This window comes from Strongylocentrotus purpuratus, unplaced genomic scaffold, assembly GCF_000002235.5.
Source record: "Strongylocentrotus purpuratus isolate Spur 01 unplaced genomic scaffold, Spur_5.0 spur5_scaffold_19, whole genome shotgun sequence".
NCBI classification, from domain to species: Eukaryota; Metazoa; Echinodermata; class Echinoidea; order Camarodonta; family Strongylocentrotidae; genus Strongylocentrotus; species Strongylocentrotus purpuratus.
The window spans coordinates 22,663,249-22,735,337 of record NW_022145604.1 but is presented as its reverse complement, the minus strand read 5'-3'; the positions used below and the strand labels follow the sequence as shown (position 1 = coordinate 22,735,337).

General features: G+C 37.4%; 4 protein-coding genes across 9 annotated transcripts; 3 read left to right on the top strand and 1 right to left on the bottom strand.

Annotated features, from left to right (window-relative positions):
- Positions 1–808: 808 nt before the first annotated feature.
- LOC105446589 lies at positions 809–4,536 on the bottom strand. The gene is made up of 5 exons (XM_030989850.1): positions 4,403–4,536; positions 3,935–4,108; positions 3,368–3,424; positions 1,526–1,714; positions 809–820 (listed from the first exon to the last, which is right to left on the bottom strand). Exons 1-5 carry the CDS (start codon positions 4,490–4,492, stop codon positions 809–811), a joined length of 522 nt encoding a protein of 173 aa, XP_030845710.1. The 5' UTR covers positions 4,493–4,536.
- Positions 4,537–14,012: 9,476 nt separating this feature from the next.
- On the top strand, positions 14,013–17,935 carry LOC105441744 (hyalin-like). The gene is made up of 5 exons (XM_030989963.1): positions 14,013–14,109; positions 14,976–15,245; positions 15,562–15,813; positions 16,608–16,904; positions 17,667–17,935. Exons 1-5 carry the CDS (start codon positions 14,016–14,018, stop codon positions 17,789–17,791), a joined length of 1,038 nt encoding a protein of 345 aa, XP_030845823.1. The 5' UTR covers positions 14,013–14,015; the 3' UTR covers positions 17,792–17,935.
- A 13,959-nt stretch (positions 17,936–31,894) lies between these two features.
- LOC115926117 (protein artichoke-like) lies at positions 31,895–35,458 on the top strand. Its single transcript, XM_030990613.1, has one exon. It carries the CDS (start codon positions 32,225–32,227, stop codon positions 35,288–35,290), a length of 3,066 nt encoding a protein of 1,021 aa, XP_030846473.1. The 5' UTR covers positions 31,895–32,224; the 3' UTR covers positions 35,291–35,458.
- A 7,146-nt stretch (positions 35,459–42,604) lies between these two features.
- On the top strand, positions 42,605–71,271 carry LOC755106 (F-box/LRR-repeat protein 4). 6 transcript variants are annotated; one of them, XR_004064975.1, is made up of 17 exons: positions 42,609–42,701; positions 47,306–47,428; positions 50,916–51,179; positions 54,864–54,951; positions 57,718–57,862; positions 58,969–59,061; positions 59,786–60,017; positions 60,982–61,122; positions 61,483–61,592; positions 63,065–63,174; positions 65,089–65,218; positions 65,805–65,897; positions 66,199–66,306; positions 67,308–67,394; positions 68,002–68,106; positions 68,877–69,220; positions 69,450–71,271. XR_004064975.1 is itself a non-coding variant. In XM_030990612.1 (17 exons), exons 3-16 carry the CDS (start codon positions 50,961–50,963, stop codon positions 69,007–69,009), a joined length of 1,794 nt encoding a protein of 597 aa, XP_030846472.1. In that variant the 5' UTR covers positions 42,609–42,701; positions 47,306–47,428; positions 50,916–50,960; the 3' UTR covers positions 69,010–69,041; positions 69,239–71,271. The 6 variants fall into 6 exon arrangements, 5 of the variants coding, with proteins under 5 accessions (XP_030846470.1, XP_030846472.1, XP_030846467.1 ...); XM_030990612.1 differs by having other exon boundaries at positions 68,877–69,041; positions 69,239–71,271; XM_030990607.1 differs by having other exon boundaries at positions 68,877–71,271.
- The last annotated feature ends 818 nt before the right edge of the window (positions 71,272–72,089 follow it).

The following is a 72,089-nucleotide window of genomic DNA, read 5'->3' as shown; positions in this document are numbered from 1 at the left end:
AAATCGTAGGAAAAGTTCATATCTTCTAAGAACTTTACATGAATCACTCTGTATGAATCTTTAGATGTGATGATAAACGTTGTTTATCAAGAAGGTATAATGTTGTCACAATCATTTTATGAAAAGGGGTAAAGAAAAATTATTCTAATTTCATGGGCAACAGTGTTATTATTATATCATATCGCGTTATAACGTCTCCATGCGCTTTGAACGGAGTTAAAGGTAAAGACCAGTATTGGAAACGCCCCAATTTCAAAAAATGAAATGGAAGCTCTTATTACCAATCATGTGGAAGAATATGTTTTGAATATTACATGACGATAAAAAAATTGACGGGAAACCGCCTACTTATTGACATATTTGGTAAATTAGTATATCTATATACTGTTGAGAGATACAAATGCATATACATATTTCTGTGTACAGTGCTTCTAACTTCATGAAGACTTGGCCAAATTTCTTGTAATTTTGATGATTCCAGAACCTTGCAGTACATCTATGCTAGATGATCAACCTTTTCTGATCGATTTCACAACGTTTCTTTCACTATGCAATTGCATGACCATAACTGGTCTTTAGCTTTAAGATAATTATAATTATCTCCGGCAACCGTAAAGCGTTCAGGTTATTCAATGTATAAATCCTACCAGGTACCCACTTTCTATACACCTGGGTCGAGTGTGGCAAATATAGATTGTGTCTTGCCAAAGGACATTCCTGCTATACGGCAGGGTTTCTTATCACGTACATTGTGGTTGGTGAGCAGTCCACAGACTTATCTACTATAAGGCAAAATACATCTTTACGTTCACATTAAATTCTAGAGAAGAAATAGAAAAAGAAATAGAAAATAGAAGAAATAGAAAAAGAAAAAGAATGCTGGGAAAAGGAAAAATAAAAATAAGAAGAAAAAATGAAGGAGATGATAATGTAGAAGAGGAAATAAAAAACGAAGACAAAGGATAGAAGAAGAAGAAAAAGAAAAAGGGAAAAGAAGAAGAAGAAGAAGAAGAAGAAGAAAAAGAATGTGGAAATAGAAGAAAAAGAAGGAAGAGATAATAATAATAATAATAATAATAGCCAAATAGTCCACTCAAAATTTTATTAATCCGAAACGGAAATTCTTTTTGCCCAATTGATCGTGAGCCCGGCAGCCACTGAGCAGCGCCAGATCGACGTTGCTCTATCCCTTATTGTTGAACGCCAAACAAGGTAGCAACAACTCCCATCTTTAAACGTCTTTTGGTATGACGCGGCCGGGGTTCGAACCCACGACCTCCCGGTTGTGAGGCGGACGCTCTACTGACTGAGCCAACACTCCGGTAAAAAAGATGAAAGAAAAAGAAGAAGAAAAAAGGAGAAAAGAAAAAGAATTAAAAGAGATATGAGAACAAGAAGAAAAACAAGAACAAGAAGAAAGGAAAAAGGAGAAAAAGAGAAAAGAGGAAAACGAAGAAGAAAGAAAAAAAAGGAAGAAGAAGAAGAAATAAAAAATGAAGAAGAAGAAAATGGAGGAAAACCCCACCTCTATGCCAAATTTCTCGCAGAGACTCTCGTTGACTACTGCGTTGATCGGCCAGATACCAAATAGAGGTCCGAGAAGGCCCTTGCAGGCGAATACAAGCGACCCCACTCCGGCAACAACCCCCTCGAAAATAGTCATGAAAGGACCAACCAGGGCCGAAAAGATGCTCCATGTCATATAAAGGTAGATCTATGATGAAAATTAGAGTGAATAATCTGGTAAAAGCAAAGAAATTACTAATACAATGGTAATCAACATATTAAAGCATACACTATTGTCAAGATGTGGTGCCATGTTGAGTCCTCGTTACGAATTATTTTATTTGCCTGTTACGTATAATTCTATTTCAATAGTCTTAAAGCAAATTGCTTACATTCCATTTTGTTAGGTAGGGCAAGCCATATTATATTCAGAAGACAAACTGAATCGGCTTCAAATCATAAACAATCGCACTGGTCTGACGTCACTACGATTCTGATCAGATCAAGCTTTTCATCCTCCAAGGAAGCATAAACTCCCTCAAATTGAGATTTTATTAATAGTATGACTATTCAGGTCCTCGATCACTAATACTTTACATGTTTGAATGTTCACATCAAATGCTATATTGAATTTTTTTCTTAAATCGGATCGTAGTCAGGTCGTATAGTGTGCGGTGTTTATGGGCTGAAAAGCTCGTTGCTATAACTAAAGTTGTATACATTTGAATACATTTTTGTAAAAGGTGCATTGCTTGCCTTTGAAACAGTTTCTATCACCATACATGTTCAGGGACCCTGTTTCATAAAACATGTTATCAATAACAAGTGACAATAACTGTTATAAGCTACTGAAATCATGACATCTGATTGGCTGAGAGCAAATTTGTCATAGAAAATTAGCATTTGTTATTGATAAAACGTTTTATGAAACAGGGCCAAGTTTATCTTTAAAGGTAAAGACCAGTATTGGAAACGCCCCAATTTCAAAAAATGAAATGGAAGCTCTTATTACCAATCATGAGAAAGAATATGTTTTGACTAATACATGATGATAATTTTTTTCCGGGAAACCGCCTACTAATTGATATATTTGGTAAATTAGTTTATCTATTGGACTGTGAGAGATAAACGCACGTGTCGCGCACTTGTGAGCAGTCTCATATACATCTTTCTGTGTACAGTGCTTGTAACTTTACGAAGGCTGGGCCAAGTTTCTTATCATTTTGATGATTCCAGAACCTTGCAGTACACACCAATACTTATATGCTAGATGATCAACCTTTTCTGATCCATTCCACAACGTTTCTTTCACAATGCAATCGCATGACCATAACTGGTCTTTAGCTTTAAAGGGAAATCCAACCTTAATAGCAAAATAGCTCTGTAAGAAAGCAGACCAATTAGAGAAGCAGCCTGGTGAAAGTTTGAGTGACATAAGACAAAAAATGAGTTATGAAAAATGTTATCACTATACCCTTGAGCATTTCGAATTGGTTGAATAAATAATGCCACTGTGACGCAGTGCCGGACTACATTCCCCATTTGTTTCAACACACAAAATGACTAAAATATCACCTTTGTTTTTCCCCGAAAGAGGGTCTTTTATTTTGAGAGGAACTATAAAAATAAGCTATTCATGATACATTTTGTGTTGTGCCCAAAGGAAGACGGCACTAAGGAGAAAAAATATGAGATTATATTGTCTTAGTTATCTCATAATTGAAACATTCATTACTTTCTCATTAAAGGTCCAATTCATTTCAATCTTCCACGATTCTGTTCTCTTGTTTTTTCTGCTTTCATGTAAATGAACTTATAACAAAGATTTTATTTTTATTTAAATTGGCTAGATGGGACTTACGATGAATGTGTGCTGCTTCTTTGCTGCGATTCCAAGGATACCAGCAGGGATATAAAACTGATGGAAGAAAACAATGAGAAGATTTAATTGAATTTTTCCCCAATTTGTTGTCCCTTCCACAGGTTTCTTTTATCACATATTGACAATATAATAAACAAAATTACTTTATAAAAAGAGAGTTACATTGAGTTTAAAATGCTTCGTCATTCAAAAAACACAATATAAATAAATTACCGGCGCACAACTATATACTACCATCCCGGCCCAAACTCCAACCAGTGAATTTCAACCATCTCGCCCCTCAACCCCCCCCCCCCCCCCTGTTGACTAATGTCTGGATACTCCACTGACCTCGTAGAACAATATTCAATGAGTTTTAACAAGTCATGTTCGTATCTTTTTTAAATATATCATGCATTATGCCAACATTATATCTAAACCTAAATGACTCAGTTTCGGCTGCTGCTTTTCACCTTAAACAATTCGTACAAACAAGTTTTTAATGCATCGAAAAACTATTATTGAACTGAACTGGATTGATTTGAATTGAGATAATGTTTTACTTACAACAATCCCTGCCCAAACTCCAACCGATGGGTAGCCTATAACATCCCAATGGTAGAATGTTACAGCGACCCCTGAAAGTATGACAGATAAGATGCCTGCTACCAGCTGGATACCACCGATGGTGAGACCAGCTCGGTAGTGGAAGTTGGGACTCCTTTTCTTTGTGAAATTTTTCTTTGTGAAGAAAGGAAGAAGTAGAAATTAAAATTGGGTTATCATTAATTTGATATCAATAATGATGATGATGAATATAAGGATGATGATAATAATAAAAATAATGATATGGTGGTTCTTTTTTAATGATGATGCTGATGAAGATGATAATAACAATGACAACAATAATGACAATAATAATGATGATAATAATAATGATGATGATGATAATAATGGTAAAAGTGCTATCAATTATATTTATTATTAAGATGATGAAGAGAGTGATAAAATTAATGATATAATACATTTTCTCACCTTAAATTTAGCCCATCTTGCCCTCCAAGCAGCATTGTTACGTCTCTGCGCCGGGGCCTGGCCGCCTCCATTTCTGCGTGGCTGTGGCATGTTTGCGTACCAGGTAGACCACTTTTTCTCTTTCTTTTAACAAGATCCGCTATAGCCGAATTGAAAAAAAATAATCATATGATTCTCAATTAGACAATCATTTGGTTTAATAGACCAGTTTGTGGTTAGAGCTCACGGTACAAATGAACCCGAGTATCCACAGATCTTTTTGACCTAAATAAATTCCACGTTCTTTATCTTTAAAAAAAGAATAATTCCAGCTAGAGTCACGTAGGTGCCCTCATGAGTATGGAAAGAACCCTCCTGCCTGAGTATATAGCATCTACCGTAATACATGAAGAAATAAAGATTTCATCATTTTCGCGAGCACTTTAGAATTTCGTACAAATTACCTGTATATTACAAATTACCCATGCGCCGACTAGAACTATAGATTAAAGAATAAATTAACATCACCCACGCACGCACGTACTCACGCCTATCCACGGATACATGTACATAATATATAGATATATTATGATAAATGTAAAGCTATAAGCTAGCTGCGGCATCAGTAGTGGGAATAAATACAATGCGAAAGGAACTGAGAAAGGACAATTAACCCAGGGCAATTACCCCCCAAGACAACAACCCCCTGTACAATCACCCTAGGAATGTTACTCCCAATAGATCAACTTCCCCAATGGCCAATTACCCCTGGAAAAATACCCCCGGAAAATTACCCCCCAATTGGAAGCCCCCCCCCCCCCCCCCCCCCACCCTCCCTTCGCTTTATGAGTACATGTCCTCTCGAAAAGAATCCTCTCGTCTGTGTATATAACATGTACCGTAATACATGAATGAACAAAGATTTCATCATTTCCGCGAGCACTTTAGAATTTTATAGAAATTACCTTCATATTTTATCTACGAAATGGCTTTAATATATAGGTAGGCTATTAATGACATGCTAATAAATCGTATAGAACTAGAATTAAGGAATACATTAAAGCCCCTCTAAAGTGTTGGGAGCCCAAAAACATTGGATGGCAAAATTGCTCTTAAATTGAACCATAATGTGAAAGAGGATGTCATTTGAGACACATATCTGCAAGGATTTTCAAAACAAATGGGTATAAAGTCGAATATTTATGATAGAATACAAACTTTAGGTTTTCTGCGTACGGCAATTATGTATTCTTTTAACAATATTTGTCTTCAAACACATTTTTTTTTCTTTTCTTTTTTTATGGGGGGGGGGACCTTAGCAAAAGTGTGTCTTGAATGACATCACATTATGGGTCAATTTAAGCGAAATTTGGCCATCAAATTATTGGTGAATATAGGGCTCCCAAAACTTTAGAGGGGCTATAAAACAGCACCCACACACGCACGCACTCGCGCCTGTCCACGCACACATATCCACACAAATTCTGCAAGTGAGCATACGTTAAAGAGAAGGTTGGGTTCCGGGAACAGGTGAAAAATAATTTGTTAGCGTTATCATTCTTACTATGCAAGTGTGGAAGAACATCAGATAAGACATGTTCCCTGAAAAGCATGGCTCTTTAAATGCCTTCATATTCTAAATATGTCATGTAACATCGTAAAAACCCGGGTAGGATTTTTACCCCATGTGTTCGTGTAGTCCCATATACATCTTTCTGTGTACAATGTTTGTAACTTTACCAAGACTTGGCCAAAATTCTTATCATTTTATGATTCTAGAACCCTGCAATACACACAAATTCGTATATGCTAGATGATCAACCTTTCTGGTTGATTCCAGACCGTTTCTTTCACAATGCAATCGCATGACCAGAACTCAACTTCATCTTTAAGTGTAACCCTAAAAAACCTCCAAGAAATATATAGCACACATACGCAAAAAACACACACGGACACACGCACATAATATATATATATGTATAATAATTGTTAAGAAATGTCCTATATGACAGCTGCGGCACCTCTCGTGGAAATAAATACAGAGCGAAAAGAAATGAGAATGGACAATTAACCCCTAGGACAATTACCCCCATTAGGACAATTATCCTCTTAGTACAATAACCCCCTAGGACAATAACCCGTTGGACAATCACCTCAGGATTATTACCCCCTTAGAACAACTTCCCCGATGGTCAATCACCCCCGAAACATTACTCCATAGGGCGATTCCCCCTAAGTTGAAGTCCCCCCTAACCCCACGCACGCACACCCACACCCACACACACACACACACACACATGCGCTTTTTTTTTAAATTCTGTTTTATTCCTCCAATAGTGTAACACAAACATACAACTGAATGAAATAAAAACGTTTTCAATATTGATTGCGTATACATAAACAAAAACATCATTAAACAACAATTCATATGCAGTATATATAACTGAGCAAAAATGGAAAGTAAACTTAAAGTACTTAAACATAAGTTATAAGTCGATTGTACATATTATTCACTTATAATTAAAAAAAAATAACAAAATAAAAACTGGAGGTTATTTTACTGGTACTCCCAGATCCCCCTCCCTCATACAAACACAAACACACACACACACATACACCACAAAACACACCACATTCATACACACAAGCATACAAAACACATCTTATCACACACCACAACAAAAGTTGCCACTCTGTGAACATTTGCACAATCTTATACTCCACACAAACACACACACACACACGCACACACGCACACGCACGCATACACACGCACACACACGCGCATACGGCCACAAACCATCCAAAAGCAAAGAATAGCCGATTTAGCGTGGCTCTCCGGTGGATTTTCCCACTCTCTGAATCGCCATAGCGACGGTGGAAACATCACTCTCATCCTATTTCTCACATAAATTGGCACTTTGGTAGTAGTACAATAAACAGAAATTCGCTAAAGATTCAAGTTTTTAAAAAATCCGAATCACCAAGAGTATCACGATTCACTTACTTATTTATACTCGTTATAAAACTGACAAACGAGAAAAAGTGAAAACAACACGGTCCGACGGTCGAATTTACTCAATAAACTGCAGTCACTATCTATCTATCTAATGGTGTATGGGCACTCTCTCTCTCTCTCTCTTTCTCTCTCTTTCTCTCTCTCTCTCTCTCTCTCTCTCTCGATTTGTTTTAATATTTGACCGGGTTGCAAAAAAGCGCTGCCGTATACTGTCGAAATTCTATGACTGTTGAAAGTTTGATGTTTCACGATGGCAGTATTGCCAAGAAGACTACACCTGCAACTGCAACTCCATCATGTGTTTCTTGAACTTACTGTTAGCATATCTGTTACTTCCTTCATTATAAAAGCAGTCATGTTCACCGAAAAAGTCAACAAGTTTTTGCTCTGTGGTGGCATCAAAGTCATACCTCTCCTTTCTTAGTTTCCCTGTTACCTCATCTTCCACGCTATCAAACTGCCGTCTTGATGGTTTTCCCTCCTCCTAGTCGTCATCTTCCACCGCCTCATCCCGGTCGCTTCCAATGTCCATCATTTCTTGATATTGTTGTTGCTGCTCTCCTCCTCTTTCTCCTTCCTCCTCATCTCTTTCCTTAAGTGTGTTTCCCTTCCCTCTCTTCCCTCTAACAGATTTCCCCTTTGGTCCCATATTTCTTCGACAGGAGATGCACCCTCGACGAACACTATGAACAGGCGCGCAGGAAGCAGTTTGGAATTGGGGGTGGGGGGGGGGGGCAAACATTCCAGGGCTCACCTTCCAGGGGCAATGGCGTAATGAGCAAAAACGTTTGGAAGACGGGGGGGCAGAAGAAAAATCTGCATCACCACCACTCTTACACGTATATTGGCGTGGGGTCCAGGGCCTGAGCCTCGGCAAGGAGTCAAGGGGCTGAGCCCCCTGAAGATCAGGGTTTTTAGGCATTACATTACTGTCAGAAAGGCACATTTAGATAAGCTTTAGATAAGCTTATTTGTGACACTGGCATGTCACTAATTGGAGGGGAGTCTAGGTGGCAGAGCCGCTGTAAGTTCTGAGGTTTTTATTAGGCATTTAATTACTTATTTTTTCTCTCTTTCTTTCTTTTTCTCTGTAACATACTTTATCAAAAAGTGAGGGGGCTCGAGCCCCCGAGCCCTGTTGTTCTGCAGGCCCTGACATAAAGACTTTAAATAAGCATATTTTTCGCCCGCCTGTAAATTTGGGAATTTCTAATTTTCCAACAAACACATAAAAAGGTATGACTTACAAAAATACTGAGAAAAAAATACCGGAAAATCATGTCATTTCAGTAACATTTGTAAATCACTGGTATCGAATAAGAAATATCACCCATCTACCTATCAGTACGCCAGCGTTCAGGGGCTCATGTCTTCTCACCCCTATAACAGAAAACACAAATGCTTTCCCATCCTCTCATAATATCTCGAAGATATGCTTGTATCGCTTTTATAAAAACATCCATTGGCAAATATAGGTGGCATGCGGAATGTTTAAGCATTTATATTCCTCTTAACTTTCCTTTTCTTTGAATTGAATTTTATATGTGATTTATTTCAGGTTTTATTATTGTTATGTTCTTTTGGGTTAAAAATACAAACCATTTTTACTCCTTTACTGCTTTTCTTTTTTGGGGGAGGGGGAGGGGGGTGGGGCTTTTTGGGGGGGGGGGCAAAAAGGCGTTTCTTGGTTGGAGCGAGTGCCCCCCCCCCCCCCCGCTTCCGTCGCCTTTGACTATGAACAGAGTGAAGATTTGAACTTCGCGCGCTAGGCTTTATAACCGCTAAAACCCAAAATTTGCATAAATTGTGTACGTACACCTTACGAGCTCCTTACGAACGCCTTACGAACGCCAGGAGTCTTTCGTACGAAGGCCATAATTATCTCCGCTCGTTGGGCGTTCTTACGAACGCCGTAAGAGCCCTCTATGAATAACTTGAGGCGTTCTTACGGTCATCGTAATAATTTGAAGCTTCTAGAATTGTCCCCCGACCCTACGAAATGTACGAAAATCTTGCGTGGTTCTAACGGTGTAATTACGGCGTTCGTATGGCCGCCTTACGAAGAGAGGGTTTCGTACGATGTTAAAAAAATCTTGGACAAGACCATCGACCAATCTGCGATCTTACGAACGGTCTACGAACGGTCTACGAACGCTGGTTTCGTACGGCCTTCTTAAGAAGATCTTACGAAATGGTTTGAAAATCGTTCGTACGGCGTTCGTAGCAGCCCGTAAGGGTATTTGTGACAGAGACTTAAAATGCTTTTGGACAAACTTGTCAGAAACGTTTTTTTTTGTATTGCATGTAAAAGCCACATGTTAAAGGATACCGAACCCCAAGTAATAACTTTACTTATTCTGAGAGATTTATTATATTATTGCCCACAAATCTACAAGATTCCCAAAGTGTATGAGAGAGGTACAAAGCAAAAATAAAGTACAGTTTCTCAGCACGACATGGGCATCGCCATTTTCTTGATAATGTGACGTACTATGCGAAGTCGTTATCAAGTAAATGTATTCAAATTTATGGTGCTTCTTTTCCAGACGTGTGTGGTTATGAAGCATTCCATTCACCTGCTATTATCCTTTGTACTATAATTGCCAGAACGCAAATTGCATAAATAAGTTAGTGCTCTTCTGGGGTGAAGGTTTCTCATAAATGAAATAGATTTGTCAACTGCTATAGTGTAGTATTTATAAATGAATTTTGTTACAATTGTGCCCCTGTTATTTATTTTTCACCTAATATAATTTATATCATCTCAGTTATTTTTTTTTTCATTGAAAAGTAATGGTTTCGTTATTGATTTAAACATTCTTTCCAACTAAAGCTTGTTGCATGATACATGTACAACTTCAACAGGTACGTCACATTTTCAAGAAAATGGCTGCGCCCATGTCATGCTAAAAGGCATCACATCATGCCAGGCACATCTTCATTTATATATCTCTTGTACATTTTCGTAAGGAATGTTGTACATCAAAGGGCAGGAATACATCTCATTTTTCAGAAAACCTACACTTATTCTTTGGGTTAAGGTTTCCTTTAAGTGTATTTTTTTTTTTGTGACGTTTTAACCTTTTGTATATTGTATCACTGTATATTGGGGGAGTTTGAAGAGTTCCAAGCTCATGCCAAACGTGGCAACACGAGGAACAAATATCAACGTCTAGACAACGGAGAATCCAGGAGGCAAAAGAGGAAACTATGAAGTCATATGACAAAATTTGTTGTTAAATTGTCCTTCAAATCTACCCCTGATCACATTTTAAAAACAACTTCCAGCATTTTCAAACTATTTCCCGCCCCCCCCCCCCCACCCAGAAGAGTATTTATCCTTTCGCTTGCATCTTTCCGTCATGAAAGAATAAGGAGCCCTACATTTATGCATTGCCCCCAACAATCTATTTTAATATGTTTAAAGCGCACTCTGTTCTATGGTGTAATTAGAATGATGGAAAACAAACAAAAATTAATCTAGGATTTTGTGAAGTTCCATTGCATACTATTCGGATTAAAATACGATAAGAAATAATGGACATTCATTGTCACACCCAACGGTTTCCCAAAAAGTTATTTGAAGAAAAACACATTGAACGCCCTGTCGTTCATTGTTGTTTCTGTTCTTTTGCTATACTTACAATGACTGACGAAAAGTCATTTTATTTTCCCTTAATGATGTTTCTAGTTGGAGTATAAAAAAAGGGACAGAAAGAAATACTGTCATTTTTGTTCATAGATGGCGTATTATAACATATTATAACACTCCATGCATCCATGTCGTTTTCCCCAGGGGCGTAACATGTAACTATATTAACGTATCGTTGGTATGGTATTGACGTTGTTATAACGACAGACTATTAGTTGTTTTAACGCACCAATCAGACGATTTCCTTGCAACTATTCCTTTAGCAGATCATCTCTATTCACCTAAGTATCAATATCATTTGCCGCCAAACACAACAAGATTTATGCACCCGCTGCAGTGATATTATTATCTATTGGTTTGGATATCATGGATGTTGAAGCTCAACAGTTCTTATAATCTTCTTAACCAATGCTTCGTTCTTTCCGGCATAGTATTCGATATGCAAAGCTAAATTGTCTCTTTAACTTTGTCCTTTACTGGATAGTACCACATCCGTTGATCACATCAAGATCGATAACTTATTACGAGGTTTTTGTTGTCTTTTCTACCAAACCGGTGAGTAATGATTGACGAAAACATTCACCCTATGAAGATGATTAACTCAATCACTATGCCTATGACTATTTGGTAAAGCTTTGATAAATGGTGCTCTCATTCTTGTTCAAACAGAAATAGGGTATTTCCTTGGACAACACGTTATCCGGGTATAAAATTGTCAAAAACTGGTTAGATTCATGATAACCCTTACGGTCGGCACTTTTTTTTTAACCTAAGATTTCAAAGATGTAAACCATTTGAATAGTTACATGTTTGCAAACACTGATTAAGTATATACATTAATGAAGTTTAACAGAAATCTGAACTTGTATGATAAAATGACGTTAATTGTTATCATCACTATCTTCCCCCTTTTAGCACAGAGTATGGAACCGAAGTATGTTTTGAAATGTTTGGACATCGTAATCTGCCTGTCCTTTGGTAAATATTGCTTTATTATGCATTAAATAGGAAATTTAGTGATTCCTCTTGAGAAAATAAAACATCCTTGCTTACAGTCATGATCACCCATTTAAATGGCGGAATGGCATCAAAATTAAATACATATAGCTTGAACTAAATTTTCCTGTGATTATTTTTATACTTTGCCTTCGGGACCCTATCATTTTCTTCAAAAGACAAAACACGTTAACCGGCTTTTAATATATTTGTTATTCTTTCTTGCTAATTTCTCCTCTCCCATCCCCCTCCCTCATTTCCTCCCCTAAATTTCTGTACCACTCCTCTTCCACTTAATTATCATGTCTAATGTCATTGTGTTACTAAAAATTGGGATGGGGCACCGTTATAAAGATCCTCTTAAAAAATATCCATTTTCCCTCCCCTTCCCTTTGCCTCAATCTTTCATTACTATCTCATATCTTCCTCCATCTTTTTATTTATCCACCTATCTCTTTAAAATGGTTCTTTAGTTGCTCTGTATTAGAAGATCAAGATAATGCCTTTTTTATTATGATAATTATGTGGTTGATTATTGAATTGAATTGAATAGAATTGTATTCACTACTTTCATAAAAACATGCAAAGTCAAATAATACAATAACATATTTCTTATAAACATAAATAAGCCCAACAAATGGAAAATAATATAAGAGCAAATTATTCTATTCTTAATAATCAGTTTCATGTCTGACCCGGAATATATATCTTCCTAAAAGATGAATCTCTCAATATAAGGTGTACAATTCGATGCTTCGTGCCACGTGGAAGCTGGTCTCGAACATCAGATCTTCGTCATGTTAGTAAATAAAATGAAATACATGTAGTAAACAAAATATCATGAGAAAAATAATTGGAAGAGAATACACGAAAGATTATGACCTAACGGAGAAATTTTACCGAATCTATACGAATTATAATTCATCGCAGGGTAATATCTAGGATAATCTTAAAGAGGGACAAGAAACCTATGCAACCATGGTAACTACTCTCCTTGTATATCTTCCCTACTGTAGCAGCCCTACTCGTGTCATCGGATGCAAGCAAGAATGAGACAAAGGCTTGTTGTACGGACAGATTCGGCCTCAATTACACCTTACCAATGTTGTTTGAGTGTCAGAAGAAAGGACATCCCAATGGCAGTATGGTACAAACCATCCCAAAGCTTATCACGAATTCATTCGAAGAAGGCCGTTGCCCCAGAAGGGAGAGTAAACTTGGTGTTCCGCCTGGACATCGAGTCTGCAGATTCCCGGGTGATTGTTTTCCTCTCTGGTTTTCTCTAAAATCCTTTGGAGAGCTTTTCTACTTTTGTTTGGATTTTTAAAGACCCTATCCGATGAAAATACAACTTGATATAAATGGAAAACTGTATTTGTAGAATATAAATATAAAGGAATAACTAGTATTTACCCTTTTATTATTGCACAAAAGCAAATTAAAACTTCATTTTCCGCGCCACTCCAAATTACGGGTCAACAGGGGTCAAACTTGCCGAAGTTACAGTGACGACATTACATGAGGACTCAACCGGTTCGCCTATAAAGTTGAGGCGATGAGCCGTGCTTAATTACTGCAAAGTCATTGTGAATATGCGCACTCCACATTAGATGATGTCATCAAGTCGGTAGCAAGTTTTTAGGTCGACAATTCCGATTTTCAAAGCTTTAGATTTTGAGTTTTCAGAGGGCTGTTACTCCTCTGACAGACACTAAAATGGCATTTAATATTAGTAATATTATTGTAATCTATGGCTCATAAGCTTTCCGTTGATATATAATTCATCCATTTCATTTTTCAGCTCGGATATGGTCTTTAAGAAAAATAATGATTGTATCTAGGAATACATTAGTAAGTTTTATAAATATTTGTTATTATTCAAGAAACCCGGAGTAATTCTAATATTAGAGATGCTGGTTTGTGTTTATTAAATTACATGTTCATTAAATATGTTTGCAGATTGCGACATGAATCCATGTGAAAACGGCTGGTGTGAGGAGACTATGACCCGATATAGATGTCACTGCCCTATCGGATTTCAAGGAAAACGATGTCATGAACGTAAGAAGAAAGGGTTACCATTAGAGACGAGTAGGTTCCTTCTCGTCATCCTTTCTTTTGGGAATCGCGCACTTTACGACAAAACTAAGTTTGGATTTTTGAACGAAATGAACTTCGGATTAGATTTGGAACTTAAAAATTATAAATAGACCGATCTTGTAATGCTAGACTCGAAACTAAGAAAATACCGACCGTTACCGGCCTTAAAGGGATTTGGTATTAACATTGTTCCGATGAGAAAAACTGGTGCTAAGGTAGTGACTTCGTCGATGCTAGATGTACAATTAAAGTTAATCTGAAGGTTGGATTTAAAACAGACCATTATTGATGATAACAATTGGGAAAAAATGATCTGATCGATTCCTTAATTCTCCCAACTTTATTATAACAATTCACTTATATATTAGGTGAATGTAAATCATCACAAACCAATGAATTGGTTCTATATATCATTGCAAACATTTAAGCGTTGACAGATTTTAAAAAACCTGTCCTATGTCTTATTTTCATGGGAAAATGGTTGAAAAAATTCAAAAATGGTTGGGAAAATTTAGTGTTAGAGGTGGCACTGGGACACCTTCAAAAAATCCATAAATATCTTTGTGGTTTCAGAATTTTTTCAGGATTCTTTTGCATTTTACAGGGTTAGTAGAAGGAATATTATAAATAACATTTCATACAAAAATTACACTTTTTTTCAACAATGTTACCGAGTCACTTTAAAGTCTCGTAACAGAACTGGCCACGGGCGGTCGTCGGTCTTAAGGGATGAGGGGGAAAGTTGAAATGTTTGAAATTTATATCAAGAATCTTTCCCCCACTTTCCTGTTTATTTCACCAATGTTATCTATCAATCTTTAAACTAGTTGACACAAATCGGCCTGCAACGACCCAGGATATTGTTGTTACCTGTGTGAAGGATATCACAGTAACAGTTGAGCTTGGTATTCCGAATAAGTCGGTAGAGTTCACCTCACCATCAGCTGTCAATACAGAAGTACCTGTCGTCCTAGTCTCTCAGAACTATAAATCGGGTGATGATTTCACAGTCGGGTCAACTCTCGTTGAGTACATCTTCGCTGATGAGAGCGGAAACCAAGCATCTCGTTGTACCTTCAACGTCAACGTCAATACTGGTATAAAGGAGAGCATGTTTTGCGTTTTTGACATTTTCACCTACTTTATTCATGATATTGTGTAAAGCAAGATACTTGGTCTTAATGAGCACGTTCTTTTAACACTTTTATTTGAAAAAGATGGAGAGGTGTTCGGGTCGAAACAAGCAAAATAACAAAGAATTTGATGATTCATCAACTCAACCGTTCGATTAGAGGTTCAAATGAAATGCTCATTCACTTTTGAGTCAGTTTGTCTGAGCCCATGATGGTTTGACTGGATAACATACCATAAGACACAACACTACATTCTTATTAATATATCTTGATATCACAGTCGATACCACCCCTCCAGAGGTACAATCCTGCCCTTTTAACCAGACATTCTCAGTTATCAAAACCACCACACCAATCGCTTGGACACCACCAACAGCCAGTGATGCGTCTGGAATTGCATTCATCGTCGCCAACTATGAACCTGGAGTTAATGTCTCCGTGAATAGCCCCATTAGCGTCATCTATACTGTGACCGACAACAGTGGCCTTGTAAACACAAACTGTTCTTTCAACATCACCCTCGTATCTGTAGGTATGTCATGTGTAATTTTTGTTTGATATTACCTCAAAGATAACTGTGCATAGCCCACAAGTCCATACTCCTTGATGCTCATAGAATTGTAGTAAAAACGTAGTTGATAATACTTTAATAGCCATCTGTCTCTGTTTCACTCAGTTCAATGATGAGTCGAGGTGACGCCTTCGTAAAAAGAATATTTTAACATGTCCGATAACAACTATTTTCGAGAAATCAACCTAAAGCGTTGTCTGGGGGTAGTTGTCCTGGGGGTAGTAGTCCTAGAGGGTGGTTGCCCTAGGTGGTAGTTGTCCTAGGGGTAGTTGTCCTAGAGGGTAGTCGACTGGGTGTGGTTATCCGGGGGTGGATGTCCAGGGGGTAATTGTCTGGATACGAATTAGAACATCTAAATGCCTTCTTACTTTCCGTCGAATGTGATTTCATATCTAAGTATAACGATTAATCTGGTAACGTTACTTCACATTTACATTTTATCGGAGCTGATATATAAATGATATGTAATTACTGTCATACCACTGCTAAGGTATCGCAAGACAAACACAAATATGGCCCCTGTAGACAGGTGGCCTTCCTAAACAGATTGTGGTGCACATTTATCTTCTTAAAGGAAAATAATTTGGGTGACCATTTAGACAAATAGTCTATACACAGAGGTGACCACAATAAAAGATAAAAGATCAGACTTTAATTGACTATTCTAAAAGACATCTCTTTCTTGAAATCAATTTCATCAAAATACCATTTGATCTCGGTTACTAAAATGCTTCCAATGTTCATTGGTTCTCCAGAGACACAATGGGAATGCACGTCCTCGAAATGCTACCACGTTAATCAAAGGTGGCCAACTAATTGGCATGACGCTCACAGCTTCTGCCTGACCCTTGGACCGATAACCACGAATGCAGGAGACAGACAACCATCCCTCCTATTTGCAGATACTGAAGAAGCGTCCCAGCTCGCCTTAATACTCGAGACAGGTGATAAATTTCTAAAGTCTGCATGGATCAACTGTAATGACATGGAAACCAATGGGATCTTCATGTGCGACGTGGATGGCAAGGGAGCTGTGCAGATTAATTTAACCGGTAAGTTTCATCTCGATAATTCAGCACAGTATTGCTAAACGTAATTACGCCTATCAAATGTATTTCCGACCTTTGAAATTGCATTGGCTGTTAATACTGTGAAACAATCAATTCATTAGCTACCTCGTAACATTTATTTGCTGATGCAACGTACACGTTGGTCTTACGATTCACACCACTGAACTTAATATATTGTTAAGTGCTATTTTTAACTTGAATTTAAACCAATTTGTTTTTATTGGAGATCAATAAATGAAACGGAGGGGTGCCTTCGTAAAGTCATGGTACTTTTGGATATTCTAAAGATCTTACACATCTGCTCTACAAACCAAAAACTATGAGCGACACCCATTCAAAGCACAACTTTGAATTGCTTTGATCCACAACTGAAAAGCACAACTCTGTTTATATTAAGTAAAGTTTACTGTCTTTACCTATGAATTAAGTGTATAACTATTTTCATAAAAAATACATAACATTGCATTGCATATCTTTTATATTAATATATATTGTTTATATTAAGTAAAGTTTACTGTCTTTACCTATGAATTAAGTGTATAACTATTTTCATAAAAAATACATAACATTGCATTGCATATCCACAATGTCGTACCTTGATCGATTGTTTCGAATAACTGCGCCTTATAAATTCATGTATACTATTACGTGTATTATCATTATTAGCGGCATTATCATCACCATCATTGTCCTGTATGTGAGTAGAACGCATAATACTATAATACATTATTTATCCTCTGTTAGATTGGGCAAAAGGTCGGCCAAGCGGCTACGGATATGAAAAGTGTGTAGCACTGACTGGAGAATACAAATGGCTTGATTTACCATGTACTCTCTATCTAAACACCATCTGTCAGATCGTCTTATAAAAGACCGTTGGTATTTTCCGGTCGCGAGGAATATTCAGGCAAATAATGCACTGATTTAACCAGCCTAGAATAACGAGTACAAGAGAAAGGCGTGTAAAGTACTGTAGATACACTGTCGCTCATTAAGGTGAAATTTTGTTTTTTAATCCCAATTTATGGAATAACTTTAAAAATAATTAAAAAAATAATAGATCTAGACAATAGCATACATTCTCAGATTTTATTGAATAATAATTTGCCAATGGGTGTTTTGCGTGACTGCTAAAGCATGTGTATGCTACTATGATTTTCAACTAGGGGACCTATGCCCTTAAGTCTTAAATGACAGTAATGAGGATTAATGTCCCACAAAAGGGCACTAATATAGCACATCGACACGGTTTTGATCCGGGGGCCTCAAAAGTTACGAGGCCATTGCTTTGTCACTGAACCATAACTGTACGCAGCGGGGGCTAGGGTAGGGGGCAGTTTCCATAAATTAAAAAAAAACAGAAAATGCAATAGATTTTCAGTAATTTATTGCATTTTACCCCGGTTCCCAACATAACAAAATCTTCTGTGTGCCCATGCCTTGAGCCATAATGCATGGCCGTTTATGTTGGGGACCGGGGTAAAATGTAATAAATTATTGAAAATTTATTGCATTTTCTGTTGTTTTTTTTAATTTATGGAAACTGCCCCCTACCCTAGCCCCCGCTGCGTACAGTCATGGTTCAGTGACAAAATAATGGCCTCGTAACTTTGAGGCCCCCGGATCAAAACCGTGTCGATGTGCTATATTAGTGCCCTTTTGTGGGGCATTAATCCTCATTACTGTCATTTATGACTTGAGGACGTAGGTCCCCTAGTTAATGAGCATAGTAGCAAACACATGCTTTAGCAGTCCCGCAAAATACACATTGGCAAATTATTATTCAATAAAATCTGAGAATGTATACTATCATCTAGATCTATTATTTTTAAATAATTTTTAAAATAATTCCATAAATTGGGGTCAAACTAAAATATTCCACCTTTATGAGCGACAGTGTACAAACATCAAATTTGTATTGAAGATTTTGTTTTATATTTATTTGTATTCCTTTTTTTTCTCTCGAATTTATCGGCATCATTATCGTTATCATTTGATCCTTGCATTTATAAGATAAAGTTGAGTTCTTGTCATGCGATTGCATTGTGAAAGAAACGGTGTGGAATCGATCAGAAAAAGTTCATGTACCATGTAAGTATTGGTGCATACTGTTAGGTTCTGGAGTGATAAAAAAAAATGATCAGAAATTTGGCCCAGTCTTGGTAAAGTAACAGGCACTGTACACAGGAAGATGTATATGGGACTACACAAACATATGGCATACAAATCGGGCCTCAGTTTTAAGCTGTTCAGAGAAAAAAAATTCTCTGATGTTCTTCCGTACTTTTATAATAACAATGATAACGCTCACCAATTATATTTCACCTTTCCCCAAAACTCAACCATATCTTTAAGCGTTTTTCAGTCTAAATTTGTATTTGAAGCTATCGTGCTTCACTCTCATTTTCAAATGATATATTAAGTTGTTCTTTGTTTCAACTCTCTAGCCGGTTAGCTAGGTGGTTGGATGTTATTTTTTTAAAGACAATATCCACCTTATGCATGTAATAAATATAACACTTTTAAATTGTCATTAATACATTCTGATATTTTTGTTTACATCATAGAAGTTACAATTTATCACTTATTCAATAGGCACTATAATTATATATAAATAAAATGATCAAAAGTAGATCAAGTTTATTATACTGTAACATAAGAATTCTGTAATGATTCATTTCTTCCCCCAAATATCATATTTTCACCATATTTATCATAATTTGAAATTCATTTCCCACAATACGGCAGCTTTTTGGTGTTAAGTTTTTGTATTTTCCTTTGTCGAATATTGAATTATGTGTACACCGTCACTCAAAAGGGAGATTTATATTTTCTTCCTGTAATCGTAAATTTTTCGTGGATTATTATCTAAAAAAACAAATCTGTAATTTAGCTCGTAATAAAGCTGTATGTGATGTATACAAGTTCAAGCTCGATTTGGTATTGCATGGAAATAGTTAGTTTTAGAGTCGTCACGTTTTATTGATTGCGAATATCGTAATTGGCATATTTCACTCCCGGTCATTTTAGATGTTATATTGACCACTTGGTCAAATGTGTATATATTTGGGTCAAACCGTATCCACCCAGGCAACCCTGCGGGCACTGTAGCACGTACCCATTTACCGTGATACACTTCATGATTACACAATAGAGTACAGAAGCGGTGACATCATAAAAATCTATTTTTAGAATTTCTCAATTTTTCCATTAGGAGCCAGAGCAAATAACACTGAGTTCCTATGGGGAATATATTTATTCAGATGGTCATATCTCAGCCAATACTTAACATATTCAATTGGTTTTCGACAATTGGACATTATTTTTGATGCTTTTTCGCAAAATGAAGAAAGACTTGAGGAATTCTAAAAATAGATTTTTGATGACGTCACACTTCACCACTCTATGGTTTAGCTGAGAAAATAACACACCCCCAACGCTGAACCGGTAGTTCTTGCCTCTCATTCTGTACCCCCGACGGTATGTTTTGGGGATCGTGCAATGAGAGGAGAGCACTGACCTCTACCGCTAGAGGTCAATGGTGGAGACACCGCGCGTTTTTACGAACCCTTTTTCGTAGAGCATAACATTCTGGCCCGCCTGCGCAAATTTTTTTTACACGCTATAATACTCGCTGGTGGAAAAGCCTAAACATATATCTAGATACTTTATAAATTTAGTCTTTGGTTATTTATGCCTCATTAATGTATTTGTAGAGGACAAAGGCAGTCATTCTAGCTTTTACTTAAATTGAAAATGCCTTTACTTTTATATGTAAATATAATTGAAGTAGTTATTAATTAAAATATTTGCACGTAACATGTTAAGAGTTCAATATTATCTTTATGATTCTCTTCTTTGTCTTATATTAAAATTATCAAATTGATATCAAAAATATTTTCATTAATTCATTAATTCAAATAACAATTTACTGGTGCAGTAACAATCGACGATGATTCAAAATGGTCTTAATGTAATGGATGACATTTAACCAATATTTTATATAAGAAAGTGTAATTTACCCTATATTTTGTATAACAAAGTGTAATCAAGGCGATCCAATATAATAGCATTTATAATGAACTCGATGAGGGTTTAATATACATTTTTAGACGCAAGGGAGTTATATTTCCCAAAGGGAGTTATATTTTCCCATGTGATCATAATTTTCATCAGCACCGCGCACTTCAGAAAAGAGTAACCCCCTCGAGTAAATAAAACTCCCGACAGCGTTTGATAGATTGTTATAGTATATCATGTAACATCTAAATTGATCCTTGTCATTTGATTGGAGGATTGTTGGTCAAATGATATTCAATATGTTGAACGAATACGTCATTGAGTGTGAACTTTTGGTTATATTCGCCGTGCATTTTTGTTCTATTCAGCGTACATTAGATGTTACATAAAAATAAATTAAATCAATAATTTTCATTCGTTCAAAAGTACGAATATTTCATTCGTTGAAAAATTAACGTTCTGTTAAACTAAAAAAAAGATGTATACAAATTCGTGACCTAATAAACACTGTAAGATTTAATTCAAGAATGAAAGTTCTCTTTTTTATCATTTTTTGCGTCATCGTATGGCAACACGTGGACTTAATATCAGCTATTTGTTTACATACATACGCACACACACATGAAATATATAATTATGTATATATGAATTGATACATTTTGTAAGATATATATACGTATATATATATATATATAAATATATATATAAAGTGTTTGTGTGTGTGCGTGCGCGCGCGTGTGTGTGTGTTTGTATATGCGCGCGTGCCTGCGTGTGTGTGCGTGTGTGTGTGTGTGTGTTTGTATATGCGTGCGTGCCTGCGTGTGTGTGTGTGTGTGTGTGTGTGAGCCTTTGAGTTTATTGTATTTTGCGGTCAGCCAGATTCTCTCAAACGTTAGGGCAATTATAATCTTAAAACAAAACTGAGAGCATTATTTTTTAATGAAAGTAAAATAATTTTAAAAAATAATAAAGAGAGAACAATTCCATATTGCACAAGACGATCTGCCAACTATACAAATACAATTACACGGTCATCTGATGATGAAAATTACCGAGGATGCATAAATAATGAGACATTTCAAAATTTAATAATATCCTAATTTCTTTGTTGTGCCATTTGAATACAAACTTTAACTGTACCTATACGCACGCAAGCTAGGTATTGTGAAACTTCTGAGAAATGTAAATTCCGACTTTTCACTCCGAGCAGAACTCAATACTTTCTTTTAAATACGATATATACATAACTTGTAACAAGTATATATATATAGAGAGAGAGAGAGAGAGAGAGAGCTACAGAGAGAGAGGGGTGAGGGGAGAGGGAGGAAAAGAGCATGGGGAGAGAAAAAACAAGTCAAAATTAATTTATCTATATACATGTATCCTCTTTGCCCTTTCACTTTTTATATAATTTCCTTCTGTTATATAATTTGTGTTATTTTTTCTACACGCCAGAATGCAAATTGCATACATGAGTTGTTGCTAGATCGGACAAACATTATCATTATGGCGTGCCCCCTAATCAATACGTTATGAATGCAATTTGCATTCCGACTATTAAAATGCAATTATTCTTAATGATTAAGTTGAGTTCTGGTGATGCGATTGCATTGTGAAAGAAACGATGTGGAATCGACCAGAAAGGGTTGATCATCTAGCATATAAGAATTTGTGTGTATTGCAAGGTTCTGGAATCATCAAAATGATATGAAATGTGGCCAAGTCTTGGTAAAGTTACAAACACTGTACACAGAAAGATGTATATGGGACTAAAGGAACATGTAGCGTAAAAATCCTTCCCTGGATTTTTACGATGTTACATGCCATATTTAGAATATGAAGGCATTTGAAGAGCCGTGCTTTTCAGGGAACATGTCTTATCTGATGTTCTTCCACACTTGCATAACAAGAATGATAACGCTCACAAATTATTTTTTACCTCTTTCCAGAGCTCAACCTTCTCTTTTACAGGATTCGATCACAGTTAAATGAAATCATTCGTAACGAACCGCTTAACAAAGACGTTTGTATTCCATTTGATTATATTAAGAAATTGCGTGTTTATTCATCTAAGTAATGTTTCAAAACCAATAAAAGAACGTATTGATTAATCTGTCATTATAACAGATATAGTTCATTCATTTGTGAAAGAATGGCAGAGAACATATCCTTATAAGCTATTTTTGTTTATAATTTATTAAATTTGTGGCTGTGCTTTTCGCATGTCAATTGTATATCACAATGACAATGCGTGTTTATTCATCTAAGTAATGTTTCAAAACCAATAAAAGAACGTATTGATTAATCTGTCATTATAACAGATATAGTTCATTCATTTGTGAAAGAATGGCAGAGAACATATCCTTATAAGCTATTTTTGTTTATAATTTATCAAATTTGTGGCTGTGCTTTTCGCATGTCAATTGTATATCACAATGACAATGCGTGTTTATTCATCTAAGTAATGTTTCAAAACCAATAAAAGAACGTATTGATTAATCTGTCATTATAACAGATATAGTTCATTCATTTGTGAAAGAATGGCAGAGAACATATCCTTATAAGCTATTTTTGTTTATAATTTATCAAATTTGTGGCTGTGCTTTTCGCATATCAATTGTATATCACAATGATTTCCATATGAATAAGTGCCAATTGGTTAATAATTTTTATTAATTCATTGACATGTTACTGTGGCATCAATACAGTCCCCTTTTCGGACTCCACCTTTGTGGCAAATTTTAAAGATCATATCACAATGGACCAGGCGCGTACGCAGGATTTTTTTCGAGGGGGGGGGGGGTTACTATTTGAAAATCACGCCGAAAATTTCACAACAACTCAGACAGCCGCTGAAAAAGCGGGGGGGGGTGGGGGGGTGGGAGGGGGGAAGAACACATTTTGTGTGTGTGTGTGTGTGTGTGTGTGTCTCAAAATTTGAAAAATTGGCCTATCGATATTTTGTTTCGTTTGGGGGGGGGGGGGGTAAGGTCAGCTTTTTGGGTCACCCATTACCACATTTTTTGGGGGGGATATTTATTTATTTATTTTTATTATAAAAAAAAACAAAGGGGAGGAGGGTTTCCTCCCAAACACACTTAAAAAAGTTAAAGGGAGGGGTTCAACCCCCCCCCCCCCCCCTGCGTACGCGCCTAAAATGGACAGAATCGGCACAGAACACGAACAAAAGCACAAGATGGATGTTGGTCAACCATTTTTGGAGGGAAAAAATGACAGGCCTAAAACTAGAACGTCAAAGTGAAAGAAAACATTATTTAATTATTATATTAGACTTGCAAGAGCAGGGTTTTTTGTTTGGTCGCCGTGTTACAAATGTAATTTATTTGAAAGCTAATTTTCTGACTGATTTACCGTGTAAACCGTGCATAAGTTATTAAGCGGAAGATATATTTAATCTATCACGAATGGACCATATCACTAATGAATAGTTGATAGGCCTTTGGTGCTCTGTTTCACCATGGCAACTCGCTACGCAAATGAAATTCGTAATAGCAAATATATTCTAAATAGGCAAGATTTTGTATCATCACCCAACATTATCTTTTACTCATTGTCAATTCTCATTGCTTGTACTCTGTATTGATTGATGCCATACCATTAGCGGTTGGCGAGGCGGGAGGCGGTGGGGGTGAAAACATTTACATTATGAAATGGCCTTCTCGATGAATATATAGTGATCATTGTGATTAATATAATGAATTCATCACCATGATAATAAATTGTGTAATTTATCTATTGTTATCATGAGTAATAGTAAATCTACTTGTTATCATTATTATTATTATAATCATCGTCAACATCATCATCATCATCTCTGTTATTTTATTATTATTTGTATAATTATCAATAATAATAGTATTATTATGATTATCATATTATTATTTTTATTTATTATTATTATTATTATCATTATTAATAGTATTGTTATTACTATCATTATTGCTTTATTCCATCCAAAAGGTTGTATTTCAAATACAAATACAAAGAGATACATACAAATTACAGAAATCTTTACACAATCAAACTGCAGAATCTGATACATAAATAATGAATAACTATTTGGCTGCTACAATCAAATTATTACACAATATCAAATAAATTGATAGAGGTTCATGAAAACAACACTGCATATAATAGTGTTTGACATAAGAAGTAGGTAAGGTAGGTATGTCCGTAACTCAAAGAGCAGTTTATAATGAAATTTATATTATAAGTACACAAAACATAGGTCATAAACATTACATAAATGTAGATTCCGAATTGGACGGTGAGATATGGTAGTGCCTAACGTCTGTTAAGAGACATAAGGGCGTTAAATCATATTCATTACATTTCCCCCAACACTTTACCAGTTCTCAGGAGACGATAAGACATAGAAATCTTAGTGCACCGGATTAATGGAAATAGGGTTCCTCAAACATAGGGAGGAAGCATTTGATTTTAATCTTTTCGTACCACAGACAAGATTAGAAACATATCAGCAACAAACCAAACGACAAACCAAACCAACAGAACAAACCAAACAACCGAACCCCACTCCTGACGACGGATAGTCAACCTTTTCGAAACATCGAGCCACTCCTACCAACCATCCTCTCCAACCGACGTTACAGATCTCCTTAGAACTACAGTGTGAGTCAAAAAAAAGTTTTCACCTAGAAAATTGCTAATTATTTTAAAAATCATGTATGAAAAGTTAATTATTATACATCTTATGAATGAGTATTTTATCCCGAATCATTTACTATCACTTTTAGTGGTATGTGTTAACGCTTGGATGAACAGCAGGTATTGTTTGTGAGAGTGCGAAAATCGACTTGCGCCAAAGTTTCTTATGTGATGTTTGAATAAAACAATTGGGATTTGGGTATAAATTCGGTCTTTGCAGGTTTAAATTACATCCCTAACAAAATTTATCATGCCGTACACATGTCAAAATCGAATATCAAATATCAACAAACAATAATTGTGTGTGTGTGTGTGTGTGTGTGTGTGGGTGCGTGTGCGCGCCTGTGTGTGTGTGTGTGTGTGTGTGTGACGTTGCAGAATATGCGATATGCCATCTCTTTTGATACATTCAATTCATTCTCTCACTTTAATCCCAACATATCACACTGTAGGCATCACTTTGGCGCAAGTCGGTTATGCATGCACTCTCGCAAACAATGCCTCCTGTTCATCCAAGCGTGACAAAAACCACACAAAATTGATACCAAATGATTTAGGATAAAACATTCTTTCATAAGATGTATAGTAATTTACTGTTCATAGATTTTTTTTTTTAAATAATTACCAATTTTCTAGGTGTAAACTTTTTTTTTGACTCACACGGTATAAGCTAAGAAAGATTACCAACAGTCTTTTTCAAGACTACACCAACAGTCCTTTTTAGGACTACACATACTCATGAAAGAAAGATTACCGAGAGTCCTTTTCAGAACTCCCCAATCCTCCACCTCTCTCACACGGTGCAACTGCAAGCCTACTTTATCTACATCATCATGCAAGCCGATACTTTTAAGCAGCATCTAAACCAAACAATAGATTAAATTAAATTGAATTAAATAGATAAGGGCCATTATTTTGTCGATTATTAGTTGGTTTGCAGTCGGTTTGGCGGCGTGACTGAAGTAAAGAAATCTTGAATCTAAGTACAATAAAATTAACGATTGCTTTGACACTAAATATACGATTGTCCGTGTTTATTTTCGTGTTTGTATTAGGATAATAGTGTTTAATTCTAAGATTAAGTTCACGTTCCAGAACAAATTATAAATAGACTTACCCCTTATTTATTGATCGACCGTGCTCTGTTACTTTCAAAAATGATATACGGCGATGCTTCGTTTGTCAAACCTCCTTAATATTTTGATAAGCTATTTTTCTCTGTTTCACTGAACATGTATAACAGGCAACAGCGAAATTGTGAGAAAAAAACACTCGGCCACAGAAAGTCACAGCGCATCGGATCATTGATCGAAAATGGTATGTATCCATGTACGGGGGAGGGGACGTCCAAATTTATTCCACAAACTTAAAACGATGGCGATGATCTGACCACACCATTTTAATTGGGTCTTGTCCGTTTCAGGAAAATTATCAAAGTGAAATTTTTGATGAGTTTTAGCTCGCAGTTCATTGAACCATAGTGTAATTTTCATAATTAGGTTCGCGCTATGGCGAATCTTTTAACTGATGAAATTAACCCGATTAGAAAAATAGACCTGGCTGAAGCATAATATTAAAAGTACTGCAATTGTTGAGGTTACATGTCATTTTCCGAATCGTCTTAATTTCGAGGGTTAGTTACTCCGAAGGTTCGTAATTTCGAAGATTCGTAATTTCGAAATTGAAATAGGGGCTCATAATTTCGAAAATGAAAAGGGGTTCATAATTGCGATGGTTCATGATTCCAAAAATAAAAAATAACCCTCTCTCGCTTTCGGGAAAAACAAAACTTCGAAATTATGGACCCCTTGGTATGGGAAAATTTGTTTTTTTATTTATTTTTTATTACCGGCTTTATTTGATTTTTTCGAAATTATGTACACACTTTCATGAAATGATTAACCCCCTTTATTAAGTGATACTTAAGTACTAAGTGTTCGGGATATTTTTAATTTACAAATAGACTGCCTTATGTTTCAACTGAATAACAACGAACTGTCCATAGCACTATCAAGTTCACGACTATAGTTCTATGGTTCCTGACTATTGTTGACTTCAAGCAGTTTAAATTGTTGATTACTATGAATAAATAACGGTATTGCCATGCCAACAATGGGAAAGCAGTTCCCAAAGCTACTTCCTATAAATACCTCGGAGTCACAGTGGCAAACAATCTGAGCTGGAACACCCATGCACAGAAGATCCAAGCGAAAGCTGCAAGAACTCTTGGAGTTGTACGTCGAGCCCTTGGGAAATATGTGAGCAGAGAGTCAAGGACATTGCATACAAGCAGCTTGTACGACCCCAGTTGGAATATGCCTCACTAAGTGCATGGAATCCACACACCCAGAAGGAGATCGAACTCATAGAGAGCATACAGCGACAGGCTGCCAGATTCGTCCTCCATGACTATAGAAGAGAATCTAGTGTCACCACCATGCTATCATCTCTTGGCTGGGACACGCTACAACACCGCCGCTTGCTCAATCAATGCGAGATGCTCTTCAAAGTACACTACAAACTTGTTCAGATCTCCTTGCCTAGCTCCTGACATCCGACTTATCACAGACATCACCAGACCGCAACGAGCATAACATCAAAGCCACAACTTCAGATTTACCCAACCATTTTGCCGAGTTAACTGCTACATGTACAGCATGTTTCCCAGTGCAGTCCGTGTCTGGAACACTCTCCCAAGCAACGCTGTCACTGCAAATACAATTCTTGGCTTTAGGGGAGCGGCACTACCCGCCATACAGACTATGGCGCCGCCCCTGCCCCTGGAGATGTTGTAACGAGGGACACACCTGCACCACCTGCACACTGCACCCTGCACATTGTATATAGTGCACGGAGAACAACCACCATCACTTCACCAACAGCACATCACCAACAGCACGCAACACAGCACAGCCCTCTCCAGGACAGCGTTCACGCCTTTTTGGGAGAGTAATTCTTCAAGGTTCAAGGTGGACCTTCCTAGAACGAGAACACGCTTTGCTCAAAATACCTTAAAGGTAATACAAAGTTTTGGGAAATTTTAAAAATTGGGTGGATAGTGATTCTTTACAATTTTTATATATTTGGATGCCCCTGTGGATGTATTATAAGCATTAGAAAATTTAGCCCCTAAAACACTTCTACTTTCGAGAAAAATTAGATATAAAAAACCGGTGCTCCCGGTAAATTTTGATAAATTTCAAATAGCGCCTACGACCATACAGTGATAGCTGCGACCATGAAAATCTCAGAATATGTAATTGTGATATATAATTTCCAAACGGGAATAGCTAATCGGTCGATTTTAGTCAAGAAACATTGTTTTATAGCTTAATTAATATCTCGACCTTGAGAGGGAGCTACACAACATAACAAGATTATTATTTACAATTTCATAACTTTAGACTCGATTTCAACTGCGACAACCATCATTGAATGTCGTAGGATTGCACATGCTTCCAATATGTTCATTTGAACCATATTCATGACCCCATACCAAAACTCTGTATTACCTTTAATACATACAGGTCCTAAGTTCTGGAATTCTCTCGAATCTGTGATGAAAAGGTCTGTAAGTGTTCATGTATTCAGAAGGAAATTGGAATGTCATTATTTGGATACATATTGTCATTCCTGGTTCCTGACTATTGTAGTCTTCAAGCAGTATACTTTGTTGATTACAATCAGTAAATAATGGTATTGCCATGCCAACTATGTACTGTAACAATGTATGTTCTACTCATATTGAGGACAAACAACATTGTACTATTGTTTCAACAAGCTGCAGATATATTCCCCTTCCCTTTCCCTGTTTTAGCGTTTATTTGTATATTATAAACCTAACTTTAGTTAATTATGTCATTTGTAGCTTAAGGAGCCTATCCACAACACGTTCTTCTTTCCCATAGGCTCCGCCACTATAATTATCTCTTAAGTTCAACCGAAGGACAATTTTCTGAATAGTGTGTACCGGTATTATATGTACATGTAAATCATAATCATTTTTCAATATGTTGTTACACTCTTTGAAGAATGAGAAATTGTGGAAACCAATAAACTATATATCTAACTATATATTAAATGATGTTCGTGCAATGCAACGTGTGCAGCAACGGTTAAAAAAATGTATCCCCTTGCGTAAATTCCAGTCTTACCTTCAAAAAGGATTTAAACAGTGTTGTTCGCGTCATAGATTGTCTGAAAAATTGACCTGATAATAATCAATTTGATTAGCTTTAAAGGCTAGAAGTGGACAATATATAGGTCAGTTTGGCTCTTCAGATGAACGAAAGTAATGAGACACTTATTGTACCTGAATTATATAGAACCTGGTCGCCTTTAGTCTTCAATCAACACTATCGCTTTCGAAAAAAATCACTGTTCCTATCATTTTTTTTAACAATCTTCTTGCTATCGTCATATCTACATTTCTATTCCTTTGTTATTGTATTTGTATGTTATTTTAATATTTTTTTTAATTGAAAAATAAAATTCGTCGCGTTTTATTTTCATCTCGATGGCTTCTTTCCTCTCTCTCTCTCTCTCTCTTTATCTCTGTCTCTCTGTCTCTCTTTCTCTCGCCCCTATCCCTACCCCCCCCCCCTCTCTCTCTCTCTCTCTCCCTCTCTCTCCCTCTCTCTCTCTCTCTCTCTCGTTTCCTGTCTATACGTCCCACCCCACCCTTCTCTCTGTCTATCTCCCTTCTTACTCCTCCGTCCACCACCACCCCCCCCCCCCTCTCCGTCATGAACGACCAGGGACCAAGTTATGAAACAAAACATACAAAAAAAAAGACCTCTAAAAATACTGCATACGCCTCGCTGGCTGTCACATACTATTGTTGAGCTATAAGCCCCCATTTGTCATACAGACGTAATTTCCTCGTAAATATTTCCAAGCATAAATCCGAATACCCGATACAGGAGTGACAAACAATATGTTTTGGAATACAATAGCTATCCAAAAGCTTTCGCATAATTCTTTCTACATCATGTTTTCGTTTTTCTTTCTTGCATTTTCCATTCTTCTTAATACACCCTGGTGATTGATGTGTCCAGTAAACGTTGGCTTTTTTTTTATTTCCAATTTTCCTGTAATGACGCACGTGTGATTTCTGAGTTACCTTCGCCGATGATTTCTTTGATAATTAATCAGGACTCTGCCATTAAAAAGAGAAACTAGGTCGTGTCCCAACAGAGGCAAGCCTTACTTTTGTACATTCTTGAAGGGGCCATCCCATTCGACCGACAGCCCACAAGACCGACATTGATAAGAGTATCACTAGACCGACAAAAAAAAAGTCATGAGAAAATACAGAAAAGAGAATTGTCAAAAAGGGATATGAGACCGACAAAACAAATAAATACGTATGTGAAGATGGTAAGCTGTCGGTCTCATAATCTTTAGCCATTGTTTAGAAAATGATGAAGATTTTTTGCCGTGGCCCCGGGAACATAATGTAAACGTAGCATTAAGTTGATTTTTTTTTGCGTAATTGCACTCGTGTTGAATTATTAGCGACTTTATAAATGGTAATTTTTATCAAGAGGTGTGATTGATGTGTCTCTAAACCTGCCTTGGTAGTGATCATCGTCCTCGGAGATAGTTGCCTGGGGTTGGGCATCCGGTATGGTTATCCAGGATTTAGGTATTCTAGAGTTTTCATAAAAACACCTTTCATTTTATTCCATCGTTCTTCTATATGATGTTCTTCTAATGTCTCATTTATTACCGTAGGTTTTCCACTGACATATTCCTTAAATACTAATAACTCTTTTTCTTATATTAAGTAAAGAAGAAGAAAACACTAGCCCGTTTTTGTATCCGGCGTCATTGATATCCAACCATTCTTTAGCTGTCACATAATTAGGAAATGATGAATGGTTTGCGTCACTATCTTCAAAAATAGAGACATTGTGTTCTGCAAAAGAAAATGAAAGAAACCTAGATATAAAATATGGATATGACTGAATATAGGACTGTCAAAATATCGCGCGTTCATTCCAACCATTGATTGTTGAATTATCTCGTTTTCATAAGATTAATATTAGCCGCCCAATTCTAGTAGGCAGAGGCTTAAAATAACAAGAAACGTAAGTCTTTACAACCCAACGCGCTGAAAAGGCAATCTTGATTTAAACCAAAATCTGTCTCTTTTTCCACTCCTACCGGAAAGGGGGGGGGACTCTTTTATTCGAAACAACAATAATAATCAACCTGTATACCAGGAGATATTAAAGTGAGGGGATGCTCCAATGAGTCGTGGGTCACGCTCTTGTTTCCGACAAGATCGTGAGAGGATACCGAACAGAGGTAAACTCGAGACATCTTACATGTTTCTTTTCATTAGAAAGGAGAGATACTCATGAAGGAGGACACACATCTTTCTCCAGCTCCTAAGTTCGTGCGAAACTTTTGCGTTCGCATAACTGTACATTGTTGGTATATCTTATAACATCTCCGTGCAGAACGGATAATCTATAAAGGCCTGCTTTTAAACGTATCCATTCAACGATATCGGCGGTGTTGAAATTGGCGCGAGTTTCTACGAAAAGGAAAGTTAAGCGAGCGCGGAACTACTTCTTTTTTTTACAATGGGTGGATTAAAGTTTCTCATCGTATTCGTAATGATATTCTCGGGGCAAATCAGGTTTACTGAGGAAACCTTCGAAGAATGTCCACCACCTTGCTCATGCGGTAATAATGGTCCACCATTTTTTTACTTGGACTGTTCCGCTCAAGGGATCGAATCGCCGTCCGAAATCGACTACCCCACCGATATCTATCGCCTGCATCTAAGCTACAACCATATTCGCATCGTGCCTCGCGGGGCTTTCCGCACCCTGCGATTTCTTTCTTACCTTACTTTAGCCAAAAATCTCGTGGAAACACTCGAGGAGGGTTGTTTCGAAGGAGCCTACAACTTAAATGAACTCTCCTTGTCTGGGAATCGAATCGTCAACTTGGAAGAAGTGCACAAATTATCACAAGTGAAAACTCTATTCCTCTCTTCTAATTTGATCGAACATTTCGCCCAAAAAGAGACAGATCAGTTTACTTTAGTCATGACCAGGCTGTATTTGACGAAGAATTACCTGTTTAGGCTGCGAGATATCCGACATAGCATCAGTGAGCTAGAGGTACAAGGCAATAGATTGACTGTATTTGATGCACACGAGATGAAAAATGCAGCTTTCTTAACCCGACTTAACATTGCAGAAAATTTTCTGACATACATCCCCGATCTCCGAAATATGTCTCGGCTTGAAGCACTTGATCTTAGTGGAAACCTAATCCACACCCTGCATGCATGTCTACCGGACACGATCGAATCTATTTGGCTGGTGCGGATGAAACGTCTCTCTGCCTTAAGTATTGCATGCTTAACGCCATCATTATCCATCCGCGTTAAAAGCAAAAGCTCTCTACTGGGTTTAGAACGACTGCAGGGTATCTCTATTCTAGAAGTAGAAGGGACACGTATTTCTAACAACTTTAATTTCATGCATCTGCCGAAAATGTCATCTTTATCTCTAAACGCTTGCCAACTGACCGGTGAGTTTGTTATCTCCATGTCCAGAATGCCAAACCTGACATATCTAACCTTATCCAACAATCAATTTAAAAATATAGCCGTTTCCATTGAAGTTCCAGGCGGAAACGTTGGCAATCAAACAGAGCAGCCTAGCATACAACGGCTATACCTGGATAATAATCATCTCACTGATATATCGTTTGTAAATGTCCTTCCCAAACTGATAATTCTTCGAGTCAACGGTAATAAGGTGAGACATATTGCCGAGAATGATATTACTAATATCTCAACATTGAGGGTAATTTCCCTCGCATATAATGAGATAGTCAACCTTCAAGGGTTGAGATCACTACCCGATCTCATATACGCATATCTCGCAAATAACCGAATAAAAACTATTCACCCTGACACATTTTCCGATTGTTCGCAACTTAAATATCTTGGTCTTAATGCAAACGAACTCGAATCATTCGTTCTTCATCCTGCGCTGGCCCCATCGGTCTTATTCGTGAACCTGGCTAACAACCGCTTCGCGCATCTCGATGCCGATTCATTCTCAAACGCGCAGAAACTTCAAGAACTTAACCTGACGAAATGCGGTCTACAAAGTATCGAACTTTCGCCTATTCCAACACTTCGAGTTTTAATTCTACAAGGTAACCACTTCAACAGAAGCAAACATGTCAATCTAGAGAGCTTTCCGAACCTTATCAAACTAGACCTGAGTGAAAACCCCATAGAATCTGCAGATATGATTAAAAATAGCCGACTGAGATCTCTGATTGTACGGAATTGCAAGTTAAGAAACCTTTCATTCCTTGGCAACACCACGACTCATGAGAACAATTTGAAAGCTCTTAGTTCAATCGACATAGAGGGTAACGAAATTTCTGACCTGTCCCCCCTTTCGGGTAATAGAACTGTTGATTATTTCAAGGCAGCTAATAACCAAATCCGACAAATTCGGCCAACATTCTTTAACCTCAAGCACTACGATTTGTCTGGAAATCGTGTAGGTAGATCTTTGATTGGACCGACCGATAGCTGCGAGAATTTATCTGTACTGAACCTGAAGGACAATTTGATAGTGTTCATATCTGCTGATTATTTCATATCATGTAATAAGTTAGTCACATTGGATCTCAGTGTTAATCCACTGAACAACATCGGCCATGCTGTGCTTCCCAAAGATTTAGCCGGAGTCTCCTTAGACTTCTCTTATTCTGGATTTACCTACGAAGGTATAAACGAAGTCATCAAGGACCGAAAAGTCATTTCACTGCGATTTAATAATGTCTCTAGCTTTGACAACGAACCCAACGCGGTAATTATGCACTCAGAATTACTGGAACTCTTTTTAGGATACAATCATTTAAAAACTTTTCCTAAGATTAACTGCCGACGGCTTTTCACATTAATGCTTAACCACAATGGTCTAAAGGAGGTGTCTGGAAGTGTCTTCGCTTCTCTCCGTTTGCTGAATATGTTAGACCTAAGCAATAACCAGTTACGGGAGATCACTTCAGACATGTTTGCCCATACATGTCATCTTAATCAAATATTCCTAGAGAACAACCAAATATCAAAAATTGCCGAAGGGTCCTTTCATGCCCTGAACCAACTAGAATCGCTCACTATGTCCAACAACATTTTAATCAAGCTTGGTTTCAACAACCTGCCTCGATCTTCCCTTTTAACACATTTTGACTTCAGTAACAACAGCTGGTGCTGCAGTTGCCAGTCATCAGCAGAGCTTCGGCTGTGGCTGCTTGCGTCGGATGTCGACTCGGTGATCTGCCAGAGTCCCGTCAGGTTCCAAGGAACAGACCTGTCTTCGATCACCGAGAAACATCTTTGCTCTCGGGTCAGATCTGATGGAGACGAAGCAGAGGAAGAAGAAGCGAGCGGTTTCGATTTTTTCGATGATCTATTCATGCCAGAACTTTTTCATCGGTCAGAAGGGGACGTTTGTGATAGACCTACCAATTTTAATCTGACAACTACGACGAAGATCCCTGTAACCATTTCATCTGGCACATCCAAACTGTACAGATTGATCTGCTTTGATCTTTATTTGGCCCTTTTTGCATTTTTTTTAAATCAAGAGGGGGTTGTTGATATATAGTTGTTCATTCACAAGACTCTCCACCCCATTCACAAGACTCTCCACCCAAGTGTTGAGGGTTCAAATTCCTGCCTGACCATGTGATCCTTTGGCAATATTGATTTTGATTCATATTTACTTTCCGGTCACCACTCAGGTGTTAATTAATGGGAACTTAATATGCCACAATATCAGAGGCGGCGGAGCGTCTTCCAAAGTGGGGGGGGGGTAGCACCCAAAAAGGGCATTTAGTGAAGAAAAAGGGGCACCTACAAAGGGAAACATCAAAGTGAACATACACCTTTTTTAGACATTGGTATAAAACCCCTACATCGTCATGATTTCGATTGCACTACCAGGGATGACATCAATATTAGTTTCTCTCTTTACGTGGTACAAAATATTTCTTAAGTAAAATACTGTGCACTTGGGTGTGATGGTCTGAATATAAAGTTTTGAGCGAGCAAAGCAAGCAAGCAAAATATCAAGATTTTAGAGGTTACAGTGCGAAAAAAATACATCTTATAAAGAGGACAAAAACATATCTCTCTTCTCCCCCTGCAGGGTTGTGCCATCACGCCTATGAATGTAGCCCTTACTAACCATCCTTATTACCAATAATCTTCGAATATTATTCTACAATTACACAAATGCATATGTCTACAAGCAATTTATCAATTCTACAAAATGATTCAATGAGAAGATAACGTGCATACATTATGGATATAATAATTATGTATTGTGATTTTAAAATGCATCGTCATCTCCATCATTATATTTTGTTATCGTCACTTAAGTATTTGCATGACGTTGTTTTTTGTGTTTAAAATGAATTGTAATAAATTCCGGATCAAAATCTAATTAAAAAGAAATTAGTTATATCGTTCATCCGTGCCTCTTTCTTCTTCTTCTTCTTCTTCTTCTGTTTCTTCTTCTTCTTCTTCTACTTCTTCTTCTTCTTCTTCTTCTTCTTCTTCTTCTTCTTCTTCTTCTTCTACTTCTTCTTCTTCTTCTTTTACTTCTTCTTCTTCTTCTTTTTCTTCTTCTTCTACTTCTTCTTCTTCTTCTTCTTCTTCTTCTTCTTCTACTTCTTCTTCTTCTACTACTTCTTCTTCTTTTTCTTCCTCTTCTTCCTCTTTTTCTCCAGTAGGACATGTTATCGCCAATAGAGTAATAATTTGACATGGGAGAAGAGGATATAAAGTGATATGATGTGAGGAATACCCAAAACGGAGCGATTTAATTTTGAAGACATGAAATCATTTTCGAAATGTGACTTGCACTAAAAAAATGGCATTACTGGCATTGAATCTAGAGTGAGAAGAAGTGTTGATAGAACGGGAGAGGGGGAGAGAAGGAGAATGGGGTCGAGTTAGAAAAGACGATGTGTGAATGAGAGAGGGAGAAAAACAGGGAGAAAGATGATGGGGGAGGGAGTGAAAGAAAGAAAGAGAGAGTAAATTAGAGGTGGAGAAAGAGAGACAGACATAATGAACAAAAAATGTTGCTGGAAGGGAGGGAGAAAGAGCGGAAGGAAAAGGAAGGAAGGAGAAAGAGAGAGAGAAGAAGAAGAAAAAAGTAATGGAAATGTATCTCATCGCTAATAGAAAATCATCTTCCTAGGAAATTAAAACCTGTAATTGGGTCTGAAAATCTTTTTCATCGTAAAAAATATGTTTCCATTGTTAATTTTCAAAACGAAAATTGTGAGGGAGATCATTAATAATTATAGTGGGTTCTTGTATAGCGCTCATGTCTGTCAGACTTGACACTACCGGCGCTCTCGACTATTACCTTGGCTTTAGCACGGCTGCCGTTACGGCGCTCTAGCATTTCAAGGAATTAATTCCTGTCCGGTACCCATTTACATCACCTGGGTTAAGTGTGGCAAATGTAGATCAATGTCTTGCAAAAGGACATTAGTGCCGCGGCAGGACTCGAAAAAAAGGACAAACAAAAAACTTGCACTGTATAGACCTAACTGTAAACATATTAATGAGAAACAAACATGGGTGTCGATCCGGTGGGGTGGGGGGTATATCCCCCCCCCCCCCCCAATATTTCAGGTGGGGGATGGCATGTACAATCATCCCCCAATAATTCACCATCAAAAAACAAAAAATGCAGAGAAAAATTAATGGTTATTACTCGCAAGATGACCATAAATATACACATTTTGCTATCTCATTTTCATAATACATATGTAAATAGAAAACGAAGTAAATGAGACAACCGTATATGAGACTTTATTAATAAATTGAATTCTCGCTCATACGGTTTCCAGGTTTACGGTTTCATCAGGAATTGATGAATTTATTCAATCAACAGCATAATGCAGTGCGCCAAATTCAAAGCCGCACCGTTAAAAAGCAACGAGCTAAATGTTAAGCGCGAAGCGTAAAAGTGCAAAAAAAGAAGTAGAGAGTAGGAGATATATATATATATATATATATTATGAGAGACAGAGAGGATAATAACCCAGGTAGCAAGCCTATGTGGGACCCACATGGGTCCCATATTCTCTGAAACATGGGCCCCATATGGAAAACCATCTGGGGCCCTAAGGCATCTGCACCCAAGAAGCATATGGGACCCATTATGGTCAAACCCATATAAGACAGATGGGACCCAAATGGGGCCCATACCAAACGGGACACAAATGGGTATGCCCAGCTTAATCCCATCTGGTACCCATATTGGTTAACCCAGTTATATCCCATGTGGGTTAACCCAGATTTTCCCCATGTGTTACCCATATGTCAGAACATCATGATGCTAAAAGAAATGCCTTATCCGAAGTACAACTAGATAGTATTGATGCATTGTTTTAATTCTGTATACAGATCTCTTTAAGTGCAATACAACTAAATTTTCAAGAGAGGCCCTGAAGGAATCTTGTGGCTGTGTCATTGTGAAAAAGTAGGGATCACCTTGTGATAAATATAAAGTAATTGTATAGTATCTTGCTCATTGCAAATGTTTAAAGCCTTAATTTCTGGTGATGCTGCTTAAGGATACAGATACAGAGGTAAGAGTCTGAGAGAGGAGGGGTGGGAGCAGCCTGGATGGGAGTAAAAGAGAGAGGAGGGTTGTTTGGTGGAGTTGCCTCGTCGAGGGAGCAAGAAAGACACGCATAAATATGTTGCTGTGTCGGGTCAGCTGTGTCGGTATTCTTGCTCGATCCTTGTGTACTATAATTATCAATGCAGAAGTTTGAAGTCGGTGAGATGTGTAATGTCGGTCGGCCGACAATTTTTTTTACTACGAGCTGTGACTTTTTATCCGCTGTGACGACTTCGAGAGAAACTACAACAATAATAAATGTATTTTCTCGAATTTTCACTTTCCTATAATATCAGCTAAAGAAATCAGAGGTTAAAAATTGTTGGGGAAAACTAAATTAAAACAAGGATTAAGAGTCAAAAACGGTACAACGAATCGTCTTTTTCTCTAAAAATTTAATGAAACGTCTAAGCTTCCGTGCTTTGTGCGGGAGGCCCTTCACCCAGCCCCCGGGAGCGCGTACTTTAGTGATTCGCTTGCTTAGGTACAACGAATCGTCTGCTTTCTCTCATAATTCAAGGACATGTCAAAGCTTCCGCGCTTCGCGTGGGAGAGGGATACTAAATTCAGACAATTATGATTAAGACTCGAGAACGGTGCAACGAATCGTCTTCTTTCTCTTATAATTTAATCAAACGTCTAAGCTTCCGCGCTTTGTGCGGGAGGCCCTTCACCCAGCCCCCGGTGGCGCGCCCTTTAGTGATTCGCTTGCTTAGGTACAACGAATCGTCTACTTTCTCTCATAATTCAAGGAAATGTCAAAGCTTCCGCGCTTCGCGCGGGAGGGGGATACCGAATTCAGACAATTAGGATTAAGAGTCGAGAACGGTGCAACGAATCGCCTTCTTTCTCTTATAATTTAATCAAACGTCTAAGCTTCCGCGCTTCGCGTGGGGGGGGGGGGGTTGAACTGAATTAAGATAAAAATTAAGAGTCGAGAACAGTACAACGAATCGTCTGCTTTCTCTCATACTTTAAGGAAACGTCAAAGGGAAATTGAATTCAGACAAGAGTTAAGAGTCGAGAACGGCACCAAAATCGTCTTCTTTCTATTATAAGTTAAGGAAACGTCAAAGCTTCCGCGCTTCGGGCGGGAGGGGAAAGAGAATTTAGACAAGGATTAAGAGTCGAGAAAGGTACAACGAATCATCTTCGTTCCCTAATAATTTAATGAAAAGTCTAAGCTTGAGCGATTCGCGCAGGAGGCCCTTCACCCAGCCCCCTATGGAGCGCGCCCTTAAGTGATTCGCTTGCTTACTACCGCCCCCCCCCCCGAAAATAAGGTCCTATCTACGCGCCTGCATTTAAATATATAGCTATGATGCTGACTAAGTTGACGAAATAATTCGTATATTTATGTGGTCGAGGAAAATGACCATTTGCGCATACGCAAGTACTATAGATAGGAAAAACAATTTAGCCTTCGACTCTGGGTTTAAAGGGTTAAATTTGTAGACATTGGGACATTAAATTTTGTCGGTAATTGGTGGCTAGTTTTGTCGGTAATCGGTGGCCTCTACATCTCCCCCCCCCCCCCCCCCCCCCCACTGAAAAAGGTCTAGCGACGCCCCTGAGTGCAACGATTTGTTTTATTTGGCTAATCGATCTTTGATTGGTCACACTTATGATAGATTGTACAAATAAACTGGCGCCAAAAATACTGAAGAGTGACAGACTCCCGGGGCCGAGCTCACTATCTCTGACTGCTAAAGAGCAGGCCTAATATAGACCTGATGACTATTATACGTTTCGTGGGGGGAGGCAAATGTTTGGTTTAAATTGTTTATTTATTTATTTATTTATTCAGTCTTCTTTAAAATACAGGGTAGTACTTTAAAAGCCACAAGGCCTGCTTTTCAAAGGAGACCTGTAGGTGAGTGACAAAGTACATGGTAAAAATTACAACAAAAACATCAGCAAATAAAAACATATACCGGTACATAATACATAATACAGTTATTTACTACTAGATACAAAAATAACACAGAACACGATTTAGTTTTAAAAAGACAAAACAACCTACATAAAATTCATGCTTGGATTTAAATGAGCCAAGTAAAGCAAGGGAATATAATTATATTCATAAATTAAACAAAACAAGTTTACTTAAATTTGATTGCACTGGTACGATAAAATCAAACAAAATTTAAAACACACTAAAAGATAAGTAAATTTCAAGTCAGACTGAAGAGTTTAAATAAAAGTGTGGCTAAAAAGAAAACGGCAGATTAAAGTGGATTGCACAAAAGAAAGTATAAGCACACAATGGATATTTTAACGAGACTAAAAGATAATTATACAATCAAACAAGCAAAAGAACAAACACAATGTGTCAAACGAAAGACAGTGTAAGCACACAATGGATAGTTGTCCGATTCAAAACGAATAGACCAAGTATGACATTAAATGGACCTATTTCACATCTACATAAAACAAATTTTCACTTCATAATATTTAAAATAACTGGAAGAGGATATCCGTTGTTTCGTTCGATCTATATTTTCCTCATCTCCATACCGACCTCAAAGCACGTAGAGTCCAAATACCCTCATTATAATACAAACAACATTCATTTGTTTGTTTTTTCCACCAATAAGGATCAGCTGTTGCTCATGCTGAATTTCACACTTCATTGTTTATCATTTTATTCTTGAACAGTCCATTTCGTCATTATTCTGGATAATCGATAAACGAGCCAGTTCAACGCTAAACCTGAAGAAAAAAAACTATTCGTTATTATCTTAATTTAAAATGGCTTATTCATTTTTCTTTAAATCAGTCGGTCAAATTATATTGCCTACGATTATGACACTTATATCGCCCCTTCAGAATTACATAGACTTAGGGTAAATTATAAGTAAGATTAGTATTTTTTTTTTTAAACTACCTCTTTGGCTTTTGAGTTTATAGACAACTTGATATCATGGCTGATTCGGAGTTTCAATTAAAAACAAACCTTAACAACAAAGACTACTTCGTTTTCCTGATATCAAATAAATGTTCTGTTCTGAAGTATGATTTTCTAAACCTCTAATCACCCTTAATTTAAATTGATTTGAATCACATGAGCTATCTCGATGTTACAAGGTGTACGAATGGACATTGTATGGATAGTTGGAATTCCGGGTTTATTTCATACGGTCTAAAGTATCTCAGGCCTTGATTCAACACACCGTATGGATAGTGTTTTTGATAGTTGAGTTTCATTATATATTATCATTCACACATACAACACACACACAAACGAATGAGGAATCGAAGAACGAAATCATATAATAAAAGAAAAAAAACTATGTGTTTTTTTAGATCTCCTTACACAGAATATTGGAATGGGTTTTTCACGATGAATGTTGTTTGGAGACATCAATATTCCTAAAATATATATTTCTATCACCAGGAAATAAAGAATTTTCTGTCTACATAACCTTTCCTAGTTGAATGCATTTGCCCACTGGTAACATAATACTTTCACAAGTTGATATCCCTCACCATTGGATTTTTTTGTGGTAATGTCTAAATTTCGTTTAAAAATAGATGATATCAGTCTACTCTGGTACGCCTACAATGCAGGACTATTTTAGCATGTTATTAATTTTATTACCACTCTTATATTCTCTGAAATGTTATTTTATTGAGGGTGACTTGAAAAAGTTAATAACTTGGAAGGGAGCTAGGGGTGCAACCTGCCACACGGTTCTACCTCTTGGTTGCTTTGATCCATTGCCGAAAATATGTTAGCACCTATCACCCCCCCCCCCCCCCCCCCCCCCAACCACGGATACAAATCGAGACCCTTGTTTGCAGGTTAATCAACACTTCACCAATAAAGCTTAATATAAAGACTTAATTTAGTTTCTTAGGTAATCCTAACCCTAATCCCAGGCCTAAAATTTCAAATTTAGGGCAAGGCCACTTTTCTGTAGGGCACATTCCTATATTACAGCACAAATAGGAAGAACTTTGGAAAGGGCACACAAAATCTCCAAGGCCAATGAGAGGGGCATTGAGGCCAATCAAAGGGGCATCCACGGCCATGGCCTTGGATTAATTTAAGGCCTGTAATCCTCAACCCTAAATATAACCAATTTAGTCATAGTATAACCAAAAAACCAAAAATACATTTAAGTGCTTTCTTAAATTAATTAACCACTTTGCTAACCGTTTGCTATTAGCTAGCCCCACTACCCACACCCACCCACTTTTTGCCTAGAGGCCTATCTTATTAATCTAGCTTATATACTCTCGCATTTTCTTTCCTTCACATTTTGCATTTTAATAGTACCATACCATAATAAGTCCAAGGAAGGCTGAAAATTTGTTGCGCGAGTTTTGTGGAATCCTGCCAGTTTTCGGCATCAATTAACTTCAGGTATGTAGCCATATTATCATTTTGCTCTCTCTCCTTATGAATATCCGAAGAAACTGTGAAAGAAAATGCAGATCAAGTGGCTACGTTTAGATCTAACCAATGACGATGCTCAGGGCTTCACGAGCAGTCCCACAGCTTCGGTTCTGTGCAAGGTGTTTAATTTTCTTCTCTGTGATTTTTGTTGTTGAGCTGTGAGTGTGACTGTGACCATGTTGGGGGGGTGCTGTACATGTATCTAAAGAAATCAAAACTGACGAGATGATAGCATATGGACTTTCAAAAGTGGTGACTTTCAAAACAGCTTGAGGGTGTAATTTTTTGACTGACATAAAATTAGGGTGTCTGATCGCGCACCCAATGTTGTGTGCTAAAACCCTTCCCATAGAGATTGTACGCATCCCTATGTGGTCTACGTGCATTGCGCAACCATCCAAAATTGGTCAATGATTTTATGAAAAAATTTGAAATTCAAACCTTTATAACAAATGATCCTGAAGGTGAAACTCAATAAATGAGGTGTCATATGAAAGAGCAGGTTTTTCTCCATATTCACCATCGGGGGCCACCCCCAGAATTCTAAAAATATCTTGGTCAAAACAGCGATTGAAATGTTGTTTGCATCCTAGCTCCAAAATTTGCCACTTTCCTGAGCTGCGCCCCCGCGGCTTAAGCAGGGCTAGACGTAAGGATAATATTCAGGTCCTTTTTTTTTCGCTAGCCCCAAGGGATCATTTGTTACAACGGTTTGAAAATACCCTTCCCACATTTTTGGAATCAGCTAATTAGGGAGGCGTGCGCTCCGCTCAGTCCAAACCATGGTTACATCGCGTAACATCTCCGCGTACGAACGAAACATGAATGAATGTATGGCTAGCCGTTCGCGCAAAAATACCCGGAAGTGAATACACGTTATAGTCAATGGCAATATCGCGGAGACAACGCACGTTGTCTCCCCGATATTGCCATTGACTATAACGTGTATTCACTTCCGGGTATTATTGTGCGTAATGGCTATCCATACTAGTCAATGGCAAATAGCGCGGGGACAACGTGGCTCAAGCTGCAAGTCGCGCATTGGCTGAGCAACATGCGTACGATATGCATAAGCTTGCATATCGCGCGATACAGCTGTTTGGCTAAATTTAGCAAAACAACATAACTCTGCGTGTACGTCTTTTTCGTCGATTCTGATCAAAATGCTATGAATATTGCAGCGTTTCGAAGGGGCTGTATCTTTTGATAGAAACATCGGTGAGACATGAAATTTGAAATGTATCATTCTGATTACATTTTTAATTCAAATATCAAACAAAAATGGTGAAAAACGATCCCAAATTGAAAATTGAAAAATCGTTCAGACACCCTAATAAAATTGAAATGCCTCTGCAGCTCTACACGTAGACCGAATTTTCCGTCTCTTTCGTTCGTTAGCCTCTTATTGGGGTAGGGTCGGCTCTCTCTTTAGAAATTAGAGACGGAAACCGTCTATACACATTCCCTTGATAACGCCACGGCCATTTCAGGTCGTAGCGTTTTGCCCCCAAAATCCCCCAAAATGTCATTTTACCTCATGCATTGATTATTTAAAATTAGGAGAATGTTATACTACGTCGGTTCCACTTACCAACTTGACTGAAATAATCCGTTAAATGGTCCCTTTTAAGGAAATTATGGGTCAAAATCGACATCCATGTTGAAATCTTGCAAGCCGTGTAAACTCTCGCTGCGCACGGAGTCATCTAAATCAATCTCATCCCTTCTAGTCTACGCCGAAGGCAAAACGATTATGAAGGAAAAACTGTGCGCCATCTACACGTTCGTAATGGCGTTATCACAAAAGCTCAAAAGCTCAAAAGTATCTTGTCGCATGTATTAAATCAATGCAGCCGAACACCACGACGCACACACGATATGTCCGTCTAATTCAAACTCCAATTTCCGATCACCGCAGTGCTAGTTTTACCTTTACTTTACCTTTACCTGAGATTCTGGAAGAATGCTATGTTCTCGACCAAGCGAGCTCCGGGGAGCTCCGGCGTGGGATACCTGCTCCGCCCTCTTGTGCTATAGATCAGCGCGAAAACGCACGTCGCGCACGCGCTTCCTATTGACTTTGTACATGCGGTCGTAAACTGACTCGCTAGGTCGATAACCGGTTCCAAAACAGTGAAAATTGAAATGAATATTGTCATGGCAATTCGTGATTTTTTTCTGGGAATCTTTTTTTGTTTAAATAATAATAATATTTGCTTCATGATTTGAACAAGAAATGATAATAAATAGGAAGTAAAGGGTCCAAAAAAAAAGGATTGTGTCTTAAGTGGCCGAAAACCGGCTCCTTTACTCTAAATATTTAGCACATGCGCAGGACGTTCATCCGATCGTAGCCTCATTTTCGTAAGTTGGTGCCTAGCCTAGCTGACATGGGCCCTTCAGATTGGCTATCGCTGGTTCCCATAGGCTCTATGTTATAAGATATTAGTGCGAAGAGATTTTCTGTTTCGTCCGAAATTATGATATTTCAGTCAAACCCTCGACTAGATAATCTATTTCTGTTATGATTTTTTCATCATCCTTAAAAGGTAAGTATTTCACTTAAGTTTAAGTCTTCCGTAAATATTTTTAAAGTTTGAACAATTCTCATTTTTGTCATATTTAAGGTACGAACTGGAAATTTATTCTGAAATGTTTGTTGATTTGTCTATTTTATGTGTGTCCAATTTTGTGTGTGCGTCACCCGTTTAAAGCATGACATGTCGTAACTTTGTTATTAGATATCCGATTTTGCTCAAACTTCTTTTGATAGGTTTTTCTGATTTTTCTGCTTCTATTGAAAGTAAGTTATTTTTGGAGTGGACTTGGCCATTAAAGAGTCGGTTAAGTTCTGGGAAGAGGTGAAAAATAATTTGTGAGCATTATCATTGTTATTATGCAAGGGTGGAAGAACATCAAACAAAACATGTTTCCTGAAAAACATGGCTCTTTAAATGCCTTTATAGTCTAAATATGGCATATAACATCGTAAAAATCGGAACGGATTTTTACGCCATGTGTTCGTGTAGTCCCATATACATCCTTCTGTGTACAGTGCTTGTAACTTTACCAAGACTTGGCTAAATTTCTTATCATTTTGATGATTCCAGAACCTTGCAATACAAATGAATACTTACATGCTAGATGATCAACCTTTTCTGATCGATTCCACACCGTTTCTTTCACAATGCAATCGCATGACCAGAACTCAACTTTATCTTTCAGTATTAGCTGAGATATGACCATCTGAATAAAAAAATTGCCTCAGTGTTATATTGCACTGGCTGGTAATGTTATGAACCAGAGCAATATAACACTGAGTTCCAATATAGGTAATCTTTTTATTCAGATGCTATGTATGTCCTATCTGTAAAATGTAAACATTAGCAGTGAACTAGTATTCAAATTATGCAAGGAAACCCTCTTTACCTTCTAGACTTCACTGTCAGACACTATTGAGTGACTGACTCAACTGTCATTTTTTTTCTTTGGTAATAACATACATGTACATGTAAATAAAATGAGCTGTAACAGGTACATGAGCTTTTGTCTACATCAATAAACCCACTACTTGTATTAGCTTAAATTAAACTGATTGAATCCTTGTGCATCACAAAACATACAACCATTCGGTAAAAGGGTCTGAAAATCAGACAATACTTAGGTGACTGCAATCGCTTAAGTCGATTAGACAACTAATGGTTGTTATTTTCCCACTATGCCACTTTCAAGCCCTTTTATTTTGTTTTGAGGGAAGTTTTAAATTAGTATTATCTTTCAAATGCCATTGGAATTCAACCTTTTCATTTTTTGGGCCTGTAAATGGGACATACATGTAGTACCTTTAAGGGTTGGTCACACATACGTTAAATAAGGTAAAGCTAGTGGAAGACTCCCTAGCTTAACATAGCCTTACCATGATATGGCTATCTGTATTTGGTAATCCCTCCTACAAATAGCTATGGAGGCTAATGCATGTGTGACCACCCCTTAACCTAGACAAATAAAAAAAGGAAGTGCTTAATTGGTGTGCCAAGGTTAAGGACAATGAGATTGTTGTTTGACTTCCTTCCATCTCAGACATTTCTATAGAAATCTAATCCTTTTTTGTCACCTTGCGCAGTTCATTGAGAGTCAGACTCAGACTGTTAAAAAATACCTGCAGACTACAGACGTTAATTACCTTTTTCCTCCAAAGTAACATTCTTTGGCAAAAATAAAGGATCCTCATCTTTCATTAGGGTAGGAACATCTTACTGTGGTGAGTTATGGATCATTATAAAGCTGAGATTCTCCTCTTTTATAATTACGACTTAACCTTAACAAATTATTTGTGGTGATTTTTTGTCAGTTTGTTGGATATTATTGGCAGGTGATTTTTATGGAATTCCATGATTCAATGCTCTTCATAGGAACATGCATTTTGCATTTGACCACCCCTCAACTTAGACAAATAAAAATTAGGATGTACATAATTGATGTACCAAGTTTAAGGACAATGGTATTGTTGCTTGCCTTCCATCACAGACATTTCTATAGAGATTTAATCCTCTTTTTGTCACCTTGCGCAGTTCATTGGGAGTCAGTGTTTCAAAAATACCTGCAGATGTTAAATGCCATTTTCCTCTAAAGTAGCATTCTTTGGCAATGGAAAGGATTCTCTTCTGTCATTAGGGTAGGAACATCTAACTGTGGTGAGTTATGGATTATTATAAAGCTGAGATTCTCCTCTTTTATAATTAAGACTTTGTGGTGACTTTTTGTCAGTTTGTTGGATGTTATTGGCAGGTGAAATTTATGGAATTCCATGATTCAATGCTCATCATAGGAACATGCATTAAGCTTTTAGAATAAATTTTCATGCAGACACATAAAAAAGAGAAATTTTCTGTTTTCTTAGTTTTTAAAGAATATTTCATGAATGTATTTAACTTAAAGTATTCCCAAATTTGTAAGCTATGGAAAGAAAATATATTTACATGTACATTTATGCACTTTAATTGTGGAGTTGAATTCATGCATTTGTAGATCAACAAACCTTTGGCAAATTAATGCATGCAGAAATCAGCTACTGGGGGCAAACCGAGAATATGATCAACATACACAATGCCTTTGATGAATAGTCTTGGAGTGATATGCCAAGCTAATGAGTAATGACAAAGTAAACAAATGTTCTCCATGATATAGATCTAGTGGTTCATGTAATGAAAAATGCATCACTCCAGTCTTGGTTTTCTTGCATAATATATTGTTGCCCGGCTGGCAGAAGGGTGTTAGCGTGCAAACAACTCAAAAAATACTTTTCGAATTATTAGCATTTAAAGATTTGTTTTATATTTAAACTGCTTTCTGTCCCGAAAATTGGTTCAAAACTTAAAAGACTTATGTTATAGTAGAACACGGCCATAAATTGTTTTCGGAAATAAGTCATTTAAAAAAAGTTTGAGGCGATTTAGTGCTAACGCCCTTCTGCTTAGCGCTTCATTTTTTACCTGATATTCGAGCTAACGCCCTTCTGCCACCCAGGCGACGATATACGGTAACCTTGATGCATGCATGTCAGGGTGACTATATAGTGAGGCATTGTCTTTGTGTTGTGCTGTTTTGTTTTGTGTTGTGTTGTCCTGTGTTGTATCGTGTTCTGTATACATCCATTTACTTTATTGATATATTTTTGTAAATATGTTATGTCGTTGAGTTTTATTTTCAATTTTTTTTAAATACCCCCCCCCCCAAAAAAAAAAAGCATCAGTTTCTGAGGTGTCTGTCCTCCTTAAACTTGTTTCATCCATGTCTCTTGGTTGTTGTTGTTTTTTTTTTAATATTTAAACAAAACTATGCTCTGGGGCCTAGGCCATTATTCTCATGTAACTTCTGAGTGATGTCTTCAATTCATTTAAAGTAGTCACCCAAAGAAAATTAATGACAACTGATAATTTTGGATAAATTATATATGGATAGAAAGATTTCCTCTTGAAAAACATGAATAATTTGCTGAAAAATCATATAGATTTCATGGAAAGGCATAAAAATGCATTTTTGGGGCTAGCTGTGTCTCGCTTGTGACATCACAAATCTTGACGATTTACGGAGGACCGGTGAAGGCAGAAAATCGGATCTCAAAATTAACATTTTGAGAGATGATTACTGCAGGCCCCAAACATATTTTGAAGAGGGAATTTGTTACATTTGATCAGTAAGACTTCCCCTTCGCAATAATATGAATTTTGCATCAATTCAAAACACTTCTGTCTCTTCGGGTGACTACGCACTTTAAAGGTAAAGACCAGTATTGGAAATGCCCCAATTTCAAAAAATGAAATGGAAGCTCCTATTACCAATCATGTGAAAGAATATAATTTAACTAATACATGATGATAAAAATTTTGCTGGGAAACCGCCTACTAATTGATATATTTAGTAAATTAGTTTATATATTGTTAAGTGAGAGATAAACGCATGTGTCCCGCACGTGTGCGTAGTCCCATATACATCTTTATGTGTACAGTGCTTGTAACTTTACGAAGACTGGGCCAAGTTCTTATCATTTTGATGATTCCAGAACCTTGCAGTACACACCAATACTTATATGCTAGATGATCAACCTTTTCTGATCGATTCCACAATGTTTCTTTCACAATGCAATTGCATGACCATAATTGGTCTTTATCTTTAAGGTATACCGATCCCCAAAACATTTTTTTCTCTTTGTGTAAGAGGTTCTATGATGCCATAATTGTTTTCAAATATTTTTTCTACAAAGAGATATTGCAGTCTAAATACACTCTCGGTCACAGGTAAAACGTCTCCCGCTCTAAGTAGACTAATGATAACACATGCGTACGTACTTGCATAGAATAGGGAGCGCGCAAAACCCAAGTCAAACTTCTCTATACATACATGTACAGACTGATGCCCAACCTACATGGAAAAGATTACCATGATTTCTACTTTGTAATTTCTAATGAATTTCAAATATGAATTATGTAATTTGCCGAAAACTGTCTTGCCAAAGCCAACACATCAAGGTTCCCTCTCTAACATGTACATGTTTGTGGCCTGACTTGTATTGAGAATATTACCCTCATTTCTAATTTCAATTTCAAAATTCAAAATTTCAATTTCTCAAACTTCATTTCAATATTTTCCAGGAACCATCTTAATGGCCAAACATTCACATATTCTCTCTTTCTACATCGACTGCTGCCTGACCTGCATGGAAAAGAAAAACATAATTCCAATTCCTAATTCCACATCCAAATTCAAATTCCTAATTCAAATTCCAAATTCAAATTTATAAAATTTCAACTATGTATCTCTACATGGACTGCTGCCTGTCCTGCATGGAGAAGATTAGCATAATTACTATTCAAAAATTCAATTCCAAATTCCAATTTCTCAAATGCCAACTACATGTACAGTGTATATATTTTCCAGAAACCATCTTGTTGCAGCCACACACCAAGGTTCCCTCTCTCTCTTTACATGGGCTGCTGCCTGTCCTGCATGGAGAAGATTACCATTATTACAATTTCAAATTCAAATTACAAATTTCATTTTCTCAAATTTCAACTATGTATTTTCCAGGAACCATCTTGCTGCAGCCGACACACCAAGGTTCCTTCTTTCTCTCTTCATGAGCTGCTGCCTTTCCTGCATGGAGAAGATTACCATTTCCAATTTCAAAATCCAATTACAAATTTCATTTTCTCAAATTTCAACTACTGGTATGTATTTTCCAGGAACCATCTTGCTGCAGCTGACACACCAAGGTTCCCTCTCTCTACATGGGCTGCTGCCTTTCCTGCATGGATAAGATTACCATTTCAAATTCCAAAATCCAATTACAAATTTCATTTTCTCCAATTTCAACTATGTATTTTCCAGGAACCATCTTGCTGCAGCCGACACACCAAGGTCCCTTCTCTCTCTCTACATGGGCTGCTGCCTTTCCTGCATGGAGAAGATTACAATTTAAAATTCCAAAATCCAATTACAAATTTCATTTTCTCAAATTTCAACTATGTATTTTCAAGGAACCATCTTGCTGCAGCTGACACACCAAGGTTCTCTCTCTCTACGTGGGCTGCTGCCTTTCCTGCATGGAGAAGATTACAATTTAAAATTCCAAAATCCAATTACAAATTTCATTTTCTCAAATTTCAACTATGTGTTTTCCAGGAACCATCTTGCTGCAGCTGACACACCAAGGCTCCCTCTCTCTACATGGGCTGCAGCCCGACCTGTATGGAGAAGATCACCCTATCCCCCTCTACCATGTCAGCCTACTCCTCCTCGACCGAGCTCAGTCAGTTCGCCAAGGAGGTCATACACTTCAGTTCACAGTATGGAGGGGACGGCTCCATGGCATACGTCGCCGCTAACCTGGCAGGTTCGCCGGACGTCTTTCCAAACTATGGGGACTTCACCCAGGCTTGTGTTTTTGTGAGTGAAATTCTTTCAAACTTTAAAGGCATTGTTTAACAATGTTGAAACTGAGATGGACGACCCTACGTGTTATCAGTGTCTGTGATATGGTATAATATTGAAGCCCTAAAAATATTGCGCTAAAAAATGATCATGAAGTGCCTCAACACAGTAAAAATCTTTGAGTGACCTGTTTTACTATACTAATTTTTCCCAATAAACCGTAGTGTTATAAAAAATAGGAAAACAAAAATTTTGAAATTTTGATTTCCAATCATAAATATCTTCATAGTCAGACAGGCGATCGGCTTGTAAAAGTCATGGGGTTCCTGACTGACCTAAAGGTTTATAATTATCATTGCAGCATTAGCTAAATCCAGGATTTCGTTTCAGAATCTGAGACAAAGTTAACCAATCCCTTTAATGGGTCAGCTCTAAGTTCTGGTAATGATGAAAAATAAATTCTCACAGAATCAAATGAAACGAAGCACAGAGTATGCAAAAGACCGGTTTAATAACATATTCAAATTGTTTGCATTCTTTTTAAAGAAAGGTTGTTCTTGACAACCTGAGAGCTTGGCTGAGGCTTGCCCTAAATAGCAACAAGTAATGTACATGTATGCTAACTTGATCCCAAGTATTGTAGTTCATTCATTAATCACAGGTTAATAGAATGACTTTTTTTTTCTTTCTTTTGCTTTGTATATATATATACACTATGTTCCCAAGAAAGAAACTCAAGATCACCAGTTTATATTGGTGGATTGTCAATGACCCACATTGCGTCTTTTGGCGATAGTCACGCATACTGACTATAGGGGGATGTGTTACAAAGACAGGTGTTTCTTGTGGTAACAGTAATAGATTTTGAAGTGACTTGTGTGTTCACACTAGAGTAAATTTATACAAAACTCATTTAAAGAAACGTTTTAAACAAAATCATTTAACAGCGATAGTCCGAGCATACAGACTAGAGTATAACATTGTGTGAAGAAACGTTTTATGAAGAAACAAATTTTGAAGAGGTCAGGTGACATGATAGCTGACCAATGTGTACTTGTGATAAGCCCCGCCCAGTTAGACGATTTTTGTACGATATTACGTTTAGGTTTGAGCAGGATGTTGGTTCTTAAACTCTAGTTTTCATTAAAAATGATGCTCGAACAGGTGTTTCGCTACATACAACGATTCGTGATCTGGCGTTTCTTTTTAAAAACATTCAGGCTAGAATAGCTCGTATAGCTGCATGTACATATTTATACGATTCTCATATACATGTAGCTATACGTTGAATTTCAGTAGTCTGAACCCAAGTTAAGGGGTCTATTTTTAAGTACCCTGAGTCACATGGTGAAGTGCACGAGGGACAAAAGGGGGATTTAAGACTGGATAAACTGCCTTGAGATCCCATAAGATTATAAATACCAGCACTGGTTTACATGTATATTGAAAATAAGGTACGTTCTTGTAATAGCACATTCTAGTCATGACTATTTTTAACTGAGGTCCAACTGAGACAGCTCATGCTTCCAGAAGGTATGGGGGTCAAAGATTCAACTCAGGAGGCTAGTAATTGGCATCAGATAGACGCTGCCCCCTCCCTCAAAGATAAGAAAATCCTTAAGTTAAAACTGCCCCCACAACATCCTTACTTGATAACAAATGTTCAGTCTGAAGTAAGAATTTCATGTGCATGTACAGTACATAAAAGGAGATGTACTCTTTCAAAAAATACTAAATATTGAATCAACCATGTAAAATTTAAATGTAGATACCGTACCTGTAGATAGATAGAAATGGTTTTTATTAAAAAGATCATCGCAGCCAATGGCTGAATTGCGATCCATTTCACAAGGATATATATACAATACAATTGCAATTCAAATTGAAATAACACAAAATATGACAAAAATCAAAAGTCAAGCATATACATTGTATATGGTAGACATTTCATAAAAATTCATTGATCAAATTCAAAGATAGAATATATTATTTTGTTGACCCTTAGTTTAAGTACATGTAGCTTTAAATGGCATGATAGGGATATTATTCCATCCTCCCATCCAGCTGTTGCAGTGTTTTGGCCCCTGACCCAGTTTTGTCTTTGAGGTCAATGCTCAAAAAGTCATCCTTGGTCATTGTAGTAGTCCCCTTTAAGCAACTGTACATAGATGTTAAAGGGGGAGGTCAACCCTGAGAATTAGTTTTATTAACCCATTTCCTACGGGAACTGGTTGTTTCCTGTAATAAGCCCCAATAAGCCCTAATTTTCCTGGGGTGATTGTCTAGGGGATAATTGTTAAAATGGGTAGTTGTCCGGGGGGGGGGGGGGGGGGGGGGTGATTGTCCCAGGGGTAATTGTCCTGAGACTCCTGATACAACTTTCTAGATTGTAAACTTCCTTATTGTTTTTCAGATTTTCCTCAATCTTTTACTGATCTGCTTAACTCTCATTTCTATGTTTTAAAAAAAAAAAGCTAACTTGATACCAGAATGGGATTTACCTTTAAATTGACTACAGTTGTGTATAGGCCTGTCTTCATCAGCTCGAGTTTGCAGGTTGCAAATTACCCGGTATTTTCAGACTCAGGATATTATGCCGAGTCTTGAAATTGCGTCTTCAACAGACCGATACGCTCATCACAAACTAGCTCGGACGGGCGCAAATTAGCCGGCTAGTTCCCAAATAAGCATGATATTTGGGAAACTTAGGATTTCTTAGGATATTTCTTTTACCAAATATCCCTCTAATTGCAACTGCAGGCTGATGAAGTGCAAATTAACTTGTTAATTTGCGATCAGGATAGTTGAAATAGCGGTTAATTTGGCAACCTCAAGCTGATGAAGACAGGCCTTATGTTTCACATATGACCTAATCATTGAACTTCAAATGACCCCCCCCCCCCCCTCCCCCTTGAAATGACAACCCAGGGTTAAAGGGAAATTCAAATGGAGGATTAAGTTGATTGGTAGGAAGCAGAAAAATTGGAGAAGATTAGTGAAAGTTTGAATCTAGACAGGTTCAAGTTGTATGACTCCATCATCAAGCTGAGATTCCATACATATTGTATTGGAACTGAATTACTGAAAAATTGTAACCTCATTTGTGCTAGTTTAATGTATTGTGTTCAAACTTTAATTTGTCTTAATTCAATCAATTCAACTGTTTTAACAATTGGATTAGAACGATTTCACTTATCTGTCCATACCCCTCCCCCTGTTTCCTTATTTAGCACACTTACAGTATTTGGTACTATTAAATGAGGCTACCCTTGTTTTTTAAAAATACAATAGTGGAAGAAGATAAAAGAAAGAAGAATTTGTAGTAGCAGTTGTAGTAGTAGTGGTGGTGTTGGTCGTCGTCGTCGTCGTAGTAGTAGTAGTAGTAGTAGTAGTAGTCAAACCTGCTTTAGTGACCACCTGTCTACAAAGGCCACATTTGTTCTTTCCCTTGAAAATGGTTTCTAATTGTATCATTTACTAAATGAACCTGTCTACAAAGACCACCTGTCTACAAAGGTCACTTTTTGTGTTTCCCTTGGGTGGTCGCTAGAGACAGGTTTGACTGTAGAAGTAATAGTAGAAGTAGTAGCAGTATATTTTAATTATTATTTTAGTAATACTGTAGTAGTGGTGTTATTGTGTAATTTGGTGTTATCATCATATTTATTATCATAATTAACTATTTTTGTTCTCATACAGCGTACCTATGGAACATGGTGGGACATGGCACCTTCTGCAGAGAAGAAGTTTGGAAAGATAGGTGACTTCAGAGGCAACGACTTCATAGGTAGGCCCTCTCTCAAAAAGTACTCCTTTATATATTTATATTTGTTTTACCCGACTCCTAAGTAAGCATGAGTATGCTTTTGAGTAAGCAACCAGGGGACTGACGGCTTTAAAGGTACTATGTCCAATTTGCAGGCCAAAAAAATGAAAAAGTTAAATTCCAACTGCATTTGAAAGATAATACTTATTTAGAACTTCCCTAAAAAAGGTGGGGCTTGAAAATGTCTTCAAGTGGGAAAATAATGACTATTAGTTGTCAAATCGACTTTAGGGATATAGAGCCCAAAAGTAATAGTCTTGATTTTCAGACAATTGTACCGAATGGTCATACATTTTATGCTGCGCAAAGATTCAATCAGTTTAATCTTGGCCATCACAAGAAGTGGGTTATTGATGTACACAAATGCTCATGTAACCTTTACAACTCTTTTCATGTATGTTATTACCAAAGAAGAAAAAAAGCCAGTCAGTCACTCAATAGTGTCTGACAGTGAAGTCTAGCAAGTAAACGGTTTCCTTGCATAATTTGAATATGAGGACACTGCTAACGTTTAAATTTCACAGATAGGACATACATGACATATTCATAATTCCTGCAAAGTTCTACAGAATTTGAGGTTGGCTGCAAAAGGGACATAGTACCTTTAAGTACTCTCCGTTAGACCTGGTAATGAGGACTGATGCCTTACCAAAGAGCACTGGCGCATCAACTGGTTTCAGACCCAGGACCTCCAGGTTACAAGACCATTGCTCTACCACTGAGCCATCTTGCCTCCTGCCAATAATATTATTAATAACATTTTCATACAGGATTGTATAATTTACAAAATATCAACAAGTGAAGACTGTAAGACACAATTACATGTTTAAGTAATTTCCCTCTTGGTGTGTCATTTTTGTATACATTTCTGCCTTTACAACTTAAAAGGTATAAACTACAGGAAATGTTAAATAAAAATGTGCATACACATATGAAGTTTTGGTGAAATGCAAAGTCATAAGTAAGGTCGCTGATTGAAATCAGTTTGTGATTAGATTCTGAACATAAACATCACTATCTGAAAACCATCTTCTTTTCGAAACCTGAAGTGAAATTTGAGGTGGGAGAAAGGACATCCAAAAGGGGCGAATTAAGAAAATATATTTTTTAACCTGACAATAAGTTATAACTCTGATCTATCCAAAGTGATGATCTTGTAGCTATTTTCATTTTGAAAGAATTCAAAATCAATGGTTCAGGAGTAATTTTTAATCACGAGAGTGTGCACTGTGGGAAAACCTTTGACTAAGTATCAAGTTAACATGTACCGGTAGATGATTTTTAAAAGAAGACCTAAATGTAATAAGCAAATGACTACCGTTGGTGAAGGTGATGGGACAAACTATCACTTCCGAGGCGATCTGGATGTAGCCATCTTTCCGAAGCGAAGCTGAGGAATGATAGCGTGTACATTCAGATCGCTGAGAAAGTGATAGTTTGCCATCGCCTGAAACCAAAAGGGGATAATTTGCTTTATATTCTACATCGGAAACATTTCACCTCTTCCTTCATTTTAGAGCAACAAGTCATCAATTAACAGCTAAAAAACGGTTTACGATACGTACAGTGCATGCAGTATGGTGGTGTGACCATATAGTTCGCGCCTGGCCAAAGTTTGCGTACTAACACTAAAAGCGCTTAAAGAGGAGAGCAATACGCAGCGTATACAATTAAAGTGCATTGCACTGTGTAGATAGGACTTCTATCTTTAAATAAGTGAAAGTGTGTTGCACTGTGTATACAGTGCGTCCCAGAAAAGACAAAACCGAGAATTATCAATGTTTTATCATAACTTTACCACAATTATAATTAATAAATGACACATATTTGGAAAGCTTAGATCCTCCTCTCCCTCGTATGATTCATATCTCACGCATGAGTGATTACAAGCAATTTGAAGAGAGGAAATCAAAAAGTCATTTGGGGGGCGGTATCTGAATTTAAAAGGAAAATCACATTTCTAGAAAGTTCAATTTCTGCCCTTTCAAATGACACCTCAATCAGGAAAAATGACCCAGGAATAAAAAAGTTCTGTTTGTTTAAAGTAAGGCTTGCATTTCCATAATTTGATCAAACAAGTTCGTTTTCACTGGATGCCTGCCTCACAATCAGCCATGCACAAAGAAGACGAAAGACCTGATGCATGGCTGATCTTCAACGAAACAGAGTTAAGTCTTTTGTCAACTCTGTTTGTTGCTACAGCAGGTAGCCAGTGAAAATGGATTTGTTTGATCAAATTATGGAAATGCAAGCATTACTTTAAACAAACATGACGTTGTTATTCCTGTCTCGTTTTTCCTGATTGAGGTGTCATATGAAAGGGCAGAAATTGAACTTTCTAGAAATGTGATTTTCTCCTTGAAATTCAGATACCGCCCGCCATATTACTTTTTGGTTTCCTCTCTTCAAATTGCTTTTAATCACTCATGCGTGAAATATGCATCATACGATTTGCATCAATTGAAAGAAGAGGATCTAAGCTTTCCAAATATGTGTCATTTATGAATTATAATGGGGATTAAGTTATGATAAAACATCGATAGTTCTCGGTTTCGTTTTTTCTGGGACGCACTGTATAGTCTACACAGTGTAACAAACTTTTTGCTTCTCCCAGCAATGATGGGCGAACTATCTTTCATCACATGATTTACTTTTGACCAATCGTAGAACAAGATTCTTAGTATGTGGAATATAATTACTTTTATCACCCTTTTATTTCTCCTCCAGATCTATTCTTTGAAGAGAAAGTTCTTCCTACAGCGATCAAAATTTATGAAACCTACCACCCAGGCTCGGTCATTCAGATATGCGGTGCAGAGATAGAAGGCCCCGGGGACAGTGGAGGCCCCTTTTTACTAAATAATCACTCCAGGTACGTTTGGTTATATGCTTCCTAAGATATATTTATGTTAATTAAATGTATGTGAAATTGTGAATACCGGTAGTATTAAAGGTACAAGTTTACTTTAATAAAATGCTTTGTTTTATTCATAAATTTGGTATAATGGGATCTTCTTAGTCCAGACATGCTGTTCATCCTCAAATTCTTGGGGAGTTTATATGCTTTCTAAGATATATTTATATTAATTAAATGTATGTGAAATTGTGAATAGTATTAAAGGTACAATTTTACTTAAAATGCTTTGTTTTATTCATAAATTAGGTATAATGTTTTTCCCTACATACATGTAGGCATATATGTCTTTTTGTTCCTGGACAGGAATAATGTGGATCTGCTTAGTCCAGACATGCTGTTCAATCGTCAAATTCTCTGGAAGTCAAAAAAAATGAAATGGTCATCTTACTCACAATGATTGTATTTTAATCATGTGTCATCTAATGCTAGGTTTACATTATGTTCCCGGCAGCTACGGCAGCCTCGTTTGCCAAAATGTAGTGCGCTGTGGGATTTTTGCCATTTTTTCTCTGTTTTCAAGTTTTGTTAGGTCTTGCCAAGTTTTTTTATTACGTACTATCACGTTTTGTTGCGTTCACCCCGTTTTACTATGGCCTACTAGGTTTCTCATCTGTACCGTGGCAAATTTGTTGACAGTTTAAAAATCTGGCCTGGCAATCACGGCCTGTCACTTTTGCCCATTCTGTCACCCCACGTTGTCTCACGTCCATCCCGTTTTATCCACAGTGGCCTGAAACGTGATTGCCGTGGCCGCTGGGAACATAATGTAAACCTGGCATGAAAGAATGATCATTACAAATTGCCTTATCTTGCTTTATATTTACTCTCTTTTCTTTTATTTCATTCTGTCTTTGTCTGCCTTTCTCTCTCTTTGTTTCTCTCTCTCTCTCCCTCCCTCCCTCTCTCTCACTCGCTCACTCTCACTCTCTTTCTCTCTCTCTCTCTCTGTTCCCACCCCCATCCCCTCCTTCTCTCTCTCTCTCTCTCTCTCCCTCTCTCTCTCTCTCCCTCTCTATCTATCGTTCTCTTTCCTATGGCCTTCTTTCTTTCTCTCTTTACAGGTGGCATGTATTATGGGCTGGTGAAGCAGACGATAAACATTTCCAACCACAAATGTTTTCTCCCCCCATCAGAAACATCAACGCAAAAACGAAGTAAGCACATGTTAATAATAATAATAATATTTCGCTTTTATATAGCACTTAATACATCATTGGTGTCTCTAGGCACTTTACAGTTATATTATTACCCTGGTCATCAGATTCAGGCTTGCCAGCACTAAATATATGCACATTCTCCACTCCCTGGGGAGCATTCCAGCCAGGCATCATTATATTACAGACGCTCATAATGCTGAGCAAACTACATAAACTTTTACATCCTATCGGGTATCCAAATGTAGCTGCAAATGTAGATTAACTTCAGCACGAACGTCCTTTGGCAATGTTTTGAACCATGTACCCCTTTGGTTCACAGTCTGGTGGCTTCTCTGTTAGACCACAACACCTCCTTTCCAAGAAACTCTTGTTTGTCAGTATTTCCCCCTTACCCCTTCCTTCAGTCTTATCAGATTTGTGTGTGACCACGACTTCAGCGATTACTACACCAAGCTAGACAGCGATGAGCTGATCTGCATGACAGAGTCAGATCAAAATCTCTGCTTAAAACACCACTGCACTACTTATAGCTACTTGCGCCCTCTATATAGCAAACAATGCCTAATCGGTGCCTCTTGGTCCCCCATGATCCCCTTTTTGAGAGCTTATTTGATGAGATAACCACCTGTCAGTGACCTTGCAGGGAGGTCTAATCCCCCTGGCCAAACTTGTGCAGACGGGCTTTAATCAGACTTTTTCTCACCCTTTTATCGCTTTCCAGCCTGATCAGACTTGTCTTTGACCACCGCTACAGCGACTACTACACCGAGCTAGACAGCGTGGAGCTGATCGGCACGACGTCGCTGGAAGACGATGGAACCGACATCGATGACGTCTACCTCCAACGTCTCCAGGACCTGACCCTGAAGGAGAATAGGTCAAAGGGTTCTTCCTGCGAGTATGCCAACCAAGTTCTGCCTGCCATGGATAATGGCTGCTTTGATATGCTTCCGGTAAGTTCTGAGGATGGTTTTCTGAAAGCAGACTAACTTTAGTCCATGGTTTAATCCACCGACTAAGTATGGAATGCCATGTGTCCATATCACTAAATTGAAACAAAATCTAATAAGATAACTAATGACCAAAAATATAACTTTGATATAATTATGTTATCATGATAATTCAGGGTCATATCTAATTATTCAAAAATATATTCATATGGACACTTGGCATTCCATACTTAGTTGGTGGATTAAACCACGGACTGAAGTTAGTCCGCTTTTGAGAACACCACCCTGAGAGACTAGGCAATTTGTTAGACACCAAGATCATCTGTGGCAATTAAATCGTGGCCTTGTTTCATAAAACTTGTTATCAGTAACAAATGCTAAAATGTCTATTACAAATTTGCTCTCGGCCAATCAAAAATTCTACAATTTCAGTAGCTTGTAACGGTTATTGTAACTTATTATTGATAACATTTCATAGAACAGGGCCGATATGCTTAGGTGCTCTTTACTAAAAAATTCTCTGACTTTGAGTTTTTTGTGCTTTGAGGGTCGTTTTTTATATTTGTTGTGGTCACAAGTTTTGGTTGTTGTTGTACTTAATGTGTAATTGAACTATTTTTTTTTTTTCGGGGGGGGGGTCGGGTTTGCTCTCTGTGTTTCAGGTTCTATGCCTGTATCGTATTCAAAATTTCACCTTCAGAAATTATTTCTATAAAGTTGTAAGATTACAAGATTTACAAGATGAAATCAACTTGTCAGTAAACTAGTTATCAAGCCTTGCTATACCAAAATAGAATTTCCCCTTATTCACTTTAAATCCTTAACAATTAGGATGTCTCAACAATTTCTTTTACGGGTGATGTTATGCCTCCTAAGAGTATCAAATCATAAGAGTATTGAAGGGGGTGTTTGGTCTTATGTAGGCCTTTATAAATCTGTAGCTTAATCATCTGTTTTTGTGTCTTAGGGTGAGCTGATCCAATTGATTTTCAAGTACCTTAGTCTGGATGACTTGTGTGTAGCCGCAACGACATGCACTCTGTTTAGGAAACATTGTTATGACCAGCTTCTCTATGTGGAACTCAACTTACAGCCCTACTGGACAGTGGTAATATGATTAAAATGATTTTTCCAAGTATATGTACAATAATATTGAGGAGGAGGAGAAGGAGGAGGAGGGGGAGGGGGGAGGAGGAGGAGGAGGAGGAGGAGGAGGAGGAGGAGGAGGAGGAGGGAGGGAGGGAGGGAGGGAGGGAGGAGGGAGGAGGAGGAGGAGGGAGGAGGAGGAGCAAATTTACCAAATACCGGTATATCAATTAGTAGGCGGTTTCTCGGCAAAATTTGTATGATCACGTATTAGTCAAAACATATTCTTTCACATGATTGGTAATACGAGCTTCCATTTCATGTTTTGAGAGGGGGGCGTTTCCAAAACTGATCTTTACCTTTAATATCTTCATGTATAAAGGTATCAGGAGACTCGCTGTATGGTTTAACAGAGAGATGCAGGCAGCTGCAGATGTTGGATATATCATGGTGCGGGGACTGGGGGAAAATTGCATCAAAGGATTTCAATAGGTAAGTTCATCAGTGTTCTTCATTTCTGTATTACATGCTCCAGTGATGATCACGGTGATGATGATGGTAGTGGGGGTGGTGATGGTGATGATGATGATGATGGTGATGGTGGTGGTGGTGGTGATGATGGTGATGCAGAGATGTCAACTGTTCCGTTCTTGCCGTATTTGTTCTGTTTTTTCGCTTTGAATACGGCAGTACATTTTTTTGGATGTTTTGTTACGTTTTTTTTTTTTTTTTTTTTTTTCTTTATTTCTGATCATGGGCTTTGTGTTGTAAGTGTATTATGCACCTACATCTTCAAACAATGCACGCAGGATGGTGATACGGGCCCCAAACTGCGCACATTGTGAACCACCCACGTGTAATGTATGCACGTCGCGCTCCGATCCGGGTACGTACATGTATACGTGGTACTGCCGGGTTTTTAAGCTGCTCGATTGGGCGATATGTTAAGTTGAGAGATTTTTTCAAAAATACTGTTTTTTGCTCTTAAGAATACTTTTTTTGTTAAAGAAGGTTGGCATCTACTGATGATGATGGTGATGATGATGATGGTGATGATGATGATAATGATGGTGATGATGGTGATGGTGATGATGATGGTGATGGTGGTGATGATAATGATGATGGTGATGATGATGGTGATGATGATGATGATGATGATAATGGTGATGATGATGATGATGATGGTGGTGGTGGTGGTGGTGTTGATGATGGTGATGATAGTGGTGGTGGTGGTGGTGATGATGGTGGTGGTGGTAGTGATGATGATGATGATGATGATGATAATGGTGATGATGATGATGATGATGGTGGTGGTGGTGGTGGTGTTGATGATGGTGATGATAGTGGTGGTGGTGGTGGTGATGATGGTGGTGGTGGTAGTGATGATGATGATGATGATGATGATAATGGTGATGATGATGATGATGGTGGTGGTGATGGTGATGATGGTAGTGATGCTGATGATAGTAATGAATAACACTGATGACGATGATGATGGTAGTGATGCTGATGATGATGAAGATGAGGAGGAGGAGGAGGATTGTGATGATGATGGTGGTGGTGATGGTGATGGTGATGATGATGATGATGATGATGATGGTGATGATGATGATGATGATGATGGTGATGATGATGATGATAATGATGGTGATGATGATAATGGTGATGGTGATGATGATGGTGATGATGATGATAATGATGGTGATGATGATGATGATGGTGATGATGATGGTGATGATGGTGATGATGATGGTGATGATGGTAGTGATGCTGATTATAGTATGAATAACACTGATGACGATGATGATGGTAGTGATGCTGATGATGATGATGATGAAGATGAGGAGGAGGAGGAGGATTGTGATGATGATGGTTAGCAATGAAAACCCAAGATTCATATTTAATTAATTTTTTTATATACGCTTTGTTTTATCATCACGTCCTCACTCTTCTCCCACCTGCAGTTTTCTATTCATGTGTGGAAATGAACTCAAGTCACTGAGATTGAAGGCATGTCGATTTGTGACTAGTGAAACACTCGAAGCCATAGCAACCGTTTGTACCAAACTCAAAGGTAACTTCATTCTTTCATCTATAAAAGCACAATATTTTAGTTTCCTCCAATGAAAAATTCCTTTTGTGCCCCCCGCCCCAATCTTTATGAAAGCTATAAAGGCATTCTTGTAAGATAGGAAAGGCTAATAAAAGAAACAAAGCTAAATTTTATAATATTTTTTCCCCTGTAAAATGCAATGCGATCCATATCTAATAAGTATTCATATTTGCCCATCTTCTTTCAGATACCGCCCGCCAAATGATTTTTTAGTTTCCTCTCTTCAAATTGCTTGTAATCACTCATGCGTGAGATATGAATCATATGAGTTGCATCAAATGAAAGAGGAGGATCTAAGCTTTCTAAATATGTGTCATTTATGAATTATAATTGTGATTAAGTTATGATAAAACATCGAAAGTTCTCGGTTTCATTTTTTCTGGGACGCACTGTATAGCTCTTCATGTACATGTATTTAAATTCTCATACAAATATTGTCTTCTATTATTGTTTTAGTTGATATTATTGGTCTTTCATTACACTGGTTTACTATGATGTTCAAATTTATTGATATTTCTTTCCTGGGGACCTCGTGATGGGTTATTCCATGAACCTGTTATTAATGAAAGAACTTCAAGACTTCGAGCCAGCATTACCTGTTGCTATGTCGGACAAGCCTTGGGAAACATTAGGTTGTCAAGAACAAATTTAATTTATTTTAATTGTATGCATGAAATCTGAATATGTTTAAATTATAGTAAACCTGTATATTGAATCTAGAGATAACTTCATCTTGCATAAGTCTTTGTTAAAGGTACTATGTCCCTTTTGCAGCCAACCTCAAATTCTGTAGAACTTTGCAGAAATTATGAATATGTCATGTATGTCCTATCTGTGAAATTTAAACGTTAGCAGTGTCCTAATATTCAAATTATGCAAGGAAACCCGTTTACTTGCTAGACTTCACTGTCTGACAGTATTGAGTGAGTGACTGGCTATTTTTCTTCTTTGGTAATAACATACATAAAATGAGCTGTAAAGGGTACATGAGCATTTGTCTACATCAATAACCCACTTCTTGTGATGGCCAAAATTAAACTGATTGAATCTTTGTGCAGCACAAAACGTATGACCATTCGGTACAATGGTCTGGAAATCAAGACTATTACTTTTAAGCTCTATAGCTCCTAAGTCGATTTGACAACTAATACTGATTATTTTGCCACTTGAAGACATTTTCAAGCCCCACCTTTTTTAGGGAAGTTCTAAATTGGTATTATCTTTCAAATGCCGTTGAAATTTAACCTTTCCATTTTTTGGGCCTGCAAATGGGACATAGTACCTTTAAGTGCCTCATTTCAAATTATTTGTAATAATTGTATTTATTGCAACATTACGTGTTGTTGGGTAGGGCAAGCCATAATGTTTGTCCTACCTAGCAACAATTAATGTATGCAATTTACAATTTGACGATTGAAATATATTTATTAGAAACAGGTGAATGAAATTATTTGTAATGTGCCACTAAAAGGGATCTGGTAACTTCGTCTCAGATTCTGAAACAAAATCTTGGGTTTAGCTCATGCTGCAATGATAATTATAAACCTTTAGGTCAGTCAGGAAATCCATGACTTTTACAAGCCAATCGTCTCTCTGATTATCAAGATATTTATGATTGGAATTACAAATTTTGAAAACCGTTTGCCAAATGGTTTTCATAACACTACAGCCTATTGGGGAAAACGAGTATGGTAAAACCGGTCACTCTAAGATTTTTACTTTTTTGAGGCACTTCATGATCATTTTGAAGTGCAATTTTTTTAGGGCTTCAATATTACACCATATCACAGACACTGATAACACGTAGGGTCGTGCATCTCAGATTCAACATTGTTAAAGTTAATATTCTCATTATTGTTTTTAATCTACTTCTAGAGCTCAATCTATCATCCTGCCGCAGTTTAACACCCAACAGCTACGGCTGTCTGCACTCACTCAAGAATCTAGAAACACTCAACCTGTACCGTGCCAAAATAACCGAGGCTGAAATGATCCAGATCTTCAGGTATCGTATTCACACTCTTTCAAATTAATTTAAAGGGAGAAGTCAGACGTCCATAGAAAGTTTTTAGCTTAAGTTGAAATTTGAATAAAAAAGAGAAAGATATGAGTAAAGAAAGAGGAAAATATGTTTTTTTTTAATTGCTGTTTTATTTTTAGGCAGCAATGATCCAGATCTTTAGGCAAGTCTTACATTCAGGTGTCAGTTTCTTAACTTTCGCCCGAGTTGAAACAGAAAAAAAAAATATATATATAGTTTGAAAAAAAGTCAGACAAAATGTCTTCTTCATCATGAAATTGTAGATAAGGAAGGTCAAGTGAACTTCCCCTTAGATACAATCCTATCGTTGTTTCTGTTGTTGTTTTTATTTACTGTTTATTATATACTGGTACTGCAATCAAACCTGTCTATAAAGACCGCCCAAGGGAGACAAGAGAAGTGTACAGGTTCCTTTAGTACATGTTTCAATGAGAAACCAATTTCAAGGGAAACAAAAATGTGGTCTTTGGAGACAGGTGGTCTTTCTATACAGGTGGTCGCTAAAGCAGGTTTGACTGTATTTATTATGTTCCGTTTGTTTATTCCGCAGCCATACACCTCAGATGAGGAATCTAAACCTAGGAGGGATACGGTTCGTTTCCACGCTGGATAACGTCATCCTACAGCTATCACAGACCTGTCCGTAAGTTGCATCTTCTTTTGTTTTGCCTCTCTCCACCCAGGTGAAGTCCAAGTAAATGGTTATCCATTATGAAATAAATTTCTTAAAGAAGCTGTCGGAAGTGAAAAATGAAAGAATACCAGAGATCTAAAGCTTTGTAAAACGGAAGTTGGCTGAGAGCAAATTTTTCATAGAACTTTAGCATTGATAACAAGTTTTTATGAAACGGGGCCCTGGTTGATCATGGTAATGCAATCATGTATTTTATGATTAAAGATTTTTTTTTTGTTCTTTGTTTTTCTTCCTTCTTCCTGCATTATAGACGGTTGGAAAACCTAGATTTGTGGAGAGCTAAAACTTTGTCTTTCGTTGGATTGGGATACCTTGCAGCAGGCTGCCCCAATCTACTAGAACTTGATGTAGGATGGTGGTAAGTCTTACACACTAATCCCTTCCCGCCCCCACCCTCACACTAGGCCTCCCACCCCTCCCCCCCCCCCCCCTTAACCCCCTCCCACCCCTCCACTAGTCTAGCAGTAGATTGACATATTGAACTTGGACTTTATGGAATCAATATATTCGTTATATTCGTTATATTTCAAGTGTAGATTGCTTTAAACATGCCCTCAAAACTCATTTGTTCAAAGCGGCTTTCCAGTAGATTTAGATTTACTTTCACATTGTTATTGTTCATTTTCTTTTTGGTATTTTTGTGTACTTATAGTTTTTCTTCTCCATGCGCCTCAAACACATTAGTCATGTGGAGTTGGCACATTACAAATACTCTATATTATTATTATTATTATTATATAGGATGGTGGTAAGTCTTACACCCTAATCCCTTCCCCCCGCCCCCACCTTTAACCTAGGCCTCCCACCCCTCCCTCCCCTCCCCCTTAAGCCCCTCCCACCCATCCACCAGTCTAGCAGTAGACTGCCATACTAAACTTGAACTTTATAGAGGATAGTGGTGTGTCTTACTTTTTAACCCCTACCCCCTTACCCTCATCACCCCTTACCCCTCCCCACCCTCCTCCTAACCTCCACCCCAGTCCTCTCCTAACGGCTAATCTTCCCCTTACACCCTGGCAACCCCTCTCCCAATCTTTGCCTTCAATGCCCCTTCCCCATTCTACTAACAGGCTGTATTAATCTGCTTGAACTTAACATTTTCATAACCTTTTGTGGACTGAATTATCAACATTTCTTTAAAAAAAATTAAATAGCACTGCATTCAGTACATATCTTGATTTAGTATGCCTTGTATATATATATATATATACTAGTAATACTTACAATGTTGTGAATAATTTATCATTCTATGAACTTAAGGTTTCAGTAAATGAATCATTTGCAATCATATTAAGAAGTTGGATTTGTATTAAAAAATGTGTCCATTGACTTGTTACCCTTATCTTTTTTCCACTCTAGCTCTGATCTTAGTGTGAATACCACTTGGCTAAGAAAGCTTGTCTCTGGCTGTCCCAAGCTCAAGAAGCTGTTGTTAACATCTATACGGTAGGTCAAACTTTAATAGGACATGTATGTATCTTGCAATCCAATGAACTGATTAGATTTTAGGGTCATGAGGTCAAAGATCAAAGGGTCATACATGTATGTGAAAAATAGCTTGTAATCACGATATTCTGAGAACCTGTTAATGGATTATAATCAAACTTGAATTTGAAAAATTGCTTCTGTTTTGGTTTGTAAAATCGCTCTATAACGGAGGCATCATTTTCGGCTGCTTCCAGTCGAAGTTCCATCTAGTTTTATTTCACTTAAATTTTATCAAAATGTGAAAGAGGATGTCATTTAAGACACATTTCTGCAAGGATTTTTCAAAACAAATGTTTTTGAAGTTGAAAATTGATGAAAGAATACACAATTTAGGTTTTTCTTTGCAAAAGTCTGTCTTAAATGACATCCTCTTTCACATTATGATACAATTTAAGTGAAATTTTGCCATCACTGTAGAGGAACTTTCAAAGTTTCAAAGTTTCAAATTTATTCATGTTACCAACAAAACATTACAAATCAATTATAAGCATTTAAAACAAATGTAAGAAATACATGTTGGAAACTTTAATATAACTGTAATTGGATTAATTGATTGTATGAACAGGAGCATAGCAGATGGTGACCTGTACTCAATAGCATCTAACTTGCCAGATCTGGAACAATTGGACCTGTTAGGAGCTCAACGTGTAAGCCTAAACGGTATAACAAGGTAAATTGTGGTTTTCCATATTTCTTCAGTTTTTTTCTTATACATATGCCCTAGACAAATATTTGGAGATTTAGAGGGAAATTTGTGAAAATTATCTGTAAAATGTAAATAGAGGGCTGTTCGCAAAGGAGACGATGGAGTTTTAAATATATGTGTAATCAATTACAACTGTGCAAATTCAAAATTTCATTCTTTGCTGGAAAACTATCCTTTCATTGTTCATTTTTTATTAAATCCAACTTTGTATCGAGGTGGATATCCATTTTGGAACATTAATCTTCAAAACAATGAACATATATTTCTCTAAAACCAATGAAATTAATTGGTCATTTTACTATAATTTTTCTGTATGGTAAAGACCATAAAACAAGAATCATTTTACCTGAAAATAGATTTTTGTAGGATGTCACTTTGACAAGGCGCATTTATGGGTGTGGTGCTATGTTGGGATGATAATAATTGCAGGTCACTCAGGCAGAACAGTCGTATTCACTGATGAGGCTTATTGCATCACTCAGTAATTGACTCATGTGTGACAGGCGGTTTATTGCTGTTTTGTCTACAACTAGTATCTGTACATTTGCCACACTCAACCCAGGTGATGTTAAATGGTACCCTGTAGAATTAATTTCTTGAAATGCTAGAGCGCCGTAGTGGCAGCCATGCTAAAGCCGGGTAATAACTTTGGAGCGCCAGGAGTGTCAAGTCTGACAGACATGAGCCGTATACAAGAACCCACTATCATTATTATTATTATTTTTGTTTAACAGGGTACTGGACAAGTGTACCAAGCTAGTCTTCCTGGATGTTTCATTCTGCCAGCAGCTCACGTTAGATGTAGTCTCCAAGCTCAGAGAGCAGTATCGTCACACTGACATCAAGAAAAGCTTCACGACCACATAATCATATTCATGTTGGGTCAGGTTTTATATATTGTTTTACATGGAGTTTCTAGCTCCAAATAGGGGATGTGTTAGATGGAGTATGGCTGCTTGGTACAATGGATTGGATTGGTGTATGTCAGCTGAAATAATAGTATAAGTGTGTCAACATTGAGAAAAGCTTCACTATGTAAGGCCCCTCGCACTACCTACTCATATTCACGTTGGGTCAGGTTTGATATATATATATCGTTTGGAGGCAAGAGGGCGTAAAGTTGTCATCATTATTTTACATGTAGTTAATGCTTTTCTGGCTCTAAACAGATGGAGTATGCAGGTAGCTGTATGTGATTTTGGAGTATGGTATATCAGCTGAAAGAACAGTATGAATATGTCAACATTAAGAAAAGCTTCACTACGTAAGGCCCCTCGCACCACCTACTCATATTCACATTGGGTCAGGTGTGATATATTGTTTTACATGGAGTTTCTAGCTTCAAACAGGGGATGTGTTAGATGGAGTATGGCTGCTTGGTACAATGGATTGGATTGGTGTATGTATGTCAGCTGAAATAATAATATGAGAGTGTCAACATTAAGAAAAGCTTCACTATGTCACTAAGGCCCCTCGCACCACCCAATCATATTCATGTTGGGTCAGGATTGATATATATTGTTTGGAGGCAAGAGGGCGTAAAGTCATCATTTTAAATGGAGTTAATGCCCTTCTGGCTCCAAACAGGGGATGTGTTAGATGGAGTATGTCGGTAGCTGTGTGTGATGTTTGGGTATGGCAAAATGGATTGGTTTATTGTATGTCAGCTGAAAGAACAGTATCAGAATGTCAACATTAAGAAAAGCTTCACCACGTAAGGCCCCTCGCACCACATATTCAATTTCATGTCTGATTATAGTTCTGAAATATGTTCAGGGGTGTGGCAAAATGAACGAGTATCAAAGGTTTTATGACACATGCTCCAGCAGCAATTTATCTGCCGTCCTTTTCCGGCGTTCTCGTGAAATCCGCCGCTACTCTTTCACTTTGTACATAGCAGTTCATTGCGTGTAATGCCTATGGGAGTCCGCTACCCCATAGACTTTACACGCTCCATGACCAGCAACTTATTTTCGCGAGAAGGCCAAATTTCTTACACTATTAAGTGAATTCCTATTAACTGCCACCCTGGACCCACACAATGTCCCAATAAGCTAATCATAATGTAAACCAAGCAGTAAACCCACTTGCTAAGCTAAATCAAACTCTACATCTATGGTAAAATAAAGCCTTGAGCAAATGTTGCCAGAGCAATGTCATGTTACTCTCCTTAGCACCACCTGTGCATTTCCATGTATGGTTCAAATGATATGTTTTTGAAGTATTTTAGCTTGAATATTTATTAATTAGATGCATGTGATGTAGGGGTATTGCAATATCAAAGGGTATTGGAAGCCCATAGCACCACCTGGTCATTTCCGTGTATGGTTTGAATGATTAGTTTTGAAGTAGAGTAGATAGCGTGTGTAGCTAGATGCATGTTGATATGGGGGTATTGCAATATCAAAGGATATTGATGAAGACCCAATGTACCACCTATTCATTTCCATGTATGGTACAAACAATTAGTTTTGTAGTAGAGTAGATAGTGTGTGTAGCTAGATGCATGTGATATGGGGGTATTGCAATATCAAATGGTACCACCTACTCGTTTCCATGTATGGTTCAAATGATTAGTTATTAAGTAGAGTAGATTGCGTGTGTATGTAGATGCATGTGGTATGGGGGTATTGCAATATGAAAGGGTTTGGAAAAACCCTAGCTCCATTTATCTAATCTCATTCAGGTTTAGAGAATTTAAAGGCAGCGCATCCTCCCTACTGGCATAAGGTATAATTTCCTTTGAATAGAATGGTTATGGAGAAGAACGTATTTAAGAACACCAATCTGAGGTTTAGGAATCTGAAACTGCCATTGTACATGTGTGTGACGTTATGGCAACCGCAGGGTATCATTTTGAATTATCAGCGAGTTGTCCAGTATTCCGTGCTCGTAATGTTTGAGAAAGAAACGGTGGTGTTTTGCGTAATATTCATTATCTTACAAAATATAATTATAAGGGTTTGGTGCTAATTGTGACCCATTTATGACATTTTTCAACGGATTGCAAAATGCATCGGACACCTTGAACCTACATGTATGCAATACTTTTGATAGTATTATGTGTACAGTCAAACCTGCTTTAGTTGACCACCTGTCTACAAAGACCACATTTGTTGTTTCCCTTGAAAATGGTTTCTCATTGAAACATGTACTAAAGGAACCTGTCTACAAAGACCACTTTTTGTGCTTCCCTTGAGTGGTTGCTATAGACAGTTTTGGCTGTATTATGTATATGATATATGGTGTCATAAAGGTTTGTAATTTTCCTCTTTGTGAGACTGATGATCATGTTTCAATTAATTTTCAAATGCAATGAACTTTGTAGATACAATGAACATTTCAATCGAAGAAGAAAAAATGTAGAGGCTGGTATGATCAATTAAACTTCCTGCAATGCTGCAGTATACGTCATACAGGCCAGAGAATTCAGTAATTGACTTTATTGTTATCTTCTAAAAAATAATGATAATAATAAATCCATGTATATTCTTTTTAGAACAAAAACTATTCAAAAGAGGCTGGAATGTCAGTGTGCGAATATAAGGTAGTGTACATTTATACCTCAAATTCCTTTTGGGGAATTTAAGATTTTGCACAAAAATGATGACTAAATCAGGAGATTCCAGTTCTTTGTCTGTGACATGTAGTCAATTCATATCCAGCACGACATACATGTAGCAACAAGTAATGTATGCAGACTGGATTCTGAGTATTGTAGTTCATGCATTGATTACAGGTCGATGGAATAACTCGTTCCCAGGAAAGAAAAATCCATACATTTGAACATGTTAGTAACTGGTCTATTATTTATGTTACAGAACTCCCTCGCAAACTGTATATCTGTATGTAAGTCATGTAAAAAGAAATTTTGCTATGCAATGTAGTCAAAAGATTTGACTGTTTTGAATGTTTACTTGTCCATAGTCCATGTAGTGAAGTGTTTA

Bases quoted from the DNA above. Each gene is read 5' to 3' on its own strand.
- LOC105441744 (XM_030989963.1), top strand. From the start codon at position 14,016: ATGAATCCATGTGAAAACGGCTGGTGTGAGGAGACTATGACCCGATAT. The intron at 15,246-15,561 runs GTATAAAGGAGA...TTGATATCACAG, and splicing joins CAACGTCAACGTCAATACTG to TCGATACCACCCCTCCAGAG. The intron at 15,814-16,607 runs GTATGTCATGTG...TTGGTTCTCCAG, and splicing joins CATCACCCTCGTATCTGTAG to AGACACAATGGGAATGCACG.
- LOC755106 (XM_030990610.1), top strand. From the start codon at position 50,961: ATGGGCTGCAGCCCGACCTGTATGGAGAAGATCACCCTATCCCCCTCT. The intron at 65,898-66,198 runs GTAAGTTGCATC...CCTGCATTATAG, and splicing joins CAGCTATCACAGACCTGTCC to ACGGTTGGAAAACCTAGATT. The intron at 66,307-67,307 runs GTAAGTCTTACA...TTTCCACTCTAG, and splicing joins GAACTTGATGTAGGATGGTG to CTCTGATCTTAGTGTGAATA.
- LOC115926117 (XM_030990613.1), top strand. From the start codon at position 32,225: ATGGGTGGATTAAAGTTTCTCATCGTATTCGTAATGATATTCTCGGGG.
- LOC105446589 (XM_030989850.1), bottom strand. From the start codon at position 4,492: ATGCCACAGCCACGCAGAAATGGAGGCGGCCAGGCCCCGGCGCAGAGA. The intron at 3,425-3,934 runs GTAAGTAAAACA...TTCTTCCATCAG, and splicing joins GAGTTTGGGCAGGGATTGTT to TTTTATATCCCTGCTGGTAT. The intron at 1,715-3,367 runs GTAAGTCCCATC...TTTTCATCATAG, and splicing joins AGAAGCAGCACACATTCATC to ATCTACCTTTATATGACATG.